Source organism: Sturnira hondurensis, unplaced genomic scaffold (assembly GCF_014824575.4).
Source record: "Sturnira hondurensis isolate 20B ecotype Veracruz unplaced genomic scaffold, ASM1482457v3 Scaffold0004257, whole genome shotgun sequence".
In the NCBI taxonomy this organism is placed as follows: domain Eukaryota; kingdom Metazoa; phylum Chordata; class Mammalia; order Chiroptera; family Phyllostomidae; genus Sturnira; species Sturnira hondurensis.
In genome coordinates, this window is record NW_028076888.1 from 6,354,540 (window position 1) to 6,424,258 (window position 69,719).

At 56.8% G+C, this 69,719-nt stretch overlaps 1 protein-coding gene across 1 annotated transcript; it reads right to left on the reverse strand.

The window, feature by feature from the left end:
• Positions 1-5,443: 5,443 nt before the first annotated feature.
• H6PD (hexose-6-phosphate dehydrogenase/glucose 1-dehydrogenase) lies at positions 5,444-29,786 on the reverse strand. Its single transcript, XM_037045310.1, has 5 exons — positions 29,451-29,786; positions 20,381-21,026; positions 19,259-19,376; positions 7,829-8,098; positions 5,444-7,062 (listed from the first exon to the last, which is right to left on the reverse strand). Exons 1-5 carry the CDS (start codon positions 29,462-29,464, stop codon positions 5,699-5,701), a joined length of 2,412 nt encoding a protein of 803 aa, XP_036901205.1. The 5' UTR covers positions 29,465-29,786; the 3' UTR covers positions 5,444-5,698.
• Positions 29,787-69,719: the final 39,933 nt, after the last annotated feature.

Sequence of the window (69,719 nt, forward strand, 5' to 3'; positions counted from 1 at the left end):
AATAAGACCCAGGGGACGGCAATCTCCATCGTCCTTGGTCCTTACACCACACTCCCCATGGAGACCCTCCAGGGCAGCACCTTGAGTTGTAGTATTTTCAGGGAATCAGAAGACAGTGGCTGAGAACACAGGAGGGGGGGGGGAGCAGTGTTGGAGGCGCTGGGAGTGACCATAGCAGCTGGCTGTGGGGGAGCCAGGGACCAAGCGCTTGGTCCCTGTTGTTTCCTGAGCGCGGCCGCTGAGCCTGGCCACCCTGCGCGGGCATGTCCCCTGCCGTCCCTTTCTGACCTCGCTCTCAAAGCCCAGTGAGTGTCGGAGCCAACTGCAGACCAAACCTGGGCTTCTGGGATAATCTGATGATTAGAAGACCTTTTGGGCAGGTGTTCCCTTCTCCGGAACATGAAATAACAATGGCCAAAGCTGCCATTTCTCTGAAGGAGAACATCCCAGCCTCTGAGGGCCGCTGGGCACCGAGTGAGCCATTGGGAGCTCTGACAGGCTTCAGCTTGCGAGGCGGCGCCCTGTGGGCCTGGGGCAGCATCTTCTCCTTTCGGGAGGGACCCTCTGGGTTGGCAAAACACCCCAGGGATAGACCAGCACTCCTCTCCCCACCTAGAGGCTGATTCAGAGACAGGCCCTCTCCCTGTTCCCAGGAGGAAGGGCTTTGGGGGCAGGAATCTGATCAGAAAGGGAGCTGGATACTCCTCGCCTTGAAGTGGCACTTGACAGACTGAGAAAATCTCAACTGTTCACAGCCGAGTACTGGGGGGCGGGCAGGCAGGAGGCGAGGGAGGCAGGGAGAGGGCTCTGTGGGCCCCTCCTGGCCCTGCTGTGGCGCTTGCACCCTACGGTCCTGCAGTTTCATTCGGCTGCCCCACCACCCTCCCATCCCGGGAGCGTGACACAGGCAGAGGACGTGACGGGACGGGAGGGGCACCTGGTCCTGCTGCTTGGAGATGCCACAGCACATGTCCTCGGGTGCTGTCCTTCTCCGCCCTGTGGACTGCCAGGAAGTCGGGGAGCATCCGTGAGAGGGTCCCCCCCCCCCCCGCCGCTGCTGCCTCCCAGGAGGCCCGGGGGCCCTCGGGCAGTGGAATGCGGCTGCTCCGCTCAGCCGTGCCAGGATCTGCGCCGAACCCAGAATGAGGGCCTGGCCCCAGGACTCCCCCACCCGACCTCCCCCTCCTCCCAGCACACACAGCCACGTGCCAAGGCCCGCAACCCACCACCCTCCATCTCCCAGACAAAGAGGGAAAACATGGATGTTGGCAAAACAAGTTTATTGTTTAAAAAATAAGTGTTATGTTGGACATAGAAAAAGTCATTTTAAAAACTCTGAATGTGTCTCATTGTGTGAGGCATCTTTACGTGCCCAGTATTTCCATTAAAAACCAGGGGCAGTTTCTCTCTCTCTGCAAAAAGGCACGGTCTCACTGCCTGCTCGGCAGAGGGACGTTCTCCGGCCCCTGTCTCCCCACCACACGGGGAGTTTCCCCTGCTCCGTTCTCCTTGCCTGACCGAAGCCCAGCGCCGAGTTTCCCAGCAAGGGCCAGAGAAGGCAGGGGCCTGAGGCCAGTCTCTGGCATCCTGCCTTCAGGACCCACCCCCCACCCACCCAGGTGTCTTGCTGGGGACTGCCCCCGAGCACTGCGCCAACTTGGCTTTCCTGCCTGGGAACAAGGCACAGGTGGGCGGCAAACGGCCCTGGGGCCCAGGGGAGGCCCTGCTGGTATCTGCCCTCACCCTGGTCTTCTGAATGAGAACCAGGGGGACGGAGGAAGCGCCCTTTCTCATTGAAATGTCACCTGAAGAAAGCTGAGCTGTGGGGGCTGCAGGGGGAGGGCGGTGCCCAGAGGAGTGGCTGTGTGTGTGTGTGTGGGGGGGGGGGTGCACCATAGCCCACATCCTTCCCTTCAGCAAGTGGCCGGCCAGGGGACCACCCTCTCAAGGCCCCTGTCTTTTGTGGGGTGGGCGGGTGCAGATCGAGTGGGCTGGACACTACGGCCACCTTGCTGGGTCGCTGCTGGCCCTTCCTGTGACTCGTTCGTTGGTTCTCCCACACGCTGCCAGGCCACTCCTCCACTAGGGGACCGAGGGTTGCAGGGCCCTGTCTGCTTGAGGTAAAAGCGCAGTTGCACAAGAACGAGGCAGACACTGCTCATGGGAGGTGCATGCATTTCTGCGGGCGGGGGGTGGATTTCTTTCTGAAAACAAAATAGTAGGAAAGGTCTGACGACGGAAGCTTCTCCCTTCCTTTCTGTCACACGGTCCCCAGCTCTCTCTGCCTGGGCTGGCTGTACCACGGGGAAAGGCAAAGCTCCCAGAGGGACCAGGGAGACCAGCCTGCGCATTCTGGAGTGACAGTCCCCGAAGGGGTATTTGGGAATCTTCGCCCACAGGCAGAGAGCCCATTACGCTGCTAAACCGAGGGAGTGGGAATAAAGCATTGTCTGAGAGAAAGGGGAGCGGGGAAGAACAACAGGACGAGACTGTTAGCCTGCGGTTAGCAAAGAACTGTGTTCCCAGATAGAAATCAGATTCTAGCTCACAGCAGCCCGGAAAGTCCCTCGCTTCTTTCCCGAAAACACGTGGCAATGATGCTTGCTCTGGGGATGCAGGTTGGACAAGGGCTCCTGCAGGAGGGGCCCTGCTGCCTCTGCAGGACTCTGGGTATCGGTCATTTGCAGCGAGCACCCCAGGGCTCCCTGGGCAGGAGGTGGCACCGCAGGGCGGCTGGGAGGGCACGTCTAGAATCCTCAAGACCCGGCTCCCATGCCTGGCTTAGAGAGACTAGCCTGTTGTCTTTAGACTTCAGTTTCAGTTTCAAAATCATCAGTAAGGGAGGCCTCCTCCACCTACCTCACAGGGTAGTTGGAAGCATTCAGACAAGGCCACGCTGGGCAGAATGCTCCGTGTCCAGCCTGGTACTTAATCCCTATGTCACCACGATCACTCCCAGGCTTCTGATTAGGGCTTGCTTACCACCCTCCCTGGCCATGGGGCCTACACATCCCACCTCCGGGGCTGAAGCAGCACCAGCTTAGGGGCCTGGGCAGCCTCACTGGGCTGGGTGAGCCCAAGGCATGGGGCTGTGGGACTGCAAGGCCTGGGTCCCAGTCCCAAGGTGGTCAGCTGCGTCCCCGTGGGAGCCAGGCCTGTGCCCCCTCCCCAACGCCCCCGCCAAGCCTGGGTCCTCGGCTTGTGGAACAGGGCAGAGCTGGGTTCCAGCAGCATTTTTCAAGCTGAGTATAAACTCAAGTTAGCAGATAACAAGCAGCATTTTTTAATGAAAAATAGAAAAGAGAGTGCACCCCATGTCACGCCCCTGGTGCTTGGGACAGATCTCGGTGGGACTCAGGATGTGGAGGGTTTCTGGCTGTGGACTGTGGTCCGGAGAGTGTGGGAAGCGGCCATGCGGCTGGCCGGTTCCGAGACTCTCTGGTTCCTGGCGCAGGGCAGGAGGGAAGGGGGCAAGGGAGCGGGTGGGGGAAGCAAATGCTGACAATGTTTCCTCGGGGTCTTTTCAGACGTGACTTTAAGACAGCAGTTGATTCTGGGAAGGAAGCATTTGGCACTCCTGCCCCATCCCTACCCCCAGATGGGAGCTCTCCACAGGCAGAGGGTGCGTTCTGAGGCTGGGCAACACTCTAAGAGCGGGAAGTGCCAGGCTCAGGCCTGCAGTGACTCACTATCATTCAGAAATGGTGGCAGCTCACCCTTTATCCTGGACTGAGACTCAGGCCTGTGGAGGCTGCTTTCTCTCTGGTGTTGCAACCACAGAAGAAGAAATTCCCTGAGAACAGCTGGGGGAGTGCTCAGGGCCAAGGGCGCAGGGAGGCAGATTATGAAAATGCAAGTACAACCCAGTGAGTGGGGAGGAGGGAATTCCTCAGAAGTCAGACGGCACATCAGCAGGGGTGGTGCACGAGCGCCCCCATGTGGCCACATGTAGCACCCGAACTGCAACCACCTGAGTCCACCAGCATCTCTACAGCAACGAAGCTAGGATGCTGACCTCCAGCAAGGGAGGAGACTTCCCGACCCCGGTACTGTGATCCTGTTCCGCCAAGGTCAGCTCTCCTGGTATAGAGAGAGAGGCCCTGTCTGGGCCTGGCTGCTGGAGGCCAGAGGCGGCGGAATTTTAACAAAGAGCGCCCCAGTTCAGGCACCCGTCTCACAGGCTCCCATCTCAAACAAGAGCAGTCATTTCTGTACCTCCACAGCCCCGAAGACAGTCCGAACAGTCCGAAGTGAAGACACAGATTCCATGACTCTCTGCCTCCCCGAGGAGAGCCCTCTGCCTGACACAGGCGCATCCCATCTACCTGGTGCACAGTGTGGGCAGGGACGGGCACAGTCCTGGCCTGGGGGCATGACTCTGTGGGAAGCTGAAGGAAAAACTGGTGATTTCAATTTTTTAAAAGCATTTCAGACATACCCCCTGGGGGTTCCAGGAAAACAGGTAGTGCTGGCTCGTACCTCTCAAGGGCAGAGCACCCAACTCATTCTTAGGGAGAAGCTGCTGGTTTGTGCCCCCAGTCTCCCGGCAGGGCATCAGTGGTGGAGCGAGAGGTGGCAGGAGGGGCCAGCGGGCAGGGGGTCAGCAGGCTGGAAGCCACTGAGAGGTAGTATGAGAAAGGTGGGCGGTAGCCAACGCTACCGTGCTCCGTGGCTGCCCCCTAAAGGCCTGGCCCGTCTGGTCAGATCAGAGTCTGGATGGTCTGTGGCTCGATGACACATCTTTGCCCCGAAGAAAGATGTGACTGGGTCTCCCGGTAAAACGAGAGAGGGTACTGAGAGTGGGAATACCTGCCAGGAAGTCCCCTGAGATGCAAAGGCCCCTCTTAAAGGGCTCCCTGGAGCGGCCTGAGTACCCGCGCCCAGCCTGTGTGACGGCGGGGACGGGGTCCTCCCTGAGGAGCTGGGGCACCGGCGGCCCCCCGCGCAGAGTGCACTGCTGAGGGGGGAGGGGGGCTCCCAACAAGTCACGAGGTTTTTGGCACTGTGGCACCTGGTATTTGTGGCTGTTACTGTCATCGTCTTCCACCTGTCTGTGAATGGAGGGTCTGGGGGACAGCCAAGGCACAGAGCCGACATGGGGGGGCACCCACAGTCGAGACTGAGGAGAATGGGACCGGATGCTCTGAGCAGGTGGACAGGACAGGAGGCTGAAGGTTGGACGCTCAGAAGAAGGGAAACAGGAAGTGAGGACGGCAGCAGCCCGAGCGCTCCGGACAGCACCCAGCACCCACTCGGCGGGCGCTCCCTTCTCTCTGCTATCCACTCTTCACAGCTGCCAGTTACCAGGCCGCCCCCCCAACAGCTCCCAGTGGCCAACCACATGCCTGCTTCTGGGGCTGGGGCCTTCGCACCGTCCTGTTTTCTGCTGGTGACATTCAGGTGCAGCTGCACGGGTCTTGTCTCTTGTCTCTGGGTGCAGCTGCACAGGTCTTGTCTTGTCTCGTTTCTCTCCTGCCTTGGATTTGAAGCGCCGCGCGAGCCTCTGTGTCTTCCTTCTTTCTGTATCTGCCCACCACAACTAGACAGGGGCCTTCAGAGGGACTGGTTGGGGGAGAGCCTGACCCCGAGGCATCGGATTCCAGAGAGCCGGGGCATGTGGGCAGGTGGCAGGACTCAGAGGAGAGGGGACAGGACAGATGAAAGACAGCACAGGAGGGAGCAGAGGGCGGAGGCACCGTCATCCCAGGAATGCCTCGTAGTCCATGTACCAAACGAGCTGGCCGGAATCGGGCAGGACGCCCGAGATGGGCCACTTCTTGGGCTGGCGGCCCACGCGGCTCACCAGCAGGGTGATCTCACGCTTCGGCTTGCCCATGACCAAGACCGCCACCTTCCTAGCGCGGTTGATGAGGGGCAGGCTGAGGCTCATGCGATGGTGCGGCTTAGAGGGACTCTCGGTCAGCACGACCAGCTGCTCACCGTCCAGGCCGATGGGAGACTGTGGGAAGAGGGAGGCCGTGTGCCCGTCGGTGCCCATGCCCAGCAGCACCAGGTCAAAGCTGCTGTTGGTGACCAGGGCCAAGATCTCCTCGGCGTAGGCCTGGGCGCCCCGGTCTTCCTCGGCGCACAGGCGCTGGTGCAGGTGCACGGGCATGGGGTGGACGTTGTAGTGGGGCACCCGGACGTGCTGCAGCAGGTGGGTCTGCAGGCCCTGGAAGTTGGACTCGGGATCCCAGAGCGGGACGCAGCGCTCGTCCACCAGCCACAGGTGCGTGTGGGCCCAGGGGAAGCTGTAGTGCCCCGCGGCCAGCTGCTGGAACAGGGCGACAGGGCTGGAGCCGCCCGAGAGGGCCAGGTGGAACTGGCCGAAGCGCTGCACTGCCTTCGCCGCTGCGGCCTCGATGTCATTGGCCAGCTTCACGATCAGCTCCTCGGGCCAGGCAGTGACCAGGGGGCTGTCTCGGTACTTGGCCCCGAGGACCTGGAAGTCGCTGGGCAGTGGAGCGGAACCCGGCCCCGGCACCAGCTGCTCAGGCTGCTGCACGGAAAAGGCCAACTGGCTGCCGCTGAACTGGAAGTCCAGCAGGTGCCCGTTCTCCGCTCCCCCGGGGTAGAGGCGCGGGGCCTCTTGGGCCAGGCCCTCCAGTAGGGGCGTCCAGAAGACCCAGGAGGCCAGCAGGTTCTCCGTGGTGATGAAGGAGTCCTTGCGGCCGTGGAAGATGTGCGATATGAGGATGGAGTAGGCGTCCTGCTCCTGCACGGGGCTGTAGACGTAGAAATCGGACAGAGGGCGGCCAAAGAGGCGGAGCCCCGGCCGGCCCTCCAGCTCCTTCCAGCTGCCGGAGGGCAGGGCGGGCCTGAACAGGGTCCGGCTGACCAGCACGGCAGGGCTGCCCAGCTCGCCGTGGCCGATGTAGAAGACGACCTGCTGTGGGAGGCACCGGCTCCGGTCCCCTGCCCAATGCCGCTCGCTCTGGGCACAAAACGCCCGGTTCTTGAACAAGACCCGGACGTAGCCCACTCTCTCGTCCAAGGCTTTGCCCGACATCAGGATGAAGGGGACGCCCTCCCAGCGCAGGTTGTCCACGTGAACGAGGATGCCTGCAGTAACGGGGACAGCCCAGGTGACGCTCCGGCACAGGGAAACGGGGACTTCCTGGCCCATTCGGCTTTCCCTTCGACCTTCCTGCCAGCCAGCCCTTCCCCTCCCCGAGACCCTCTTCCAGGCACCCACTGCACCAGGACACCCCTGGCCTCGCTAGAGTCACCCCCGCCTTCCACCCCTCCGGTCACCCTCTCCCCAGCAAAGCCGGACAAGCACTCGGGGACCATGGAGTACACCGCCCCTCTCCTAGACCCACAGGCCTCCGAGAAAGGAGAACTGGCTGAGTCTCCGACCTGGGGCTTCTGAGAAAAGTCTCATGCTGGGGGGTGGGGGGCACTGTGGACACACTCCAAACAAGGTCAGGTGCAGGAGAAGGGAAGGGGTGGTGCCTAGGCAAGGACGCCTGCAGGGGGCGCTAACGGCCAGACACCAAGTAGACTCCCAACTCAAGTTCCGAGCCCATTTCCCCAGGATTTGTCTCTGCTGGACCTCGGGCAGTTTTTCACTGTACCGGGCCTTGCTTTCCTTCCCTTTAAATGGGGATAATAAACCTAACTGCCCGGTAGGTGTGTGCGTGCAAGGACTAGATGAGATGATGTATTTGAGTGCCTGGCACAGAGCAGGTGCCTGGTCCGTGGCTGCTGCGCGTGTTCTGGGGTCACTGTCTGCAGTCTGAGGGAGCCCCCCTCTCCCAGAAAGCTCCGTGAAGTGGGGATGGTCCAGGGGACGCAGCCGCAGCCCCTGCCCGGCCCCCGAGCCCACCTGCGAAGGTCGGCGTCAGGCTCTGGAAGCCGTCTGGCTTGTGCAGCTCCCGGCGCACCTGCTCGCTGTACGCCTGGTACTGGCCCAGGACGGCGCTGCCCCTCCGGAGGCCCCGCAGCGCCCGGAAGGCCTGCAGCTTGTGCTGCAGCACGGCCGCCGAGCTGCTGGCGTTGTGGGGCAGCTCCATGGCCACCAGGGTCAGGATCTCGGTCAGGTGGTTCTGCAGGACGTCGCGAATGACCCCGTACTCCTCGTAGAAGCTGGTGCGGCCTGAGCGGGAGGAGAGGGAGGAGGAGAGGAGGAGGGGGCCGTGAAGCCTGGGCAGCACCCTGCCCTGCACCCGCATTCCCCAGTCCAGAGAGCCTCCGGAAAAGGTTCAGGCAGAAAACCTCAGCCAGAGCACGAAACGGTGTCTCTGGGCCACCTCCCGTCCGTGGGACCCATTTAAGACAAGTCGAACTCTTTGAGCTTCTCCAGGAAGAGCGTGGGGAAGGCTCTGGTCCCAGCAAGGGCCAGACTGCACTCATAGCATGTGGCTGGCCTCCGGCCCTGCCCTCTCCCTGTCCCTCCCCGCACCCAACCCGGGGCACTGGCCTGGGCTCTGGGGTCTGAAGGCCGCTTACTAGTGTGACATCTGAGTCTCTGTTTCTGCCTCCTGCTGACAAGTGCCACCCATTACCAAGTACACAAATGTGCCAAGGAGCCTGCAAGCACCAAGGGCACAGCCAGGTCCTTGCCCTCAGCTTACAGGGAGGGAGGTGGGGAAGGAGGAGAACATTAAGTCAGTAGAGAAATTGAGATGGTGCCGGAACAGAGGGTAACCAGAAGGTCCCTTCGAGACCTGGAGAGTCGGCCCTGCAAAGAGCCGGGGAGGGAGCACGTGGAGAGCAGAAGCCCAAAGAGCTCTGTGGCCGGGGGTCTGGAGGGGGATCCAGAGGGAGAGGACAGGAGCATAGGGGCCTGGGACCCCAGGTGAGAAGGCTTCTCGGTTCAGGGGAAGCCACTGGAGGGTGTCCCACAGGAAAGGATGAGTTCTGACGTGCATTTGGAGTAGACCCTCCTGGCCCGCTGAGGGGGCAATGGCTGTGGAAGCCAGGAGACCACGGAGGAGGCTTTTGGGGCAGAGCGGGAGCTGCAGAGAGTGGATGACTGATTCACTCTGGAGTCGGCGCTGACCGGGCTGGCTAAGCAGAACGGAGGGACCCAAGGTAACTCCTAGAACCGGGGCCTAAACAAAGGACATCTGCAGGGCAGTTTGATGGAGGGGAAGCCATGAGTTCCGTTTAGGGTGTATTTCAGCTTAGGACATGCAGGTGGAGACGTCAACCTGGTCGGGGGACAGGTTACCGCGAGGGTCAAAGGGCATACCACAGAACACTGAGAGCACAGAGCCCGGCGATGCCAACTGGATGCCTGCCGTGGCCTGGCATGGGGCTGGGACGTTCCACACCCCTCCTGGTCCCACTCATAGATCCTGCATGGCACTAGATCCACGCGGGTCCCTGCTCTGTGTGAGGGGAAGAGTCGGATGCCCAGGGCTGGTACCCGCAGAGCCAGGAGCTGGTTGTTGGACACACCCTTCCGCCAGAGCCTGGCACGGGCCCCTCCCACAGCCCTGCACCCAGCAACCCCACCATCCTGCAGGTTTCCGCTCCCAGGAGACACCACTGACCTCAGGCCCACCCTCCTGGGGGCCCCGCCTTCTGCCAGTCCCCCCAAAGGACTCAGTGCCCGATCATCTCTGCCCCATCACGCTGGAAGCTCCATTGGAATAGGAGCTGCATCTCTGCTGGCCGCTGCGTCCCGGGCCCCTGACAGAGTGCCAGTCAACCCTGCGACGCCGTGCAGTGAACAAATGTACGCATGATGCCATGGACCAGGCGCAAAACCAGGTCGACAGGAAGAAACGAATTCTTTCATAAAACGAATTCTGGAAGTAGGATGGGAAATGACCAGAAAAAACAGAACTTCGACAAAGGCAAAAATATCACTGGACATTGTTAATGCAATGGATGGGTTTTATGTGTTAGGAACAGTTGAAAAGAGCCAGTTACTAGATGCCAGATCTGAGGAGATTATCCTGAATGCAGGATGAGGGGGTCGAAACAGCCCCTCAGGCATCCCACAATATAGTGTCCACAATATAGTGTTAGTGGAGCAGACATACGGGGAAACAACAGAGAGAAGCAAGAGAATAATCTGCACAAAATTTGGAACAGTGAATGAGGATACAGGACAGAATTTGGGGAGGGACACAGGAGACAGTAAAGTTCTTTTTTAAAGATTTTTATTTATTTTTAGAGACGAAAGGAGGGAGAAAGACAGGGAGAGAAACATCGATGTGTGAGAGGTACATTCATCAGTTGCCTCTCACACGCCCCCAACCAGGGACCCGCCCTGCCACCCAGGCACGTGCCCCAACTGAATTGGCGACCCTCTGGTTCACAGGCTGGTGGTGCTCAGTCCACCAAGCCATACCAGCCAGGGCTAAAGTTCTTTTTTTTACAAGATGGGTTTGTACGTACATAATATTTGTTTTACCTTAGTTCTGTAGAGCTTACACATATTTTGGAAGCATTCTCTTTCCATCTGGTCATTAATTCAAACAAACAAAAAGAAGAGGCTCCTTGTTCCAACCCCCCTGGCCCAGCACCCTGCTTTATAGCGACCTCCCTGGGTCCTGGCAGCGGGTCCTGAGCCACCTGCCCCAACCAGGCCCCCATACAACTCGGCTGGCGGGATGGCGGCAGGACTGGGCCTGGGCCACAGACGACCTGCCCTGAGGTCAGCCTAGCAGGCCACGCCTGAGGGCAGTGCCGGGGTCGGGGCCGGAAAGGAGGCCAGGAGCCCTCTTGCCGGAAGGCGCCCTTGTCCCGGGGGTAGAATTCTGACTCTTCTACTCCCAACCAGAGTTCCCCACCGCCCCAATCAGAGCAGAAGGGAGTGGCACCAACGGGGGGTCCACCCGTCTGCTTGCCCCTCCTCACAGCAGCGATACCTCAGGCGGTCCTGCCGTAACCCCTGTCTGAAATATAAGGAAACTGGGGTTCTAAGAAGTTAGGTAACTTGCCCAAGGTCACATAGCTGGTTGAGGTTCGAACCCAGACAGTCGGCCTCAGCACCCGCAATCCCTACCACCAGAATGGCTCTCTTTTAACTCCCTGCCACTCCCACCGAACAACCACACAACAGTGTGTCACGCTCAGTGTGGCGCTGAGTGGCACGAGCACCAGGACTTGCAGAGTGGAGTACAACGGTCACCCAAGCAAGCCGGGCTGGGCTTCAGAAGGATGGGACCAGGTCAAAGGTCAGGACCCCTGTGCCTCAGTGACCAGTAAAAGTGTGAGGAGGAGGGGGCGGGGCTTATGGCCCTCAGCCGCCATTAGGCGGTGCCCCCCAGGAGGTGAAGGACATAGACACTTGCATCATTGAGTGTAATCCCATGATTGTGTGTGTGTGTGTGTGTGTGTGTGTGTATAATCCTCACTGGGGACATTTTTTATAGCTTTTTATAGAGAGAAAAACGGAGAGAGGAAGGAAGAGAAAGATGCATTGATGGGAGAAAGAAGCACTGATCAGCTGCCTCCTGTATTGAACCTGACCAGGAATTGAACCTGCCACCTTTCGGTTACAGGATGATGCTCCAACCAACTGAGCCGCACCAGCCAGGGCTGGTCACACGATTTTTAAATGTGCACAAACAGTTCACATTGTTAAAAAGCCTGTGTGTCCCAAAGACACGTATGCATGAGCCGACTCTGCCCCGGGGCCACGTCCTACTTGGGGTGAACGGCACGACCTGGAAGGCAGGGCTGGGACACTCGGTTCAGATGAGAAGCCTGGCCCGGCAGAAGCAGCCCATTCGCAGTGCCGAACAGCAGAAACCTCGGGCGGATGAAAAGGGCCCGGGAAACGAGATGGAGGAGTCAAAGGAGCTACTCAAAGCTCTTGGCCTCGGCCAGTTACAGAGTTCCCATGTGATTCAGCAATTCCACTGCCACGTATACACGAGAAGAGAACGCAGGTGTCTACGCAAAGACTTGTGCGTGAATGCTCACGGCCACATTATTCACAACAGCCAAAAAAGAGTCTCATTCTAAACGCCCGGCAACGGACCAGCGCATCAGTAAAATGTGGTCTGTCTGTGGAACGAAATATTAGTCAGCGATGAAAAGTGATGATGTTCTGGCACAAGCAACGACACAGATGGACCTTGGGAACATCATGCCAAGCGAAATAAGCCAACACAAAGGCCGTACACCACAGGATTCCATTTACATGAAATGCCCAGGACGGGCACATCCACAGAGATGGGAAGTAGACTGGTGGTTTTGAGGGGCTGGGGAGAACGGGGAAGTTCAAGGGCGGCAGCTAAGGGGCCCAGGGCTTCTCAGGGGTGATGGGAATGTTCTAAAACGGACGGTGGCGACGGCTGCATGGCTCCGGGAGCATGCTAAGGCCCCCGAACTGCGTGCTTTGAATGGGTGAATTGTGTGATAGTTGAATCACACCTCAATAAAACTCGTTTGTTTGTTTTTTTAAGTATTAGAGTAGGTTCGGGGGAAGACCAAGACGTCTAGGATCTGCAAGGTGAACTTCAGAGAGGGGCTGGGGCTGGTGGTGATGACATCCAGCAGGGTGCTGTCACACGGAGTGACAGGCAGCCAGGACTCAACGGCTGAGTGAAAACTGGGTGGAGACGGGCTGGCTCGGGGAAAGGCGGCTCAGAGCTGCGACCTGGAGTGGCAGGCTCCAGCCAGGCTGCCTACTTGGCCACATCTTAACCCTGTGACCCTGGGCGAGTGACTCTGTCTCTCATACAAGAGAGGAATCGTCAGAGTGCCCCCCAGCAGGGCTGCTGCGGGTTAATGACTGAACACGTATGCATACTTGGAACAGTGCCTGGCACACGGGAAGCACCAACCAGCACTGGCTAGTGTTTTTATCGCTACGGGGGCTACAAGAGAGAGGCCAGCAGCTAGGCAACTCGGAGAGTGGTCACTGCTTGGAAACGAGAAGTTTAAAAAGAGCAGCTGGTCTTTCATGAGAAAAAGGCAATGATGGTTTTCGTTCTGAATGTGCTAAGTCTGAAGTGGTTCTGTGAAAATATCTAAAACATGGCTACAGGTGTCAGCTGGGACCAGCAAAGGCAACGGATGCTGGAGAGACACCAGGTTTCATCATATCAAAAATGCCTTCGCTGGTGGAAGAATCCTTACGCATAACCATGAAGAATTGGGCTGCCCATTCAACTATGTCGCCCCATCCGTGGGAAACCCAACTTCAGAGATGTTCAGATATGGGGGGAAGTGGGTCTTAGAATCAATGAATCACAGCGGAGTCGAGAGTATAGAGAATAAAGCTCTGAGAACAGATGAATTCTTGATGGAGAGAGCACAACAGAGTCCTTAAAAGCCCTGTTGTCTGCTTACTATTCATTAGTTTGGCAAATCCCAAAGTGGCCCTTTTCCTATTTTTATCCTCCCTCAATCCACGGGGAGAGAGCTTTTCATAGGTTTGCTACCCGCTGTGGAAAAGGCAGCTTCTTTTCTCCCTAATTTCAAGCTTCGGGGGGTGCACCGTGTTCAGCACAGCCCACAGACTTGTGGATTTTGATCCTTTCCTGGCTGTATCTTCAGTTCAAGTGCAGGACCACAGCCACAGGCCTGTGCCTCTCATGGGAGGCCACCCAGCTAAGCACAGGATGCGGGGGCCCGGGGGGCGGGGGCAGGCAGCTTGGCCTCCTAAAGACGCCCAACAAGCTCTTTTTTTCTGGTTCCCACCAGTTACTGGGGACTGATTGTTTTTCTCCAAAAATGATCTCTATTGACCCCTAACGTCCTTTTCTAGGTTGAAAGGTGAGGGGATTAAAACCCACCAATGTCTGAACAAGGATGGGACAAAGCACAGCCAGGGTGGACACCGGGAAGAAAGGCCCTGGGACACTGGGCCTCTACCCAGAACCCATCCAAGACCACAAGCAGGGGGGACCCATGGCTCTGGCCCCCAGTGATGCTGTCCCTCGGACCCTTGCGGGTGGCATCCCACCCACGGACGGCAAGGGAGGTCCAGTGAGATGCAGTAACAGCTGCAGAGTAGACTTGAACCTGTGGCCTATTAATTCCACTTCAGAAGCATAGTTAAAGCGGGGGGGTCAAGCTCATTTCCACTGGGGGCCACATCAGCCTCCAGGTTGCCTTCAAAGGGCTGAATGTAATTTCAACTCCTTAACAGTCAAGGAGTAGTTACATTTATACAGTCCTAGAATTATTTTGGCCCTTTGAAGGCAACTGTGAGGCTGGTGTGGCCTTGGGTGAAAATGAGTTTGACACCCTGACTTAAAGGGAAAAAATGTAATACTCATAAATGTTCTAGAATTAGATCACGGTTGCACAAGTTTGTGAATATACTTAAAATTCCTGAATTGTATATTTTAAAAGGGTAAACTTTATGGCATGAGAATTATATCTTAATTTTCTGGAAAGCTGACAAAGAACCATTTAAAATAGCAAAGAGCAGAAACAACCAAAATGCCTCGACGCACAGAACAATTCATACCCTGTGGCATAAAGAGAATTGAACAGAAATATGAAGCTACTACAAGGCAGAGACTATGCAGATTGTCAATGCATATATAAGTGGCAGAGAGAGGGAAAGCTCGGTGAAGTGTGGTCACAAAGCTGTCACAGACCAGTTGCGGGACTTTACATGGCCCCTCACAAGTCGCGGGTTAGTTGCGTGGAGCCCAGAGACCGGGCCCACAGCTGCCTCCTGCCCTGCCCACGTCCAGGGAGAACTGCATGTCCACCTGTAAAGCATTCCCACGTACGTCGTCTGATTCAACCTCCCCGACAACCCAAGAGAGACGCAATGGGTTATCGTCACTCTGGGAGGCCTGTCTGGAAAGAGTCCTGCCGCCACTGTTAATGTAACGAGACGGGTTTGCATGACATCGATGTGACCCGGCAGCCAAGGCGAGTGGACTGGAATGTGTAAGTGGGAACAATGACAACTTCACTGTACTAGGCAGTGGGTGGTAGCCACCATTCAGTGAGCCCGGGTACTGTGTGGCCGTCACGTTCAAAGTGACTGAGCGAGTACAGCAACGAATCTGCATCAGAAATTTTGCGTTAAGCTTGAACTTTCCTCTGTGGACACTATTCAGATGATTCAGAAGGCCACAGATATGGGCAGCTGGTGATGGGCAGCTTCATCATGACAACGTGTCTGCTCACACATCATGTCTCGTGCGGTCTTTTGCAAAACATCAAATCACCCAGGTGACTCAGCCCCTGTACAGCCCAGATTTGGTGCCCCTCAACTTCTGGTTTTTCCCAAAACTAAAATCAGCTTTGAAAGGGAAGAGATTTCAGATCATTGATGAGATTCAGGAACAAATGACAGGGCAGCTGACGGTGACTGGGAGAACTGGGTGAGGTCCCAGGGGGCCTGCTTTGAAGGGGACTGAGCACCGTTGTCCTGTGTACAGTGTTTTCTGCATCCTGTATCTTCTCCAATAAATGTCTTTTTCATGACACATGGCTGGATCCCTCTGGGCAGGCCTCATACGATGGAGACTGCACCGAGGACCACAGCCTTCGGACCTGGGGCCAGAAACCCTGTGCTATTGCCTCCACTGTATGAGAGATCCAAACGTTCCCAGGAAAAACAGGGCTTTAAAAACACACAACAACCGAAAACTAGCTGCAATCCCCACCAATACCTTCTGGGATCACTAAAAATAAAAAGGGGGGCTGGGCTGAGGAGAGAGCTAGCAGCTGGCGAGGAAGCCTGGCAGCCGCCCGGAGCTCCTCCCACAAGAGCCGACAGCCGGGCAGGGAGCTGCCCCGCTGAGTGAGCCCTGGTCCTTCGGACACCAGGCTGGAAGGCAGGGCAGCTGGTGTGCACCTGGGAGGGTCCTGGCAGCCTCATCCCTCAGCGAGGGGCACAGAACGGTCACTCCAGCCCTCAGAAGTGAACATGTGTCACGCTCCTTCTGCAGTGTTGGAACAGGGACCCCCCCAAGCCAACCTGTCTGTTAGGGACCCAGCCTGCTTTTGGCAGAGCCTTTCCCAGGGGCTATGACAGGGGCCAGCAGGGGCCAACTGCACAATGAAGCCAAGTGGCCTGTCAAGGTCACTCCCTGTATGACCCACCGTGCTGCTTCAGGAGACCCAGCTGCCCGGGGTCTCTGTGACTCTCTGGGGCTCACTGGGTGGGCACTGCCCGGGAGGGCACCCCAGATGACACAGGGAGCTGCGTACTGGGGGACTGGAGGAAAGACCACTTTCCCTTTCCTCCCCACCCTCCCACGTCTGTCTGTCTGTCTCTCTCCCCTCTCTCTCCCTGATGTCTAGGCAGCAGACTTCCCGCTGCAGCAAATCCGCTGGGCCAGAGGCTGTGGGGGAAAGGAGGAAAAATCCACTCACCCAGCTATGAGGGAGGGAGCCAGGGAAGCTGCCTCCACCCCGTGGATGTGAGTGTGTGTGTGGGGGGGCGTCCAAAGGCCCTTGCAGCTCGCAGGCCCCCTCCCCAGGGCTGGGCAGCAGCTCTGACCAGAAGAGCCCCCTTTCCAGGCCTGGCTCACAGCCCCATCCGCTCCCAGCGCTCCGGGGGCAGACCAGGCTGCCAGCAGGACCCGGTCAGTGCCTCCCCGCACAGGACCCAGTGGGGGCTGCACAACTGCCACCGGGAGGGAAGGGAAAGCTGGAGCTGGCTGCCAGGGTGGGGGAAGTGGGGGTCACCGCTGCAAAGAGAAGACCAGCCACACTTTGCCCTTTGGCTCGTCAGTCAGAATGTGGGCCCAGAACCTGCCTGCTGGCCACACCCAGCCCCAATGCAGAGGACGCCTGGACCTCCAGCAGGACAGTCCTTCCTCCTGCCCGTGTCCAGTCCCCAACCCTGGGAGAAGGTCAGCTGAGGCCCTGATGTGCTGTGCACGGGGCCTATTGGCCACGGTCCAGGCTCCAAAGAAGGACCCGGAAGGGATAGCAAGGGTCAATGCTTAGGGCACCAGAGCTGCACCAGGCCACCTCCTTGGGACGTGAAGAGGCCTGTCCTTCTGGGTCCCAGTGGGGGAGTGGGGGTGGAGGAAGAAAAGGAGTAGGAGACAGAAAGACAGACAGACAGAGAACTCACTCTATTGCCAAAGGACTGGTATATCCCAGGCCCCAATGAGCACAGTAGCGGGAAGTCACCCCGTTATACACTGTTTGGGGCCTGAATATGCAACTGGCAGGTAAACAGGCCAGCTAGGGAGACCCAATCCCCAAGATGGCTGCAGTCCTCCTGGACACCTCTGACGAGGACAGTGGGCTGTACCAGTCCCCTCAACTGCACTCTCACTGGCTACAAGTCCCTGGGGGCTGGTGGGCCCCCCTGCATCTGCCCTGCCCCAGGTCTTTTGGCGGCTGGGCTGAAGGCACAGTGCCACTGCAGCGAAGCAGCCCTGTGCCCTGGGGCTTGGCAGCTCTGGGACCCTCCCCTCAGAATGCACCCCTGCAGGCAATGGCCGAGCACCCTCCCCCCATGGTGTTGCCATTCAAAGGGAGATTCCCCCTGCCCCAGGCTGGCCCTTGACAGCCAGACGTGCCCAGGCCCCTGCCTGTCTTCCTGTCTTGCCTTCTGTTTTCCTTCCTCCAAAATCCAAAAGTACCTTTGCTACACTCTTTCTAGCCCCTGGCTCCACAGGGATCCTGCAAAGAAACCCACAAATGGCAGCGGATCCAAGAAGAAATAAGAGGTAATAGTGCCCACTGGTATTTGCAAATATCATGGATCTTCTCTAACCCATAGTAGGAATGGGAAGGAACTGGCAGAAATAGGGGGTGGGGGGAATCCTGGTGGCCTAGCCCTGCCAGTAACCAGGCCAAGTTCAAGTCCAAGCAGAACCAGGCGCTGGCTCCCATGGCAGGTGTGGTGGAGCTCCTCCTATTCCGCCTCACGCTCTCAGCGCTGGGTCTGCAGCTCATCTCTCTGCAGATAAAGCAAGGTCAAGGCCCAGCACTCACTCCTGCCAGGACATCAGACATACACAGGCACGAGGAGGGGACCCACAGCCTGAACCCTTGCTGAGGACAGCAGCTGAAAGCTGGAAGGGCTAGGGGCATCCTGAGACCCCCAAAGGCTCACTGCAGTGGGGACCCCTTTTCTGATAAGGGTTCCAGACTGGAGAAACCCAGCTCCACTCCAGGGCAGCAGTGCCCTCCCGGCCGGCTCCCCGAGTCCTCCCTGACTGCCCCAGCCCACCCTGCCCCCTTCCCTGCCCCATACACCCCCCCCCCAGTGAATCGGTGAGGTATCAGGGCACAGAGGAGGGGTCTCCCTGCTCTCTGTATCTCCGGAGAGCGTCTAGCTCTAAATATACATCCAAAGAGGAAAGGAGAGAAAGCTGGAGAGAGACCAAGAGAAAGAAAGAATTTAAATTATTTAATTTAAAAAACAAGAGGAAAAGGCACAGAGAAAGAGGCAGACCTCCTCGTCCCCCACCCAGGCCCGCAGTGTCTGGGGCCCACCCCACCCAGGCACACGCTGCAGGGTGCGGATGGGCAGGGACCCTCCTTCCCAGGCTGCAGAGCGGTCTGCAGGGAGCTGCATGTCGGGTGCAGAGCCAGACCGCCTTCCCAGGACCTGGCCCTACCACTTCCTACCGGTGACCTTGGGCACGTCACCAGACCTCATCTGTCGGTGGAGGCTAATAATAGTACCCACCTCATTTGGGGGGATTAGGACACCACAAGAATTCATTTTTATCATTGCTTTAAACACGGACAGTCCATGCTCAAAACATCTGATGAAACCCCAGAATGCCAGAGCTCACAGGGGCCTTAGCTGTTGCCACCAACACTACTTCCCTGGCTCATGCCGAGGTGACACTCGGTCTTCTGATGCCCAGGTCAACACTCAGTATGCACATTCCCAGGCGTGAGCCTGGTGCTCGAGCGGGGACAGCCTGGGCCCTGCGACCTGCTGGGACAGATGCCCTGGACGGGGACAACAAGGAGAACACCGGGAGGGGCAGTGAAGGGAGGCTCGTGGCTCGCTGAGCACCATTCCAGAGTGGACCCTGCCAGGATGCTCAGCAGAGGCCCCCCAGGGAAGTGACAGCTGTGCCCAGGGTTAAGGACGGAGGGACCAGCAGGTGAGGGATGTACTGGTCACCTGGGCAAGTAGAGAAGTTGTGGGAAGCCTCCTGCCACCAGAGGGCCTCCACCAGAGAACTGTGGTGAGCTGCCTGCATTTACTGTCGGCCAGCGGCGTGGGAGCCAAGCGTGCTTAACCGGACCCGCGCTCCCTGAGGGCAGCCGTGACCCCTCCGGTCTGCCTGCAGGTGCCCCGGGGCTCACTGTGGTCCACACACTGGTGAGCAATGGCAGAGGCAGAGCCTGCCAGGGCGCCACCTGACGCGGGGCAGGAGGCCCACCCACGCACCTTCGGCATCCACCGTCTCTTTCAGGACGACCTCCACCCGCTCCACGTGGTGCCGGTTCCAGAGGCCGTCCAGGGCCTTGCGGTTCTGGTCCCGGAAAGGCAGGATCTGAGCCACAGCCTGGCGGGGAAGGAGACTGGTTGTGCTGCACGCTCCTCCCAGCACCAAGTCGCAGTCCTGACGCCCTGGCAGGGCCCCGCGCCCTCTCGGCCCCGCTCCGAGAAGGCGCTCGGAGCAGTGGTCGGTCCCTGGACTTCAGGGCTTCCCGGCCCCGCAAGGGTTCAAGCACTTTTAAGGGACCTCCATGGGTGACCAGATTTCTATTTTGCCAGGAAAGAAAATATTTAAGGTTATTTAGCATCTGTCACCATCGACCTTTAATACCAGAAAGCTATTGTAACACCAAAAATAGAGTAAGAAAAGCTTCAAATTGGAAACACTCAGTATATCATTTTTTTTCACTGTCCCATAAACAAGCGAAAGTCCCGCAGGGACAGGCAGGGTCTGTGGGCCACCCTTGGCAGCCACAGCCCCAGAGAGAGCTGGAGGCAGGGCTGCCCCCGGGGGCACTGGGCCCCCAGCCTGCTCAGCGCAGGAAAGCTCTCTGCCGGCCTATCTGGGGACAGATGTCCTAAAGGGGCTCTGAGGGCACACTCAGAGTGACCAGGCATCACCCAGGTTGACCCCACACTCTGCCACAGGGGCCTGCCTGAGAAGCCTGGACCTCGGGTCCTATTCAGTGTTAAGATCTTGTTACCAGCCTTCTGGTTCGAAACAGAACTCGGGAAGAAAACGATGTTGAAAAACAGGCAGAGAGGCGTGGAATAGGTGGTTTGCTGTAATTCCCACAGCATCCCCGGCTGGAAGCCGAGTCCAGCTCCCAGGGGCTGGGGGCCACCCCTCAGAGAGCAGACCCAGCCCCTGCTGGACAGCAGTGGGCGGGACACGTGAGCAAGGGCCATACAGACTTGCTCACTGCTTTTCCTTAGTCCTCTGACCTTCACAATGACCATGGAGCTCAGATTTCACATGCCTTTGGAACTCATTCCACAATTAGAGGTGTGGCCCTGCCCACAGTTAGCTCAGCTTGCTCCAACCCTGGCGGGCTCTGACCTGAAGCTCACCTGCTTGCCCAGGTAGTGGTCCACCCGGTACATCTCCTCCTCCTGGAAGAAGCTCCCGAGTTCCGTGGCCAGCTGCTGGGCTGAGAGGTAGTCGTGGCCGAAGGGTTTCTCCAGGACGACCCGCAGCCAGGCGTCCGGGCCTGGCCGGCAGCTGCTGTTGATGCTACGGGCGATGTCTGCATAGGCGAAGGGGGGCACCGAGAAGTAGAAAATCCGGCCAGCCTCCCGGAGGCCCTCCCGCTGGACCAGCGCCTCAATGGCCTTGCTCAGGGCCAGATAGTCCTCCGTTGTCTTCAGCTGGTGGTACTGGCTCAACCTCTGGAACTGGTCCTTGAGTTCAGCACAGCGATCAGGTGCCGCATCCTTGGGGCAGGAGAGGGACTCCAGGACCTTGGCCAGAACCTCTTGGCCCTGCTCAGGGGTCGACAGAGCAGCCCCATGGAAGCTAAAATGGTGGCCCTTCCCCGCCTCATCCAGGTACAGCTGGAACAGCCCCTGCCACAAGTACTTCTTGGCCAGGTCCCCAGTAGCTCCCAGCAGGATTACGGAGACATGTCCCTGGAGCTCCTGGGCCTGCAGGCAGCCCAGCAGGGCCACCCACATTACCACCGCGAGCATTTTCCGCAAGCCTGGGTGCCCGGGGTGCCTGGAAAGAGACACAAGGAACAAGGAAGGGTCAGACACGGCCCCGGTGGCTCACCCCGGCGGGGTGAACACACATCTAGTCTACCAAACACTTCCTGCCTGGCAAGAAACAGCCACGTGTTTCTCAGGAAAATGTTAAGAGGCTCACGGCTTCCCCCTCCCTGCCCGGGAGCTTGCTTCTGTGCCAGGAAGCCAGTGGGAGAGAGCCTGCTCTGTAAACAGGGACTATGCCCCGGAAGGGGGCAGGCCACTGTGAGAGGTGGGACATTTGTCCACAGGAGCACGGGAAGACGGCACAAGCCACGGGGGAGGCCCACAGGGCTGCCGTGGGATGGGAGCTGTGCACCTCATGACCGAGGGCAGGCTCTCCCCCTAAGCACAGGCTGCCTGGACCCCCGGGGCAGCTCAGGGATGTGGCAGGCCCTTTGATGATGCTGGTCACCTCCTCTCACACCTCTTTGCTTCTCCCACGCCCACGGGGCTCTAATTCCCAATAGTGTGGGAGTCAGAAACATGGGCCCTGGAGCCGGATGGCTGAGTCTGAATCCCAGCTCGAACCCTTCCCTGGAACGGTTACACAGCCTCACCGTACCTCAGTTTCCTCGATGGAAATGGGAATAACAGAAGCACCAACATCCTAAGATCATTATAAGGTTACAAGGAGTTCATTTTCGTACTGTGCTTAGGACAGTGCCCACCACCTATTCAGTCCTATGTAAGCGGCAGCTATTACCACGGGATGGTAATGAGAGTGGCAAACTCGGTGTGTGGGTGCATCAGTCTCACCGAATGTGGGCCGGGGCTCTGAGAAGACCCAGTGGAGGGGGCACCACCTTAGTCGCCTTTTTGCAGCTGAGGCTCAGGCAGAGGAAGGTCTGTCCCCGGGTGAGAACGTCGGGGAGCCGGACAGGCACCAGCCCCCTGCTCCCGAGCTGACTGCACGGCAAATGCACACTGCGGCCTCCCCAAGGCGGCGGCCTGACACCTTGGCTGCTTTCCAGCCTAACTTGCAGCAGCTGATGTGGATGAAAGCAAGAGGCCCTGGACCTGCCACAGAGGCAGCGGAGGGCTCGCTTTCTCCGGCCTTCCGGTCTGACCGAGGTTGTAAAGCTCGGTGTGCTCGATCTGACGCCCTTTCTCCAACTTCCCACCAAGGCCAGCGCTTCGAGGGAGAGGTAGACGAAGCGAGGAAGAAAGTAATCATGGTCAGCAACTGGGTCTCAGGACTGGAGGAGGGAATGGGGCCCAGCCTGCGGTGTGCTCACAAGGAAGGACCAATTAGCACCTGTTGACTTACCTGGCAGGCATTCTACCACAGAAAGGACGAACGATACCCTCAACAATGGGGCCACCATCTGGTTATACAGATACTGAAATCCAGGCTTAAAGAAATCACAGACACGGCTCTCGCTGCCGTGGCTCAGTGGACTAAGTGCCGGTCTGTGAGCCAAAGGGTTGCAGGTTCAATTCCCAGTCAGTGCACAGGCCAGGTCCCCAGGAAAGGGTGTGTGAGAGGCAACCACACATGAATGTTTCTCTCCCTCTTTCTCTTTTCTTCCCCTCTCTCAGAAAATAAATAAACAAAATATTTTATAAAAAAAGAAAAAAGAAATCACAGGAACTGACCAGGGCCCCGCAGGCCTCCTGACTCTGACCCTCTCCCACTTTTCCCTTTGCTTCATCCTCGTCTCCCTCGAGACCTACCCCCAGACGGCACCAGCTAGTAGCCAAGCCAAGAAGAGGGCCCAACAGCAGCGTTGGCGCAGGCTCTATGAGACACCGGACATACTCCTTATGGAGCTTCTCACCGGTGGACCAAGGGACCCCTTGCCCCTCCTCCACTCTTCCCTTATCTGCGCTCACCCCCATGTCCAGAGCGACCACAGGACCCTTCTAGTTTCTTCTCCTGCTTTCCAAGTCCTGTCCCTGTCCCTTCAAGCACTGCTTTCTCAACTGGCAGCCACCCCAGTCTGGAGGGAAGGCAAAGCTGCAAGGTCAGTGCGGGAGACGGGCAGCGAGAACTGCAAGGCCCAGAGAAGTGCCTGGGGAGGGAGCCGCCGCCAGCTGGCAGGCTGCATCTCAGAGCTCCCGGCCAGAGTGGCAGGCAGGGCTCTGGACGTGCCTGGTACAGGCAGCAGAAGGAGCTCAAGAGCTTCAGGGGGCCTGGGTGGGCAGGTGAGGGAGCCCTGAGGGCCAGAACCTCTAGTCCCTCGCCAGAAGACCACAGAAAGCCCTCTGTTTAACACCCTTCTGACGTGGAGGGTCTTGCTGCGGTCCCCCAGGTCAAGCCCCCCTTGTCTCCTGTCCCCTTGTCTCCTGCGTATGTCCCCAGAACTCCTTTAAACAAGCACATCAGAGCCGTCAGTGATGGCAACAAGGTTGCACAACTCCAGGGACCACGTCTTTCCCGAACCCCTGTGGGTGGTGTGTGTGTGTTTGGTTTATTACCTTTTTTCTTAACCTTAACAGTGTTTCTCAAACTTTAATGTGCAACCAAATCTCTTGAGGGTCCTTTTGAAACACAGATTCTGACTCAGAGAGTTCAGGGAGGGGCCTGAGAGGGTGACGGCTCGCCCAAAGAGCGCACTTTGGACAGCGAGACGCAGGAGAGCTGCGCACTGAGTCTAAAGCAACTGCACCTGCCTGCTGCCGCCTTCGCCAAGGCCAAGGGCTTCGGGTGCAAGGCTGGCAGGTGCAAACAGGGGATCTTTCAAAACTGCCTGCAGGGGTTTCGACTGGCCCATTGCCCTGCAAACTGGCTGCTAACTACGTAGACCTCGACAGCAATTCCTAGTGGTCAGTTAGCAGGCGGCGTGTGCAGAGGACTTAAATGCGCTGTCTCCCTCGCTCCTCAGACCCACCCTGGGAAGGAGGCTCTGTGGTAACGCTCGTCGTACAGACGAGAAAACCGCAGGTGAGGTCAACTGTTGAGTCGCAAAGCCAGAGTCCCCGTGTCCCCGCAGCGTGGCATTTGGATCAGAGGGCCTGGGCTCAAAGCCACCTCTGGGCTCTATGACCTAATTCAGTCACCTAGTCGGTTTGGGTCCACGTTCCCTCATCTAAAAACGGGGACACCAGGTGGCTCCAGCACATTCCCTGCGAGGCTCTGCTGTGGAAGGTTTTCCTGAAGCTCCTCCTCCCGCCTCCTGGCCTGTTGTGAGAAGAAGGGGGCTGTGAGAGGCATCTTCTGAAATGACGAACTTGCAGTTGGCCAAAAGCACGGCAGTGGCGCTCTCACTGCTGATCCTGTTACAAGCCTCTTCTCTTTTAAGTCCGAGAAGCTACAGGATGGGGCAGGCAGCACACCGGGCTGCGAGTGGGAATGCGAGGCGGTCCTTGCCGGTCCTGCCGCTGAACCACCTCGTCACTTGGAACTCGGTGTCTTTTACCTGGGCTGCACCTTGCAGCCTCCTCTGCCACCTGGGAGAGACGGGGCTGCAGGACCACTGCCAAAATTTCCTGCCCTTAAGCCCTATGTTCCCCAAGGAAAGTAGATAACTGTTATCGGAGAGACACCCACCACCTTTCTGGAAGGGCAGTTAAGTGCTTTCAGCCCCAGGCCAAGGTAGCGGGCCAGGGAAATGCAGGGCTGAAATCTGAGGCAATGAGCTGATAACCGCATCCTTCGGAAGTTAAGACAAAGCTTTTTGAAGCTGTACCGTCCGTGCTCAGAAGATGTCACTTCACTCACACACAACAGTGATGATTCAAGACACTTCCAGAAATGCACTACACTGCAAAGTGAGGGCCGAGGGGGCGTCCTTGGGGGTGTGGCAGTCATTCCCCTGACGGGGCTCCTCCTGGCTTCAGGACTGACAGGGCACACGACCATGGTCCAGGTACCCACCACTGCTCCCACTGCAGACCGAGGGCTTCCTGCCCAGCATCCTGGGGACTCACCTTTGAAGCTCAGGTCTGTTAACATCCACAAAGCCGAGGGCACTGCCCAGCCAGAGGATGTGGGTCAGAATCAGGTTCCCGTCTTTGTCTCCACCCAAGCGAAAGGGGCAGCTATGGAGGGGGGGGGGGCACCTGCAGAGCCGTGCCTGCCCAGGCCTGGTGCAGCCCCAGGGCGCCAGCGGTTTCTGGCATGCCCCAGGGGGAATTGGCTCTGGGCCTCTGTTCCCAGAACCAAGGGGCGGGAGAAGGGCTGGGAGGTAAAGGTCAGTGGCTGCAGCCACCCTGGTCCCCTGACTTCTGCTTTCTGTTTGCCAGGAGGGGAGGAGGGAGGTTTTCCTTAAACCACAGCCAGGAGTTTGGGATTTTTAAAAGAATGTGTAGGACTAAAACAAAGGAGACTGAAGATCCTTTTCAACTAAAGTGCCAGGGACTGGGCCGGGTCTCCTCTACACTCACCTACTCTCTTGCTCTCTCCTTTCTCCTGCTCTCTCTCCTGTCTTTTGGGGCCCATCTGTGCCACCCCCTGCCCCCTGCACATGCAGGCCAGACCCTCGTCAACGACCACCCAGGGCTGAACTGAAGGTGAGATGAACGCTAGGGCCCTTCTTCCTAATCTGAGAGAGTCCTTATGCCCATCACCTGTTCAGGTTCCAATCTTGGGTCCCAAAGACTCAGAGGGTGTGCTGGAGCCGCCTTGCACCTGCCCACAAGATTCGATCGCTAAATTTTCCGGAATTTTTCCAGCCAGTTGTTAAGCATAGCCATTATTAACAACCGAATTATACACACTTATAACTAAACCCATTATATTTACAGCACAGGTCATAAATACTCAAAACTCACGACTTCCTAATTATTTTGCTACATTTTACTATGATCCAAGCTCTGGACATTATTTTCACCTTTTGTGTCTGTAAGAAGAAGATATTCTGTAACATGTGCTTGAAATTGGCCAGCTAGTAGTGTTTACGCAGCAGTTATTGGCAAATGCTACAATCCAGCACACCTCACCACCACCAACCCGCCACTCCCCCCCTCCTACCCTCTGCAGAGCTGGTTGTTATTGGCAAATGCTACAATTAAGCACCCCGCCTCCTACCCTCTGCAGAGCTGGTTGTTACACATTTACCAGCACGACCCGCCTATCTGCCAAGTCCATGTTTCCCGTCGGACTTTCTCCCCCCAAACTCCACACTCAGACAACCAACCGCTCCTGTGACACCATCAGTTGCATGTCTACAGCTTTCCATCAGTTTACAATCAAACTGACTTATCTCCCAACCTGCTCCAGGCACAGATTCCCCCATTCTCAGTAAAAGGCAGATCTCTCCTTCCCAGCACTCAGGCCAGAAACCTTGGGATCACCAGCCCCGTCACAAAGCCTACAGTTTCTATCTTTGAAATTTATGTAGAAAACACCCACTTCTCTCGGCCTTCCGCCACTGCGCTCTGGTCCTGGCCACCGCCGCCTCTGCCTACACTGCTGCAGAGGCCACCCCACTGGCCTCCCGTTTCTGTCCCTGCCTGAACCCAGCAGTCCCTGGGTCAGATCAGGTCGCTCGTCTGGCCAGTGGCCTGCAGGGTCTACAGGGGCTGGCCTCCCACCTGTTCCCTCTTTCTTTCCCTGCTTCTCCGGCTGCAGCCACCCATTCTTCTGCCTCAGGACCTTGGTACTTGCTGTGCTTTCTGCCTGACCTACTTTTCCCTGCGGATGTCCACAAGGGCCACCCCCTCACTGCTTCAAGTCCTGGCTGTAATGTCACCTTCTCGGGGTGTCCTTTCTCGGCCAACTATGTAAAATTGTAACCCTCCCACCCCCATGTCTTCCCCTGCTTTATTTGTCCCCAAGGTATCTATCGCTTTCTAACATACCTGGGTGAGAGAAGGATGTTGACTTTGTTTATCGTCTGCCATCCCGCCCCTCAAGAATGTAGGTGCCAACAAGGACAGAAGTTTTTGTGTTTTGTTCACTGCGTATCTCCGGTACACAAGAGAGGGGCCTGGCACACAGAGGGTGCACCGCAAACATCTGCTGAGTGAACAGACAAACCAATTTGCACAAGACTTCTGTCACCTGTGTCTGAGCTCTCTGCACGTGGATGACGACGGCACAGAGGAACAAACCTTGAGTGGGGACTAATGTGTGACACAGTACTTATTAGCAGCTGCTCGCTACCTGTAACAATAATACTAATAATAAAAGAGATACTTACAGAGTATTAAATTGCACATGGAATGGTAGTCTAAGAGCTCGACGTGCATCGCGTGACAGCCTGTGAGGTAGGTATTATTATTGTCCCTATTTCTAGAAGGAGTAGAGGGGAAACTAAGGTGCAGAAGGTAAACTGACTTACTGCAGTTGGTAGGTGATAGGATAAGAACAGACAGGCCGCCTGGCTCCAGCACTTCCTGCCCCTCTACCTGTGCATGCCTGCCTGCGACCCCATATGGCAACATGCATAACATTGCATCAGTGCGGCCATCCCTTCCGCTCCTGTAACAAATGGGAACATCAGTGGTTTAAACAAATAGGCTCCTTCTCTTGCATAAGCTCCGAGAGCTGGGAGGCAGCTCTGCACCCTGAGGTCAAGGTGCCCGGAACACTAACTGCTGTAAATGGCTAACGGTGACTCACTCTCCTTCTCCCTTTTGACGTCATAAAAACATTGTGTTCAAGCCTGAGTTGCTCTGTTAAACCCCGGAAGGGCCACTCAGTTTCTGACGAACAGGTGAAGTGGGGGAACGGAGCTGTGTGACCTTACACAGGCTGCTTAACCTCTCTGTACCTCGGCCACAGAGTGGGAAAACAAGTCGATAAAAACAGAACGAGACACTCCATATAAAGAACTTGGCACGATGCTCGGCACAGAGCAAGCACCCAAGAAATGTTAGCTCCAATTATTACGAAACCAACAGCATCAGGAGTAAAGGGACATTTCTTGCTACTTCTTGGAACAGCTGCCAGGCCAATTAACCACCTCATAACAGAGAAGGTGCCCAGGAACAGCTAGCTCGAGGACAGCTTCCTGACCTTCCAACCACACGGATGAAAAACACAGGGGCTGTGATGCTGAGATGGTGAGGTCCCCAATCCAGCCTTTGAGGGGCTGCTAATCTGGCCCAAAGAACACAGCGGGAAGGCAAACCTCTCACTCTGTAGCCCCAGGCTCTCACTTCACTGCTGAAGGCCTTTTCTCCAGCTGTATAGTGGGGGTCATCGCCTCCTGTTAACCCTTGGCTGAAACAAAGACAACCCAGATCACGGCTGTGAAAATACTCTGGGAGGAAACGGTGGTAAGAACTCTCGCAGACAAAAAGCACCCAGCTCCCAATGCTGGACTGCGGAAAAAGCAAAACCAGACTTCCTGCTGTGCCCTGGTGAGGGCCTGCAGGACTCCCGGGGACGTCTGCCAACCTGCGCTGACATTTGTCTTGTTCAAATGCCATCCATAAAGTGAGCAGTGGCCGGGCCACAGATGACCAAAGTGCCTCTTGGTTTCCCTTTTCTTGCCCACAGATTTAACTATTTCCCTTTTAACGGGCTCAAAACCTAGGGTTTGAGAAGAGTAACTTAGTACCCTCCGGAGGGGGGCTACAGCTGACTTGAATGTTTGCCTATAGTGATTATCTGTTGAGCGTCCATGTACCTCGAAGAAACAGTTGCACAAAATGCTCTCCGAAAAACGAGGTCTGTTCATGCCAAACACTGAGCGTTATTTTTCCCTCAGGTGCTAAAACTCACCAAATGATTAGCCTTATAAGCTCAGAAATTCTATCAGTCATCCATCGCTGCAAGGGATGCAGAAAACAACTTAAAATGTGCCCGCTCTCCTCCAGTTTCCCCTCATCTACTACGCTTCGTGAGCCACTAGTGGGGGTGGGGTGGGAGCCGCACCGGGTTGTGCGTGGCAAGGAATTCAGGCGTATGATTTTTCCAGTTCTCATTTCTGGCAAAACTTTCAAATTTGAGTGAGCTGATTTCCAGAGCTCTGGGAGGGTTTGCTTCTGGAAAACCATTCGTTGGGTGTATTGGAAACACCGAGTGAAATCTGAGAGTTAATGCCAAAGATTAATCAGATCCCATGAAAAAGCAACGAGTCCCTACTCTCATTGAACTGAATTCCAGAAGGCCTAGGAAGGGACCCCACTGGCCCCTCTGGACTAGCCTCACAGAGGCCTGCCTGCCTGCCGCCGGACCACCAACAAACAGAACCTGTGCCCAGGGATCCGACCGAGATGGACGTGAACAATTAATTTATTTTGCAGAAAGAGGGTGGGAGGAGATTTCGGGCAGGCTCCGGCCCAGCCTGGCTCCCAGCGGCTGCAGGCTGGCGGGTGGTGGCGAAGGTGACTCTTCCCGACAAAATGCCCAAGGCTTTAACAGCCGCGCACGGCCGGCCTCCGGGGCCCGCGGCCCGACCCACCGACCTCTGGTTCGGCCCCGCGCGCGCGCGCAGCCGCCATCCGGCCAGAAGGAACGCCTGCGGCCAAAGGAGCCGGAGAGAAAGCGGGAGAGGCAGCTTACTTCGTCTTAGCCATCAGAGCCGGCCGCTGCTCCGGGGAACGTCGGGGCGGCGCGCTGAGAGGGGCGCTGCTGCCCGGGCTCAGGCCGGGGCCCCGCGCATCGTCTTCCGCGGGCCTGGGCTGACCCGACAGGTGCGCGTCACGCGGCCCCGCGCCTCCTGCGCGCTCGGGTTTCACCAGTGGAACCGGGGACGGCGAGCGGGGGGTGGGGCGGGAGGGGCGTGAGGCCGAGTTCAGCCCGGCCGCCCTTTCCCTCCCCGGAAGCGCGGCGCCCGGCGTCTCAGACCCAGGCGGCTTCCGCGCGCGCGTGCAGGGGTCTCCGGGTCCGGGCGGGGGCGGCGCGCGCGCGCGCGCGCTGGCCCCAGGCGAGGTGCGCGCGCGCGCGCAACGGGACGGAGCCAGGAGCTCCAGGCGGAGGCGGAGGCGGAGGCGGAGACGAGACCACGCCCCCTGGCTCCGGGCAGCCCCGGGAGGAGTAGGCGGGGCCTCCAGGGTGATTTCCTGGTTGCTCCAGAATCGCCGGTCCGCCCTCCTACCGGCAACCGGCCTCTCCCACCCTGGGCTCTGCTGAGCATCGTAGCGGCTACCTTGCGAGACACACGAGTGGCCGAGGGAAGTGGTCGTGGAGGAGTAGGTCAGGGAGCCAGGTTGCTGGCTCCTCCCCAGAATCTGGCACGAGCTGTGGGAACAGTTTACTTGCCCTCCCCAGGCCTTGCTTTCCTCCATCTGGGTGGGTGGTCTGGTGGAGCAGCTTAGTTCACCCCGTGTGCAAGACCCAGAGTCATGATCTAGGGGTCAGAGGACACGCCACTGCCACGGCTTCACCAGGCGGCTCCAAGTCCCTGCTTTTACCCCTGACTCGAGGCTCTGTTTCTTCATCGTACCAGAGGGTAATGAGCGGGTCCCTGCCCTGCGGGTTGTCAGGCCTGGGACCAGTGCTCAGTAAATGGCAGCCTGCACTCGTGTGCCTTTATTAGCAGAGCAGCAAAGGGGAAGAAGGCCCTCCCTGTAGGGTGTCAGTGAGGTGTGTGAGTGCACCCAGTGCGTGGTGTGCCTGTCCTCCACCCACCCCTCACCATTCTCATGCAGTACCTGCCTCCCTGCCCTGCTTTGCCTCCGCCCCTGTGGCTGCCTCAGCCCATGCCCACTTTTCTCCCAGCCCTACTGCGCTGTGAGTGCACCTAGTGGGGCCCCAGCAGTTACTGAGGCAGCTGCCCCTTCCTGTTCCTCAGCAGACCTCAGTGACCCTGGGTAAATTAAGGCAGGGGCAGCACCACACTGGCCAGCCAGACCACCTGGGACCACCTCCTGGGCATAGATCCCCCGTTCCCAGTCCATCCCTTCTCCAGACCCACCCTCTCCCCACCCCAGACACAGGAAGATGCATGCCCATCTCTGCTAAAGAACACAGGGCCCCCAAGACAGTGATTCTGACCAGAGCCCAGAAACATGTAGCAGCTTTTCATTTCAGGAAGGTTCCTGTAGAGGTAGAGGGTCGGGGACCAGCAGAGGGAACATGGCAGTGGCCAGCAGGACTAAGCAGGGGCAACAGGCTTGATTACTACACAGGATGTTGGGCAAGAGGGTTCCGGGAAGGCTGGGGAACCAAGGGGGGCTGGGTGCCCCTGTCACCAAGGCCAGGGCCTTCTGAGGGCCTGCAGTGGGCAGTGCAACCTGGGAAGGGTTTCAGCCATCCTGAGTGGGACCTGTTCAGAGGATGGAGGAACCTGTTACCCACGGGCTGCCTCCACACCTGGAAGTGGGCAGGAGGGTGTGGGTGGGGACCAGCCAGACCAACCTGGGCAATACCAGGACTCTTGGTCCAGAATCCTTCCCGTGCTCTGTAACCCTGGGTGCATCGTGCACCCACACAACTATGTAAACCCAGGCCAGGGAGGCACAGAAGGGAGAAGGCAGGTGCCCAGAGACCAAGGCGAGCAGAGGGGCCCTTCCCCAGATCCCTGTACAGCCGTCACGAGGGTGATGCTCAGGCACCCTGAAGGCATCTTTAAGAATATCCCCAAGCCAGTCCGTTGTAGCCAGCTCATTAAGGAAATGTGTGTGCTCGTGTACCTGTTGGTGGGTGGGGGTCTGAGGAGGGGCGGAAATGAGCCTAGGGTGTCACCCCAATCCCCCATACTCCTTCCACTGCTGTGGCATCGAGGCACCTCTATTTCTCTGGTCTCCTCCCTCCCCTAAGTGTGTGTCTCTGTTTCCTCCCCACTCTGTGCCTTCTTCCCGAACCGGGACCATTGCTTCGCTTTCTCTCCATCACGCAGACAGACAGGCTGCCTTCCAGTGACAATGCTGTCTCCCAAACCGAAAGTCTTGACTCCTCATCCATCTGGGCCTGGTCATTGGCTTCAGCCCCGTAGTCGACCCAAAGCTTTTCTCAGTTCTGAACCAACAGCAGCACCCTGGGCCACGTCCCCAGGGACCAGGTGTGCCCCAAATGCTTTGAAGGAAACCGGAGAAAGGAATGAGCTTCCGAAGGGGCCTGTGACCTGAGCTAGGCCTGTCCAGGAGCCCCCTGGGGCCATCTGGGAGCAGATTTGCTGTGTCTTCCCAAATGACGGGGTAGGCGTTGGTCCAGGTAAGAGCCTGCTTCACAGACGTGGAAAGCGAGCCCCAGAGCGATGAACGACTCACTGGGAGATGAGGTGTCTGTGAGGCTTCCCTTTCAGGCAGCCTTCCCTGAGTCTACTCTGCGTGCATGGTCACGCTTTGCTTTTCCCAGGGGGTGGGGAGGGGAAGAACAGGCCTCGTGGGTTTCCAGCCACGTGGCTCTTTCCCTCCCCAGACATGAGAAAACTCAGTGCTCTTTTTTTTTTTAAAGATCAGCTTCATGTGGTCTCCATGAAGTAGCTGTGTACTGGCTTTCTCTTGCTGCCATAACAACGGGCCAGCATTTAGTGATTTAAACAACGCAAGTCTATTATCTCACAGTCCTGTAGGTCGGAAGTCCCACGTGGGTCTCGGGCTCAGACCAAGGGATCACAGGCTGCGTTCCTTCCTAGGAGAGCCCTTCTCTCGCTCAGTCGGATGTTGGCAGAATTCAGTTCCTCGTGGTTTGGGACTGAGATTCCTGTTTCCTTGCTGGCTGTCAGCAGAGGGCCATTCCCAGCTTCCAGAAGTTTCCACATTTCCTGGCTTGTGGCCCTCCAGCCTGCATCTTCAAAGCCAGCAACAAAAGGTCAAGTGCCTTGAAGCTCTCCTTCTCCGTCAGGTTCATCTCTCAGACCCAGCCCGAAAAGGGCCTCTGCCTTCTAAGGACTCGTGTGACCGGATGGGCACACTCATATGATCCAGGTGGTCTCCCCAGGTCAGGGTCTCTGCCTTCAGTCACATCTGCCAAGTGCCGTCTGCCAGGTGAGGTGACAGAGGTTCCGGCCATTGAAGACTGGCCAGCCTTACAGAGTCGTCATCTGCCCACCACAGATTGTCGGTGTGCGGATTCTCAAGCCCTCTGGGTGGTCGGGGACCTTTATCATGTGATTTTTTTTTTTTGTACAACACCTTTACTGAGATATAATTCGCAGACTACGCCATTCACCCATTTAAAGGGGACAGGTCCCTGATTTCTGGAACAGTCACAGAGTTATGTGGTGGTTGGCAGGATCAAGTCACTATGTTTTTGTCACCCCAACGATACGGCCTTCCACCTCAGGGGCAGTCACCCCCCGCCCAGGCCACTGGTCTGCTTGCTCTCTGTGGATTTGCCTATTCAGGGTTTTCCACGTAAATGGAATCCTACAGTATGTGGCCGTGGGTCTACATATATGTTCTATAATCACATACATATGTGTATCTACATAATGTCTTCAAGGGCCATCTGTGTCATAGCATGTACTAGCACATCACTCCTTGTGGTTGCTAAATAAGCTTTGGTTGTATGGCTACACCACATTCCATTTATCCGTTCATTAATTCCCGGACTTCTCCACTTTCTAGCCGTCTTGGATAATGCTGCCACGGACACGTGTGGGCATTTGTCTTCGTTACGAGGACTGGAATGGCTGGGTCATATGATTACTCTGTGTTTAAGTTTTTCAGAAATCACCAGACTTTTCCACAGTGGCCGCGCCATTCTGTGTCCCCACCAACAACCCACAAGGGGTTCTGCTTCTCCACACCCTCGCCAACACTTGTTATGATCTGACTGGTTGAGTCAAACCATGCTCGTGGGTGGGAAGTGGCATCTAATCGTTGTTCTGATTTGCATTTTCCTGATGCCTTGTGATGTTGAGCATCTTTTCATGTGCTCATCAGCCATTGTGTATGTCCTCTGGGGAAATCGAGTCAGATTCTTTGTCCGTTTCTCAGTTGGGTCGTCTTTTCATTACTGAGTTGTTAGAATTCCCATGTATTCTGCACCAAGTCCCTTCTCAGATATGTGACTTGCAAAGATTTCCTCTGGCTCCGTGGGTTGTCTTTTTACTGTCCTGATGATGTCCTTTGAGACACCAGAGTTTTAATTCTGTTGATGTGCAACTTGTCTATTTTTTCTTTTATTGCTTGTGCCTTTGGTGTTGTATCTAAGGAGGCTTTGCCAAATCAATGTCATGAAAATTTATGCTTGCATTTTCTTCTGACAGTTTAATAGTTTTAGTTCTTATATTCAGAATTAATTTTTTAAATATTTTTTAGAGAGAGGGGAAGGAAGGAAGAAAGAGAGGAAGAGAAACATCGATGTGAGAGAGAAATATCAATCAGTTGCCTCTTGTATGTGCCCTGACCAGGGTTCGAACCCACAACCTGGCCCTGTGCCCTGACCGGGAATCGAACTGGCGACCTTCCACCTTGCGGGATGACACCCAAACAACTGAGCCACACCAGCTGGGGCTAGACTTCCACTTTATTTTTAGTTCATTTTTGTGTAGGAAGTGAGAGGTAGTGGGTTCACTCCCTTGCATGTGGACATTCGGTGGCCCCAGAATGCTTCGTTGGGCTGCGACCTCTGCTTGGACAGCAATGCAATGTGGACGTGCGCACCGTCCCTACCTGGCGCAAGGCGACAGACCCTGGCTGACGGATGTCTGGCCTGTCGAGTGGATGTGATACAAGGTGGGGAGCCAGAGCCACCAAGTTCAGGTGCTGGAGTCCCCTTTGCCCTGCACGTGGCTGGGACTCTGAGAATGTTTTCTGCAGGTGGTCATGTGACCACAGCCTGAGAAGGTGCATCGTGCCCTTGGGGAAAGGGGGGTAACTAGCAAGGCTACTACTGCCTGAGCCAGATCTCAGGAGGAAAATCCCAAATATTGTTCCAAGGCTGCCTGGGGGCAGGGGGGAGGGGGGAGTGTAGGATAAAGGGGTCAAGGGAAAAAAAGAGAGAGAAGATTGGGGAGCAGCTGGCCTGGACGTGAACCAGGACAGGGGACCCTGAGTAACAAAACAAGAAGCACCTGGACTCAAGGTCAACGTTTCTTGCTTTAAGCTTTAAGAGGCAAAAGCAGGAAAAAGCTCTTGGCTGGCAGATGAAATGTGAAGATAAAAGTGCTGGCAGCCTCCCCAGACATCTCTGCACCAGCAAAAGCCGCATCGTATCCTTCGGGCCAAGGGGAGATGCAGCCTGGGCACAGCCCAGCTTGTGGAGCAGGCGACGGACGAGCCTGGGGTCTGGGGAAGGACAGGGCACCTTTGCAGGGGAAATGTGATGGTCAGCAGGACCTCACGAGACAGACACTACTTCCCGTTGGCTTGTCCAGGAAGCAGGCACTGTCTGCCTTTCCCAGCCCCGCACTGCAGCCCCGCACTAGAGGCTCCCGGTCCTCCTGGTCCAGGAGTTTGGGAGCCTCTAGTGAGCCAGCCACTCCCAGGTGGTTTCAGGGCTACAGTTGGGGACGGCTCTGCACTCAGCAGCCCCTGCCACTCCCCGCCCCCCCCCCCCCACTGCAGTCCTGGACATACAGGTAAGGTCCCTTTCATTCGTTCCTCTAGTACCATGTGCCGGGCTGTGTAGACCTGGGAGACACAGCTGTGAACTAGGCCTCTGTGCTCAAGGAGCTCGTGTTCAACTCCTGGTGGGGGTGTGGGTGGGGAGATGGACAAACAAGGAAAGAAGGTGACAGAGTGACAAGTGTGACAGAGGAAATAAAACAGGAATATGACTGTCCATTAAGGAAGCCCTTTCCAAGAGGTGACATTTGACTGAGACTAGAGGGGGAGAGACTCGTCCTGCAAAGCTGGGGGAACAGTGTTCCAGGCAGAGAGGATAGCACGTGCAAAGGCCCTGAGGTAGCGAAGAGCTCGGCACCTCTGAGGAACTGAAAGGGAGCTGGCGTGGCTGGAATATTGAGCAAGAGGTAGGAGCTGAACATGCAGGCCTCAGAGATCCTGCGAGGAATGTGGGTTTTATTTTAACACATAGTGGAAGGATCTGGGGGAGAGCAAATAATCAGTTTTCATTTTGGAAAAGCCCCTGTGTGGAGGGCCTCGAGGACAAGCACCCTGAGTAGGTCGGGGTTACTGGAGGGTCCAGGCCAGCAAGAGGCACAACTCCAGAGTGTTTGAAAATGTGTCATTTTTCAGGCACGGCAAGGCCAATGGGTCAGGACATGGCCTCCATGGTAAAGGTAGTTTGTGACAGTCCCCAAGAGAAAGGGGCAGGCCACGCTATCCACACAGCCATGTGGGGAAGCGCCAGCATTGGCCAGAAGGCAGAGGGAGCCGGGGGGCATGAACAAGCCCCTTTATTGTGGTTTCTGGGGGCAGGAAAGGGAAGACGGGGTGAGCAGGCTCAGGACTGGCCGGTTTGAATACTTTCAACGGTTCTGGGGTGCAGGGGCTGCCCCGGGTTGTCTGGTACCTACGCTGGGTGATCAGGGGCTTGTGGCCTGCGTGTGAGACCCCCTAGAGGAGGAGGTTGGAGGGGTGGGCCCTGGATGGGTGGGTTTGTGTGTGAAATGCACGCTCCAGGGTGAATCATTTACCATCTCTAGGAACTGGCCGCTTCTGAGAGGGGTGCTTCCTCTACCGTCAGGCAGGCTCCAGATGTCAAAGCCTCAGAAACACATGGTTAATTCACAGGAGGCACCTGTGTTCCGTGCAGAGAGGCTGGGAAGGAAACTGACGGCGTTTGCTGATGGGCCAGATGAGGAGGCAGGGGGAAGAATCGAGGATGCTGCCTGGGCTTTCGGCTTCAGCAAGTGGGTCCCCTTGCTCTCGAAGCAAGTCTTTGGAGTTCAGGAAACCTAGCTCCTCCCAGGGAGCTGAGACTCTCACCGGGGGAGCCCAGCTTCAAGTGGGGGAAGCTGACAAAGCTCCTCAGTGGAGCTCCTTGAAGTGTGAACGCACCTTGCCTTAAACAACAGAAATGTTGCTGAAAAGCAACAGATTGGCAAAAATTTGTGATAACCATTTGGAAGCCATATGTCTCCCTGTCCCCATGGCTCAGTTGGTTGGAGCATGGTCTGGTGCACCAAAAGGCTGCAGGTTCGATCCCCGGTGGGGGCACGTACAGGAGGCAACCGATCGATGTTTCTCTTACATCAATGTTTCTCTCTCTCTCATTCCCTTCCTCTCTCTCTAAAATTAATAAACATACCCTTGGGTGAGGATTAAAAAAAAGAAATCATATGCCCCCCAAGTACTTACATGCATTTCAGCAACCATGATTTCTGATTCTTGAGCCCTGTCCAGGGCTCAGGACCCCCGCGTTGGGGGTCTCTGCAGCTGGGGTCCAGGAATTTCATGCTTTGATCACCCTGTCTCCTCTAGATGCAGAAATTTCCTCATAGGCATTCACAATGAAGCCTTTCTAAAAATGCTCTTTTGCTCATGTTAATAACTGTCTTTTAATGCTTTTGTAATAAGATCTAACTTCATTAAATTCAATTGCGTAGAACAGTAAAAACCTTTTTTATTGTGATTTTAAAGCCATGATTGAGAAAACAGAACACCTGTGATATAACACAGGCGCTCAGTAAGAAAGTTCCCGGAACTGGATCTGGTGGTGTTGCCTCCACGAGAGGCGGACCATCACACCCTTCACAAAGACGACGCAGAAGCTCTCTCCCTAGAACCCGGCCATGGCTGAGCTGCCGACACTGGGGCCCCTGGAGTTCACGTTCCCCAGGTCTTGCTGACGTAGGTGCCACATGGCACGTGCTGTGAGGATGGAAGTATCGATTGCTGGTGAGAAATTCGATCGTGTGGTTTGGGGCAGGTGACAAGGGGCTGTGCGGCTTTCCCTGACCCACCTCCCCCGACGCTGGGTCTCTGTGGTCACATCGACTGGAGTTCACGTGTCTGAAACGGTCACGTGGCACCCGCACACATCCGTGGTCATTGTTTCCAGCCTCTCTGATTTATGTGTCTTGTCAACTAAACTGCAGACACTTGGAGGGTGAGCGGTCTGGCGGCCACTGTATCTTACAAACGTGAACCCCCCGCCCCCAAGCCCAGCACGAGGCTCCGTAATCCATGCTTGCTGGATCTGGGCGAATTGGTCACTACAGCACAGCTGGCAGCTGGCAGATCCTTGTCACCTGGTTTTTCTTACATATGCAAAAAGTCACATTTGGTTGGGCATCAAAGGACACTATCAAGAGCGTGAAAAGCAGCCCACAGCATAGGAGAAAATGTTTGAAAATCGTACGTCTGATAAGGGTTCAGTGTCTAAAATATCTTACAACTAAAACCCAATATCCCGTAACTTGACAACGAGAAAACCAAATTAAAAATGGGCAAGGATTTGAACAGATGCTTTTCCCAAAGAAGCTCCACAATGGCCAACAAGCCCACGAGATGATGCTCAACATCACTGGTTGCTAGGGAAAAGCACAGCAGAACCACAGTGAGGCACCACGTCACGCCCACTAGGCCGGCGGGAATCAAACTAACTGACACAGGGAAAAGCGTCGTGAGGAGGTGGAGGCATCGGGTCCCTCCTGCCTTGCGTTGGGCGTGGGGAGTTTCACCAGCAGCTGCTGTGAAGCAGCAGCTTAGAGGTTCCTCAAACACGTGAACATAGAATTCTGGTGGGGTCCCGCAGCCGCACTTCCAGGGCGATGCACGCAGAACCTGAAGCTGGGCTGAGACCTGCACACTGGCGATCATAGCAGCACTACTCACGACCCTCAGGAGATGGGAACAGCCCACCTGTCAGCCAACAGATAAACAGATGCGCTACCGGAGGAAGATCCGCGCAATGAAATATTATTCCACCACCAGAAGGAAAGAAGTTCGGGTCCTCGGTACAACGTGGATGGACCTTGAAGACGTCACACCGAGGGCAGGAGGCCAGATGAGAAAGGACAGATGTCCTACCATCCCTCTATGTGTGCCACCTGACGCTGGCACCTCCAGAGAGACTGAGAGCAGAATGGTGGGTGCCAGGGGCTGGGGGAGGGGGGCAGAGCTGGTGTTTACTGGGGGCAGAGTTTCTGTTTGCAAAGGGGAACAGAGTTCTGGGGACGGATGGTGGCGATGGTTGCTCAGTGTCGTGAACACTCAATGCCATTGTGTCAAACAGCGACAAATCATCGTAAATCTTATTCCATGTGTACTTCATCACAATTTTTAAAAGTCACTGAAGAGGAACAATATGTCACACTGGGGCAGCATCTTGTGGGTGAGGAGCTAAGAGACATTTCACTCATGCAGGGTCATTTAACCCAGGATGTCCCTGTGCCCCCTGTATCCTGGGGTTAGGACAAACCAGTCACCCTTTTTAAAAAAGATTTTATCTATTTATTTTTAGAGAGAGGGGAAGGGATGGAGAAAGAAAGAGAGAGAGAGAAACATCAATGTGGGGTTGCCTCTTGAGCACCCTGCACTGGGGACCTGGCTCACAACCCAGGCATGTGCCCTGACAGAATTGATCCTGCGACCCTTTGGTTTGCAGGCTGGCACTCAATCCACTGAGCCACACTGGCCAGGACAAGCCGGTCATCCTTTTACGTTTGTGCGGAGAGGGCAAGTCACCGGAGGTTTATCCCCAGCACTTCCCCTTGTCCGAGCTGGGACAGCAACCAATGTGCACACGGCAAAAACCAGATCTCGTGTCCACTCCCTCTGTGTCCCTCTCAATGCCACCCTGTCCAGCCACACTTTCATCATGAAGGACAGTTACGTGTTAGCTTAAGTCGGACACTTTGCCTTGAGCACAGGCCCAGTGTGGGAGGATGTTGAGTTCAGGTGCGTCGCAGTTCCAAACCGAATGACGCAGGAATCTGAACACACGCCGAGGTCTCCGCAACCTCTCCTTCCCAGCACCCACGCAGCTGGGTGATGCGGCACTGGCGTTTCCCTAACTCTGTGGAACTCAGCACCATGGGGACGAGGCCCCGAGCGAGTCCATCTGTGTTAAGTTCCCAGACACCGGGTAGTGGTAACGCCAGGCTCCCATGTAGGCACCAGGAGAAATATGAATTACGAATGGAACGCTAGTGAGCGCAGCCCTTGGACCGTGAGCTGTGCAGAAACGGGTGTTGAGAGGTGAGGCAGGGAGTGTAAATGGAGCCCCAATTAACGCAGGTGCCAATGGCGCTTCCCAGCCACTGGGAGATCAACCCTGACATATTTTTAAAGCTTCTAAGTGCCGTGGGCGGGACTCATTTGGTGCAAAAGAGAACTTCAGATGCCCTCCACGGCGGGTTGGGAACCTGCTGGAATGTTCTCCCTCCACCCTTGCAAGAAGTGTAAGGACGGACTCCTAGATGAAATCGGACCTGCCTGGCCCTGCCCTCCAGCTGGGGTTGTAAAAGTCTCGTCTAGTCCCTAAGAATGAAAGCCCCCACCCCCGGCTGCGGCTGGGGTAGGGCTCAGGGCGAGGGGAGGGGCTGGGATTCTGTTTCTCTGACTCTGAGTTTATCCCTTATTAGTTGTGCCCTGCTGGGTTGCAGCAGGGCAGGGAGAGGGGGCAGGGTGGTGGGAAGGAGACAAAGGAAGGGGACAGGGGAGGTCTACCGGGACTGGGAGGTCCTGGCCTGACCTCTCTGCTCCCTGGGTTGGGCAGGTATTTAAGCTCGCCGCAGAAGAGCCACTTGCAAGGGTCCTTCAGTAGGGAAGAGCTCTCCCCTGCGGTTCTCTTGACTCCCGGGAAGACACCTGCCTTGACTGGTCTTTTTTTTATTTTTAATTCCACTCTCAGCCCCTGGAGATCTCAGGCCCTTCCTTCAGGGGTCCTTTCCCCTCCAGGACTCTGCCAGACCCACAGCTGGTCTCCCACCTTGACTGTCAGGGAATGAAAGTCACTGCCAGGGGCTGCTTCAGGCCGGCGTCCCTCCCCACCTTCAGATTTCTCAGGTGGGAGTTGCGCCCTGGGCAGCCGTGCCCCAGATCTGGGTCTGACCTCTGAATCCTCTGCCTAAGGATCCGTTCCCGCCGGGGAAGGGAGGGGGACGCAAGCCCCGGCTTCTCCACGTGGGGGCAACACTGCAAGACCCCCCTCCCCGCCTCCCCGCAATATTCCTCAATGACAAACACGCTGCCTCTTTTTTCGTCCTCCAAGTAGTAATTGAGCTAATTATGCAAAAACTGCCACTTAACCCTTCCTTTGCCTGTCTGTCCAGCCGCCCACACCTTGCCTCAGAACTGGGACTGGGGGCCACTGGCGCCTGGGCCTACGATGGGCCTGGGGCCTGAGCCCCGCTTTAACGTCCCGTTTAGTGACGACAGGATGGAGCGCCACGCGAGGATTGCTTGTTTTCGCCGTTGACGAGCTTTGCGTTTGCTAAATCTAAAAGGTAAAATGTTCCCAGCAGAACTCAAGGGACCCACGAGTGAATCATTGAGTGACTTCAGGAGAAAAGTGCCCCCCAATGCGAGTCACTGGTGAGCTCTCTAACGGGAGGGACGGTCTTTACCGCCCACGGGAGGGGGCGTCCGCCAGCCGGTTTCTCTCGCGCTGGATGAGCTTCGCCGGGAAGAGGACAGCTCCCCCCAGCGCCCTCCTTCCTAGGTACTTCCCTCCGCTTCTCGCCTGCGTAATGAGGGAACCCAGGCGCCTCCTCAGGCCGTTTACACACATTTCTCACCTCCAGGAGCGAGCCCCGCACTGGGCACCCCCTCCTCCCATCACTGAATCCCCTGGTGCCGGCTGCGTGGAGCAGGATGTGGACAAAGCTGGGCTGAATGGCAATCTTGAATTACAATCTCTGCGGAGACCCGCAGAGACCAGGAATTTATCCTTCAAGCAGTTTACTCTTCTTCAAAACAATCTTTTAAATGAGATCTTAGGAATTTTTTTAAAAAATCAGTCTGCTACTTTATTTTATTACTCTTATATTAAAGTGGGTCCTTGGTGGCTTAGAACTGTAACAAGTGAAGTCTACAAAACAAAATAGCAGGCACATTGAAATTACTTATATTTTTATAAACTGGGCTCTTCACACCCTCCCGTGGAAAGGCCCAGGGCTCTCATGTACAAGGGAAGAAAAATTGCATCTACTGCATCTATTTGCCCATGTAGACTTCTGGTAACAGACCCTGGGTATATTCCACGTGGCAATGCACTACACTACCTTTCTGAGCTTCTCTTGCAGGTAATCCTGGTCACATGACTAAGTCCTGGCCAATGAGATGAAAGGAAAAGTCATCAGCTAAAATTCATAAAAAGGGGGCTAGACAGTGGGCATGAGCTTTTGTCATATTCTTTCCCTAACTGCTCCTTATTTCTCGCCTGGAATGCTGATGTGACAGGGGGGCTCCAGCAATTCTCTTGGCTCATGAGGCTGCAGTGAGACAGGGAATGAGACACTAAGAATGACAGAAGAGAAAGGCAGAAGGAACCCAGGGCCCTGTGATACTGTGGCACAACCATGACATCCCGGGACCGTTAACCTCCGGAATTTTTTTATGGGAAAGAGAAATAAACTTCTTTTCTAAGTCTCTTTATTTATCGCTTATGTCATTTACCCCGTTCTTACCTGTTACATTTGTTATAAAAGACCCCTTGAGCGCCGATCTTTTTATGTTGCTCGTTTGGGGAGGAAACGTCTCTGGAACACATGTGTTGCCTTTTTGAACCAAGCAGGTAATGAGCATAGGGCTGCTAGATACGACAGGACACCCAGTAAATTTGAATTTCAGATAAGCAACAAATGCATTTTTAGCAAAAGCATGTGCCAAATATTGCAAGGGACATCCTGATATTAAAAAAATAATTTGTTGTGTATCTGAAATTCAAATTTAACAGGGAGCCCTGCATTTTTATCTGCTGACTCCGCCGGCCCAGACCCAACACCGTGCCCCTGCTGCCAGTCATAATGAGGTGCACCGAGGCGGAGGGCAAGGCTGAGCCCATCTGTGGGCTGGAGTCCTATGGCCACGCTTCTCAATTCTTCTCCGGCAATTAAGAAGGTTTCTGTGTCTTCTTTGGTTGTCAGTCTAACAAGCAGCCTGTCCGTTGCTCTCTCAGCATGCTTGTCTGTCTGTCTGCCCCAGCTCCGCCCTGCTGGGGGTGTGCCCTCAGCATCTGTGGGCAAACACAGTGTTCAGAGCACCTGCCCTGGAGTTGGAAGTCTGGGTTCCACTCCAGGTCCCCCCACTACCAGCTCTGTGACCTTGGGCAACTCCTTTGACCTGTCAGAGCCTGGATCGCCCCCTATAATGATGTGGGGGGGGGGTCAGAGCCACCCCGCAGGTTCTGTGAGCTGGAGTGTGGGAAAGGCTGGGGCAGGGTCTGGCTGGGACTAAGAGGGCTTAACAATCAGATAACCAAGTGGGAGAAACAAGGACCAGAGAAGAAAGCTTCCGTGCGTCAAACGTGAGCCACAGGGGCGTTGAGTGCCCTGGGAGGGGGTGTTGAGGTCAGAGGAGAGTGGGGGAGCTCATGCAGCCGGCTGATGGTGGGTAGGGAGGTTTGGTGGCCAGCGTGGGTATTGTTGGGTGTCCCCCAAATTCATATGCCAAAGTCCTGACCACCAGCCCCTCAGAATGAGCCCGTTTTGGAGACAGGGTCTTTGAAAGTGTGATTAAGGTTAAAAGAGGTTGTTAGGATGGGCCCCAATCCGATATGACTGGTGTCCTGATGAAAAGAGGAGACAGGACACACCAAGGGGTGACCATGTGAGGACACTGCGAAGAGACAAGATGAGGGGAGAGGCCTCCAGAGAAACCTGCCCGCTGACTCCCCAGCCTCAGACTTGTGCCCGGCAGGACTGGGAGGCAACCGACCCCTGCTGCTGGTGCGGCTGGTCTGCTGTCCTCCGTCATGCAGCCTGGGCAGATCGGTGCAGGTGTTGGAACAGAAAGCTGTGGAAAGACAGTCTGGAAGCCATCGTTCATCCCCTTGTCCAGCAGATATGGTTGTCATCTCGCCGTTACTGATTCGAGCGGCTCTTCCAGGCACACGGAGTTCAGTGATGGACGCTGTCGTCTTGAGAAGAGACAGAAACGTGCTCGAAAGGACTGATGAACCCGAGAATGGAGGGAGGTGCACAGGCCGGTCTGGGCGACTGTCCGGGAATGGGGGTGGGGCAAGCAGACAGGGAGCTGCCAAAGGAGGCCCTCAGCCTGGGCTGGTGTGGCTCAGCGGCTTGAACTTGAATGCTGACCTGCAAACTGAGAGGTCATCAGTTCGATTCCCAGTTGGGGCACCTGCCTGGGTTGCAGGCCAGGTGTTTCTCTTTCTCTGTCTCCTTTCCTCTCTCTAAAAATAAATAAATAACTTTAAAGAGCTGTCAGAGGAGGCACCAGGCTGACACCTGCCAGGGAGCAGGCCAGCTGGTGGCATTTCTGAGGAGGGGGGACTGGAAGTGGTGCTTCAGAGACCCCACCCCCCAAGGAGGCTGAAGCTGCTGGGGTTGAGCAGGAAGAGGACAGAGGGGCAGAGGGGAGGCAGCAGGGAAGGGGATAGGCAAGGAAGGCGGGGACCCTGTCACCTCCGGGGCCTGGCATTGGCATTTTACTCCGAGTTGAGGGCCGGCTCTGAAGGGGGCACAGTTGCAGGAGGGCGATCTGCTTGGCCAGCCCCTCCTCCCAGCCTGTGCGCCCAGGCCTGGCAGGCGTGACCCCCGTGACCATGATCTGCAGGGTTGCAACGTGAGCTTGTAGGAAGCCAGCTGTCACTTATGGGGAAAATGAGAAGTCCCTTAGAATGGAGGTCATAGGTGTGCCCGGAGCTGAGAGAGAACTCCACGGGCACAGGTAGAAAAGAAAGGGAATGTATTTGCTCATTCATTCACAATATTTCTGGAGCCCTACTGTGTGCTGGGCACTACTCTGGTGCTGGGGACCCAGCAGTGAATGAAACGGCCAACTTCTCTGCTTTGGGGGGGTTGCACCTCACTGCAGGGGGTCAAATAACGGCAAATCATCCATAAGTGTCAGATGCTGACATACCTGTGTAGAAAAGAAGTACGGCTGGAGAAGGGTCTGAGGGGCGAGGCGGTCCTGGCATGCCGTTCTGAAGAAGGAGAGGACTCTGACTGGGGACACCTGGGCACAGACCAAGAGGTGTGGCTTCCACGGCCAATGCGGTCATTCCAAGGACCCCGAACAGGAGGCTGCCTTGCCCTGAGTGTTTTCCACTGGGCAGCCAGGGCTGGACCATGCCTCCATCAGTCCCTTGTGTTAGGGTCTTCATCCGTCTGTAAACATAGGCACCCTCGGGAAGAGCTGTGGCTTAAGCCAGGGAACCTCCAGCATCTGACAGAGACAAGTGAACCGTCCACGGAGGGGAAGCCCACCTTTAGTCCCATGTGGGTGCAATTCGTGTCTGTCCACTGCTCTGCCCATAGCAGGTGCTCAATGCACACTTTTCTTTACAATATTTATTTATTTATTTTCAGAGAGAGGAGAAGGGAGGGAGAAAAACCTCAGTTGGTTGCCTATGACGCCCTACACACACTACTGGGGACCCGGCCCGCAACCCAGGCATGTGCCCTGACGGGAAATTGAACTGGCAACCTTTTGATTCACAGGCTGGCACTCAATCCACTGACCCCATACTCTCTGGGGCTGGATACACACTTTTTAAACGAGCAGGGGAGAAAGCCCACAGAGCACGCATGGCAGCTGGCAGGCTGGACACTTCGGTGTGCAGGGTGCTGCGTAAAGACACTGGGAGGCTGATTGTGAGGGCAGGGGGTTGCTGTCCCTCGGCAGTTGAGGAAGACACGTCATGACCGTTTTGGGTGGAAGGGTCCCTACTCCTTACGTAACGCACTTGGCTTTGCCCTTCCGGTACCCTCACACGGCTGGCTGTGATCAGGGATGGATGACTGGGCACGACACAAGGACCAACGCATTTGCCTCGGAGACTCAGGCCGGGAAGAGCCTGTACCTTCTGCTGAAGACGCCCTCTCGGACCGTCCCTGGTCCCGAGTTGGGAGAGCAAAGGCTGACCAACCCCATGAAAGTCGTCCCAGCAGGCTTTCCTCCCCCCCAAAGGAGAGCCCCTGGGATGCCATCCACACTCTCTGGTTCCAGCCTAGTGTTGCTCCGGAAAGGTCAGATACTCACCTGATTTCAGAGGCGGGAATGTCCCGAGTCAGACGGCCATCCACCGCTTGTCTCCGGGCAGCGCAGCCCCCGGCCTCATCCTAGACACAAAAAACCCTGAAATCCCCTCTAGAGTCATGTTTTAGAACAACTTCCAGCTAGAATGCCATCCCGAGGTCTAACCTAGTTCTCTACAGCTGTTACTAAACATAAATGTGACAGTGGGATTATTGAGTGTTAGCCCCACATAAGGCCACCGATGGAAAAAAAAACAAAACCAAAAAAAAACGTGAACAGGCTGCGCGGGCCTTCCACCCCGGTGTGCAAACTGCCTGCTGCCTGCGGGGGGGGGGAGGGGGGGGNGGGGGGGGGGGGGGGGGGGGGGGGGGGGGGAGACCCAGAGGGAACTAAACTGCGTGGGTTTTCTGTCGAGGTCTCAGTCACCAGGGCTGTGTGTGTGCCAGGGCGACAAGGATGTGGGGCTCAAAGGAAGCCTAACAGATGTTAGAACTCATTCTTGAAGAAAGAGCAAGAGCCACTGGGCTTGCTGGCACGGTGCGGGCAGAGGAGGTAAAAATCAAGGGCCTATGGGCAGCTCCAGAGGCCATCGCTGTTCCTTAGTTTCTCCTTTTTCAAAAAAGATTTTATCTGTTTTTAGAGAGGAGGGGAAGGGAGTAGAAAGAGAAGGAGAGAAACACTGAAGTTTTTGAGCTGCTTCTCACACATCCACAACCCTGGCATATGCCTTGTCTGGGAATTGAACCAGCAATTTTTATGGTTTGCAGGCCAGCGCTCAATCCGCTGAGCCACACCGGCCCAGGCAGTTTCTTCTTTTTCATTGATTTAAAAATGAAGGCCCGTTGCATGTTCATTGTCAGCCTGGCAGGTGTTTGGGTACTCACCAGGAACAAAGTGACATCTCCCCTCCATTCTTCGGGTGACCTTGTGCGCCAACCGGCACAATTAACCTCACTGAGTCCCTCCCGGGTGTTTAAAGGTCAACACCTGAAGTTAGATCAGCACAGAGCACACAATGAAAGTGTCCACCGAATACCTGCAAAAGAAACAGACCGGAGACGTGGGTTGGATAGGAAATCAATGGGGTCAAGTTAAAAGAGAGAAGTAAAGGAGGCAGGGGTGCGGCTGGGAGCACCAGTTCTGGAGCCGGAGGCCTAAATCCAGCCACTTGGTACCCGTGAGACTTGACCCTTCATGTTTCTCCGTTTCCTTAATTGTAAAAAGGAGGCGATAACACAGCACCTGCCTCCAAGGCTGGTTGCAGGAATCAAATAAGCCAACGCAACCAATGCACCTAGAACGAGGCTGAGGGGTCTGTAGACGTCGCTATGAACTTCTACCCAAGGGTCCCGTGGGGCAGCATCTTTGAAGATTCGGATGGGACCAGGGGCCATCTCATCTCATTGCTGTTGGTTCTCACAGGTAAACTTTCACTGGGCAAGGTAGGCAGGCGGCTGAATAAAACCTTCCCCAAAAAGGTGTGTCCGGCCGAAACCTGTGAAGATGACCTTATTTGGAGGAAAAAAGTCTTCTTGGATGCCATTAAGGATCTTCAGATGAGATCAGGCTGGATTGGGGTGGGCCCTAAATCTGATGACCGGTGTCCTCAAAAGAAGAAGACAAAATGGGAAGAAAACACAGCAAGGAGAATGCCCTGTGAAGACGAGAAAGACGGAGATTGATGTGTCTACAAACCCCAAAAGGACCCCACCAGGAATGCCAACAGCTGCCCGAAGCCAGGAGGCAGCAGGGGACAAGTCTCCCTCAGGGCCAGATTGCAGACTCCTGGCCTCCAGAGCTGTGCGACAGTGAGTGTCTGCGGGTCTTAGCCTCCAAGTCCGTGGCAGTGCATCCCAGCGGCCCCAGGAGACTCACGCAGGTGACAACCTGCGTCTGCGAATCGGAGGGGGGTCCCCGAGCCTGTGCGTGCTCTCGTCTTTGCCGACAAGAAGACCACTTTTTTTTTTCTTGCTTTCAGGGAGTTGAAATTCCTTGGCCTCAGTCTGTGTATCCTCTATGGAGGGGAAACTGAGTCACAGGGCAGAGAGGTCATCCTTGAGGTCATCCTCAAGGTCATGTGAGAAAGTGGCAGAGGCTGGTGGCTCGTCTCACAGGGGGTGATGACAGGTCCCAAGAGAGCGCAGGACGACACCTCTGGGGACCTGGAGTCTGATCTCAGCTGTGCCTCTTCCTGGCCAGGCGACCTTGGTGGGGGCCGTGCCATCTCTTGGGTCTTGGTTTCTCTGTCTGTGAAATGGAGGGTTTGAGCTGCGTGCTGTCTGAGGTCCCTTTCAATGTGCTGCTCCGTGGGCCGTGGCTGCCACCCCTTCCCCCCCACATACCACAACGAGGGGCACGGTGTGGAGGAGGAGGGTGCCCACAGGCTGGCTGCCAGGGCCCAGGAGGGGGAAGGGGTGAGGCACTGGGCGCCTGGCCGTGGTGCACTGCAGCAGCGTGGCTGCGTGTCCCAGGCAGGCCCAGAGCCTTCCCTCCCGGTCTCTTTAGAAACAAGTCACACACCAGGTCTGACTTCAGTAATGAAATGTGCGAGCAGTTGATGCAATTGGTCCTTCTCAATAATTTATTTAGGGGTCTCAGTTGTCTCTTCCTATGTCCCTCCCCCCTCCACTGTCTCCTTTATTTTCCTTCTTCAGACACTGAGTTTGCATTAAATTAAAAAAATCTGGGAATTCTTTCTTTTCCCCGCACCCTCTGCTGCCTCTTGGTTTCTCTCTTCTGCATTACCTCTCATGTGTTGTTTTAGGATGCACTATTTTTAACCACCTCTGCATTTATTTTTATTTGTTTATTTTTCATTCGATTTGTCGGGGTGGCATTGGTTACTAGTACCATATGGGTTTCCAGGGTACATGTCCACGATGCTTCACCTACACTTTGCGTCGCGTCATGCCCACCACCGCACGTCAAATCATTTTCTGTTGCCATGTATTTGCCCCCCTTTACCCTGTGCTGCTCCCCCATCCTGTCCCTCTGGTGACCACCTCTCTGTTGCCCGTGTCTGTGCATTTCAGTTTCATGTCCCACCTAGGAGTGAGATCATACAGCTCTGAGCTTTCGCTGACCGACTGACTTCACTTTCGGGTCTGCATTCAAAGTGCTTCTCTCCCCTGGGATTTTGCCAGTTACACACCCCTGTCTCCCGTGCAGATGACATTAAGCGGCATAGGGGCGGGAGCAAAAACTTTCAGAATCGTGGACACGCAGGGACGAAATCTACACTTTGTGGCCATCTTGTATGTTTCACGGGCGTCCGCATTTTTGACGTGGGGTTTTCTTGAAGGAGAGCCAAAAGACCGATTTCCCAAGCTGTCGAAAATTTGCCAGGGGACAGAGAGGAATTTTCCTCTTCTCTTTACCCTGGGTGTACCTCCGTCCCTTTTCGTAGTAAAGGGATGGCGTGGATTTGTCTCAAGCGAATCAGTCGGTCACGGCCTCTGTCCCGTCCCCGGGCGGCGGGCGGCAATTCTCAAACTTCTGAAGAAGTCTCACCTTCTCCGAAATGCGGTGTCGGGAAGGAAGGAGTTGAGGGTTCCTGCCATCCCGCTGCGCCGGCTCTCGCGCCCTCTCCTTCTCCCTCTCGTGTCAGAAAAGCGTCTTAGGTGAGCCAGTGTGGGAGGTGGAGCAAAGCCCTGCACCGGGTTGTGAGGAAGTGTGTGTGTGGGGGGGGGGAGGAGGCCCTTTGGAGATGTGCCTCAGTAGGAGCAGGCATCTTGCAGTGTCAGAGGTTTACATTAAACGCTGGGAGTGGGGGGTGGGGGTGGGGGGAGACCATCCCGCCGCCCGGCCTGCTGCGTCGACGCCGGCATCATTTCGGTGCAGGCACCCAGCTGACACTTCTGATTTCGGGGGCTGGCTCCCCAGCAGCATTCTGCAACTTGCCGGCAGTGGGGCAAGGACAGCAGCCGCCGAGCGGAGGAGAGAGGTAACTTTCAGGGAGGGGCACGAGGGTTTCCCGAGGCTGCGTCTGCTGGTTTTCCCCCCGGCTCCTTAGGCGGGCAGAAGGACGCGTTTTTCTTGGGGTTTTAAGCCGCTTTCTCCACTAAGAGGCTGCAGCCCTCTCCCTGCACTTTGCAGAAACTCTGGGCTTGGGGAACTTCCTCCGGGTCCGTCCCTGCCTGGCTTTCCGGCCGGCGAGGCGCGGAGAGCTGAGTCAGTTCACAGGAGCCAGTGTCTCAGAATAATTCTGAAATGCTGTTCGAATTCTTGTTTTCCGATGGGTTTCTTTGTCGTGTGGGTTTGCACTTTGCATCTGAATTAAGCTACTAAGGAATCTAAGTTTGTGGAGGAAATGGGGGGTGGGGGTTGGTTAGGATTTAAAAAAATAATAATTCTCCCTTGCAGCCCTGCTGCAGTCCGGCAACCCGGTTAACTGCAGAGCCTGCCACGGCGCGGGCGGCCTCTCCGCCTCACCCTTGCTGGAGTCTGAGCCTCGGATTCCCGGCCACCTGGCTTCTCCAAGATCCCGTCCTCCCTCTCCTTGCCCCCCGACCTTCTGCAGAGGACCCTGGTAAGTGAGCGGGCGTCCGTGACACGCGGGGTTTGAAGGAGAAATTTGGGCACTGCAGCTTTAAGAATGCCGTACTGCGAAATCTTTCTCCTTCAAGTGACTGCAGAACCGCAGCAGCAGCAGCAGCACCACCACCAGCAGCAGAGGGAGGAGGGGGAGGAGGAGGAGGGATCCCCACTCTCCGTGAGCCTGTTGGGTACCTGGGACCCGGGGCGTGAGTGCTCAGCCCTACCCCGCAAAACCCAAAGCACAATCAGGACCTTGCTTTGGGTCGGTTTCCCTCCCACAAGCCTGGCGCGAGGGACCCCCCTAGACTTACCCGTGAGTTTGAGCTGGGTCCTTGCCTGGGCGTGTGTGTGTTCCGGCTGGTCGACTGGCTCCCTGAGGCGTGTGGAAATCCAGCTGCAGAACTCGGTCCGATCTCTGCTGTGGTCTCTGCAGCCCGGCTGGTACCCTGGGGTCACCGACACAGCAGCCTTCTCTGCCTTATTAAGTGGAGGTGGAGCTTTTATTCTTGCGGGGTCACTGAGATGAGCTTTGGAGGGAAACTCGAAGCCCCGCTTTGTGGCTGCAGGGGCAGAGGCCACAGTGTTTATTTAGGAAGGGACGAACTCCCTTCGGGGCTAGCAGGGGGTGTTGCCTGAGGCTGCCCGTGTGCCAGGCAGTTGTGGGGCTCCAGAAGGGGCTCATGGAAGCAGGGACTGCACAGGAGCTGCGGGAAGCACACTCTGGGCAGGGGCTCTTTCTGGGCCAGTGCACGGCCGCTGCCAGGAGCCTAAGCCCCCACTTCCGGGTCTCCCAGGCCAGACTCTTGCCACCCAGCCCAAGGGCAGCCCCGAAGCGAGTTGCCGCCTCAGTAGGGGCTGGTCGGGGCAACTCCCGGGTGGGGACGGCTGGTGCGGCTTTCCCAGACATGTGGGGTGCTCGGACCAGGGTCTGCGTTGGGGGCGATGTGGTGCAGGGCCCAGGGTGGCATCTGCCTAGGTGGTCCCAGGCACTGGATGGGCTGAGCTCTCCCCAATTCCTCCAAAAGCACAAAGGTGTCTTTTTACCAAAAAAAAAATTGTATCTCGCCATAAATCAGTTCTCCCTCTCAGGTGCAGCAAAGCTTGTGGATGTAGATAGACAAATCACCCAGGCAAGCCCCTGGAACAGCCACGAGACCGAGGCTGGCGACCTGCCACGACCGCCCAGGGCTCCCGCCTTGTGCTCTGAGCCAGTCAGGAGCCAGACCCGAGGGCTCGTCTGGGGAAAGGGCTGCTGGTGCGGAAGCTCTTTGGGGTGTGAGGGGTGCTCGCACCCAACCTAGTGCAGGCACGTGGGGAATCGCAGACTCGGAGGCAAATATGTCAGAGCGTCCCAGACCACACCGTCCCGCAGACTGGAAGGGGCTCTGTGGGTGGAAGCAGCCCCCCTCCCCCAAATTCAGAGTGTCTTTCCACCTCCCTGCTTTCCAAGGCCCCGTCCCATCCCTCACCGCCCTCCATCGGGCTCCATCCGTTTCGCACATGCCCTGTATATTTAAGGCCCTCTCCACTAACGCTCTGCGGGGCCAGTGTGCAGAGCCCCTTAAATGACGTGCAGCAACTTTGTATTTCTGGGCTGACATCCTCAAATGTGGAGGGTTTCTAGCTTGATGAGTCATGGGGTCCCACGTGCCAGGGTCTTTTGAGGTCAGCACCATGTGAGGCTGGAGATGGAGCCTCATCTGTGCCTCAGGCGGAACTTGCCCACAATGCCCCCCCTCACCCCCACCCTGCCAGGAAGGTGCTGGGGGCTGCCGTTTGGACACAGGATGAGTTTTCCGTCATCTGTGGAATGGCGGTGTGGGTGGCCTCACCACCCTGGGGGGACACGGGAAGAGAGCTGGCCTGCCCAGGCAAAGTCCTCTGCCACTTGGTGCATCCCTGCCCAGCCTGAGTGACAGAGAGGCATCCATCCTTTCTGCTGGGAATTAACCCCTTTGGCTCTGGAATCAGCTGAGAGACAGGCCTTGTCAACAGCTGCCAGGCAAATGGTGCTATTGGGCCCCAGCCTCCTGCCCACGTCCACTAACAAGTCTCTGGCCCCCTGTGGGAGTTCAGGTGAGACAGAAACTTCACAGAGTGCCCTGAGGGAAAGCAGGTGACCCCTGAGCCCAGCGCTCTGGCCTCCCTGGGGCTTGTGACAGGAACTACACACGCTGGCAATGGGAGTTGAGAGAGGGGCTTCTACAAGCTTGTCACTGCAGGTGGTCTCGGGCAGCACTGTCCAGCCAGTGGCCACATCGAGGCAGCCCGGAGGAAGCAGCCAAGGTGACAGCAGACCTTCAGGGACAGTCAGGTGGGGGGGGCCTTGGCCCCTGCAGGCCCCTGGACACTCTGGGGCAGGACCAGGAAGGCCAGGCACTTCCCAGGTTTTGTCAGGAGAAACATCCAGTGCAACTGGTGACGACCACCACGTGCCCCCAGCGCCCCCAGTAGCCTCGGGGCTGTGGGAGGGTGGGAGTGAGGAACAGACCCTCCCCTGCCTGGCCCACTGGTCAGAGCCCCACAGCCTGTGCCTGCCCCCCAGCAACGTCCAGAGGATGACAGGGTCTGGGCTAGTCTTTGAAAGGCGTTCCCTGTCTTTCCATCCCCCAGGGGACTCACAGCAGGGTGCATCATTGCCCAGCAAATGTTGAGGGGGGAAAGGAGGCTGCACTGGTCCCTGAGTTAAGTGTGGGGTGTGCCTGGAGTAGCACGTTGGATGGGGACAAGGGGGCCGTATGTCTGGGTCCAAGCCTCGGGGAGCCTTGCAATGCACCAGCGCTGACTCAGGGCTTCTCCAGCCCTCTCCTCTCCCACCCCGTCCATTGCCCCAGCCCCAGCCAGCCCAGCGCTGCCTGCTGCGGGTTCCCCAGGTCGCCTTGCGCAGGGGCAGTGGGAGCCCGAGCTGCTGCAGGCCCTCCCCCGCCCTCCGGCCGCCGGGGGCCAAGTCAGCAGTGCTGGCTGCGGGGCTGCAGCAGCGGGTGCAGAGGCCCTGCACCACTGCTCCGGGCTGGCGCCTCCGCCGCTTGTCCCCACGGTCACCTCCCGGCGGCTGCGCACAGCCAGCCTGAGACAGGACCCAGTCCCTGATTGGTGCAGGGAGTGAGCCTCTGGTTTTATTTACACAACCTTTCTTCACGACTGGACTCTGTCGGACTTGAGGACTGGGACCAGAGGCAGCCGTTCCCGTGGGGAGGCCGGTGAGCAGGGCTCTTGCAGCGGGCGGCCTCCTGCATCTGCTGCCACAGGCACTTTGGTGCCCAGCGCCGGCCAGGTGTGGGGTGCGAGGTTCGAGAAGGCTTTGAGATGAGCCGAGGGGAGCTGTGCCCGGGGCCAGCCCCAGCCTTCCCGTGGACATTGGACGCCAAGTTCAGAAAGTCGCTGCCTTTCCCGTTGGCGGGTAAGGAAGAGGCTCCCAACTCAGGCATCCTCTTGGGCGAGGGCAGAGGCACCTTTTCGGACCGCATCCTTGAATGCTCCCCCTCCAGGTTTCTGGGGCAGCCTGGAGCTCAATTAGGCACACCCGGCGGGAGGAGGACGGTGTATTCCCTGGGTCATGGAGTTGGTTGCAGAAGGTCAAAGTTGGACGTGGAGGAAGTCCAGCCTCCACTGCAGGGACGAGCTGAGCCAGCAAACGTGGGTGGGGTCCTGTGGATGCTGACCCTCCTGGATGCTGGGAGGGCCTTAGGTGGCAAGAGCAGGGGCCTGGGGACAGAGAGGGCAGTCCCAGGGCATCCAGGCGGCACCGTCCGCCCAGAATAGCAGCCTTCGGTGCAGGTCCTCATTTATGCCGGTGTCATGAAAATGCTGCCCGCCTTGTCCCCAGGGGCCTGTTCCTGGCAAAAACCCTGTCTCCTGGCAAGATGGGAAGTGATGTCACGCTGTGCACATGAGCCGCCTGTTCCTCTGGTGAGACAGTTCAGAGACTGATGCCTCTCCCCATCCCGGACCCCGGACACCTGGGGGAAGTGCCTCGGCACGAGGGGGGGGGGGCTGCTTCCTCCTGTCACTCCCTTGAATGTCTCCAGCCCAGAGGCTGCCCTGGGAGCCTGCATTGCACTGGGAGGGAGAATGGAGATGGGCAGAGCTGGGCAGAGTTGGGAGAGAGGAGATGGGCAGGGATCGTGAGGACTGCGGACCCTGCTCCGAGCTGATGTCATCAGCTTTTGGGACCTGCCCAGGCCTGTGGCTGCCTCAGGACTGACACCAGGAGCCTTCTTGCTCAGCCTGGGACAGTCACAGCACTGCAGTTGCCAGACTCCCTGCCAAGGACACAGGGACAGGCAGCTCTCCAGGGGACTGCCTGCACCCTCCAGGCACAGCCAACTGGCCAGCCCTGGAGTCCCTGCGTCTTCTGCAGGGACAAAGGTACAGGGAAAAGGGGAGGGTCAGGAGGTCAAACGGTGGGCCTGGTTTCAACTAGGAATGGGACGCTGAGCAAGCTTGGCTGGGGAGGCGGCGGCACCCCAAACCCCGAAGACAGGACCCTCAGGGGTGCAGGTGGGGGACAGTGGGAAAAGGTTCCAAGGTGCTGCTGGGGCCCTCGGGCCCCACCGGCAGACCCCGGCCCACGGCGCTTTCCCACACACTGTTTTTGCTTTCCGCACGGTGCAGAGTCAGCATCTTCTCGGCTGTTCTCATTCTCTGCAGGTCTGACGGATGAGCAGAACCTGTCTTTCCTCTCAGGCACAGGGACTCTGGTCCCATGGATGAAGGCTGGTTAGGAGTCCTCTGGTCCAAGCCCCAAGCTCCAGAATGAGGACAGTGAGGCCCAGAGACGAACCAATTTGCCCAAGGAGACGGGACGCGCAGGGCAGACATGGGAGTCCTTGGGCCATGTTCTGATGTGGGACAAGGATGAAGTCACCAGTGCCGGACCCATCGGGCACCTTGCCTCAGGCGAAATAGGACAAGGTAAGGAAATCAGGGACTGGGAGGTGAACCGTGGGCAAAACTCACCCATGTCTCTGGGAGCTGAAGGCTGCTCTGCCTCTGAGCGGGTCTGTAGCACCTCTGGTTTACAGTTCTTACTAAGCAAAGTGCCAGGGGGAGAAAACCTGGCGATTGTGTCATTCCCCCTCTTCTCCCTTTTGGGAAATTGGGGCTCCTTGTGTCTGGTGGCTGTCAGGTTACTAGTGTTGTAATTCAGGCTTCCTCCAGCAGAGGGCGCCCGAGGACAGGGCAAGGAAATGCAGCCGCTCCTGGCGGGGTGGTTTTGGGGATGGGGTGTTGAGTTTTACATGACCCCAAGTATGCACGGAAGCAGACGAGTTTTCCGAGATTCTGTTTCGACTATAGCGATAGAAAGTTTGCTTAGACATTCTCTGCCATTCAGATCCCTGTCATCTCCTAGTTCTCCCCACCTTTCCCTTGGGCTTCTTACCGAGCTCTTACTGAACACGCCCCGGTGAGGTGTGCTCCGGCTTTCACCATTGTTCGCGTCTCTTAGAATAGGCTGGGCTGGTTGTTCATACAACTGCCAACTGAGGACATTTAGCAATGTTCCCAGGGAGGGCTGGCCGTCTTTGAATGGGGTGGCAGAGGACAGATGGGACAGCCCACCCCACAACGCTACACTGAACACTCTGGTCCATTAGCTAGACCCCCAGGCTGCCGGTGGGTTTCGCATCTGGCCTCATGCCCACCCCGAGCTTGAGAAGTGTCACAGGGCGGCAGTTGCAAATCCAGCCACACCTCCACATGGATCCGCCACGGGGTTTGGGCTCATTCTTTTCCCACCAGCCTCTCCCTTGGTGGTCTGTCTTTCCGCCTCTGTTGGGGGCTTTCCGCTCAGTGTCTCAGCTCACTCTGTGCCCACTGAGTGTAACGCCGATTTTGTGCTATGAGTGTGATGACCAATCAGAATACTCTTGAAACTAACATGTGGCATCCACATGACCTTCATCTACCGTGGAGGTGAATTACTGGGATTAGCTAGAAGACGGCCCATTTCCTATATCTCGAGAGTCCCTCTCCTCTCTCTCTCTCTCTCTCTCTCTCTCTCTCTCTCTCTCTCTGCAGTAAAACTCGGTTTCCAGGTATCAATGCGACATCAACCCCAGGTGGTAATTTCTTAGTCCCCCAGTTCAGGGCTGTGTTGTAAGCACCTGTGGGCGCACACAGGCTTGTGGACTGAACGGCTACAGGGTAGAGCAGCTGCCGACGCCTTGGTTAGGATGTGCGTGGTGCTTAGGCAGATTGCACAGGGGTGGAGGAGGTTAACCCAGACACTTGACCAGGGCACCACCGATGGGACCAACAGGCAGCGTGTTGTTTTGTTTTACCCTGGTGGTGTAAAATTATTTTATCTCCCCCCAAAATCTTTTTAAAAAAGATTTTATTCATTTAGTTTTAGCGAGAGGGGAGGGAGAAAGAAAGGGAAAGAAACATCCATCAATTGCCTTGCCTCTCTCATGCCCCCTACTGGGGACTTGGCCAGCAACCCAGGCATGTGCCCTGACTGGGAATTGAACTGGCGACTTTTCATTTTGTGGGACGATGCCCAATCCACCGAGCCACACGAACTGGGACTCCCCCCAAATTCTCGATCATTTGGTTTGACCCAACATACTTCTCGAGCACCACAGACATGAGCATCGGGCTGGGAGCAGGTACAAGCGATAAAAGGTATAGATAGTCCTGGCCTTTACTGCTCAGTGGCATTTCGCTGTTGTCACAGCACGGTGGCAAAGCACCCAGGGACAGGGGCCACTTCGCAGTGAGTTCTGCCTTTTCTCCTCCTTCCTCTTTGAAGCAAGTCCTGGTCAAGTCCTGGACTCATGGACCTTTGCTAGGTCACTTGAGTTTGGGTGCCTGACTCTTCGGCCAGTCCAGGCCCGGCTCCGGCTCTGCCTGTGACACCTGTCACTTGTGTTCTTGGGGTACCTGCTTCCGTGTCACTCTGCTGGGGGCAGGCCATTCCGCTTGAGCTTCGTGTTCGAGAAGGGCCTTCAGATTTTGCTTTTAGTTGTTTTTTTTAATTGAGTTTTTATTGTGTTTTCCATGACCATTTTTCCCCGTGTACCCCTTTCCACCTCCCCCCACCCAGGGCCTTCAGATTTTCTGTATCTTTTATCGTCAACAGTCCAATGCTTTCATATTGGCGATGTCTGAGTGTCGTTGTTTTTTAATTTAAATGTTCAAAAAGCATTTTTCTAGCCCAGTTTTGACGTTTCTTCATTTTGTAAACCCCAGGTCCCCTAAGATTTGGCTGTGACCTGGGTGTCCCATGTCCCCTGAAAGGCCCTGCCACACACAAGGTGTTGATGCTTGTGGTCAGAAGGGCACCTTGCTCGACAGCCCGAATGTTGCCCATAGTCTGCTCAGGGCCCCAGGGACACCAGTCTCCCTTCTGTGTAGCGAGTGTGCACGTTTCCCAGCAGCGGACCAGGCGTGGGTGGCTTCATTGGAAAAGTACAAACTGGTTTTTTCTTCAAAGCAGGAGGGATTAGATAAAATTGCAGAATGGGCCAAGCCTGTCTTTGGTGCCCCCCCACTATGCTCCCCTCACTGAGGTACCAGACTACCCCGGGCTCCCAGGGACCCCAGGGCACCTCGGCTAAGCACCTCTGCTCAGCCTTGTGTCTGACCTCCCTCTCCTGCCTTGGAAGTTTACAAAATCTGTTGGGGGTGCCATGGGCCCCTGGAAGACACAGGCTCTCTCAGGCATTTCCTGGGGACCACAGTGCCTTAGCTCCATAGAAGCACCCTTGGGAGAGAGACCTTGATGAGGGATACCTGGGCCGACCTGCTGCATAACCGCAGGTCACCTCCCTGCACACCTGGCCCTCAAGGCCCTGGAGGTGGTCTGATCTCCATAACTGCTTTGCCTCTCTGCTCCTCTAGGTCTCCACGAGCCAACAGCGGCTGCTCCCCCAAGGCAGCCTTTCAAGGCACGTGGGAGACACAGCTCCAGCAAAGAAGTCCCGTGAGTGCCCTTATTTCCCAGCCAGGAAGCTGGTGCGGGCAGTACGGTCACGGAGGGCCTTGCTAAGCATCTGGGTCTCCTCAGAAGGGACAGTGGGGAGGTGGGAACCAGGACTGGAGCCTTGGGGTGAGCTGCTGCTCCCGGGGATTGTTCAGGGGTGGGATCCTCGTCCTTTCCACAGTCCTTAGGCTGGGAGCCGGGGCCTTGGTCGGTGTAGCCCTATGTCCCTCTGAGCTGGAGAAAGGGGAAGTAGCAGTTATCTGTATTTGTGAAAGCTGCTGGCGGCAAACAGACCTGGCAAGTCCCGCCTCCCTGTACTCGAGGCCGAGCTTTTCCTCATTCCACTGAAAACAGAGGGGTTTCCCCGGGCCAGCGCCTTTGTCAGACAGCGCAGCCCGTCTTCTGGGGCCACCGGCCTTTGGGACACAGCGCAGGTCCACACCCCGGGTCTGTCACTTACAAGCTGTGTGACCTTAGACAAGGACACAGGACTGAAGCCTCCCTGAGACTCAGTTTATCGCCTGCTAAATGGGCATAATACTAGAGATTTCTTTGTTTTTTAAAGATTTCATTTACTCACTTCTTAGGGAGAGGGGAAGGGAGGGAGAAAGAGAGGGAGAGAAACAATGTGTGGTTGCCTCTCACACCCTCCAAACAGGGGAGGCTGCCTGCAACCCAGGCATGTGCCCTGACTGGGAATCGAACCGATGCCCCTTTGGTTTGCAGGCCAGTACTCAATCCACTGAGCCGCACCAGCCAGGGCAATACTCGGGATTTCATAGAGCTGCAGGGGGATCGAATGAGGTGACGTCTGCAAAACACAATCCGTAACATGTACAATAAGGACTAGATAAAGGGTAGCTAAATAATGTATGTACGTATAGGTATTAAATATCTATCGACCAATCACTCAATCCGTAGGCAGATAACTCCTGAGAATAAACTGACTTCTCTGACCTCAATTAGGAAAGAAGTAGACTTGACATGTAAGCCAAAGAGCAGCTTTAGGCGAATAAACAGAACCATAAAGCTACGTTCAGCTAACACACCCCAACGGCACAGTGATGACTAGACACTTCAAAGTAATTCTCCCCTTTGCACAACATCTGACTTCTTACCTTTATTTGTTTTGGTTTTTTTTTAGATTTTATTTATTTATTTTTAGGGGGGAGGGGAAGGAGAGAAATATCAATGTATGATTGCCTCTTGTGAGTTCCCTGCTGGGAACTGGCCTGCAACCCAGGCATGTGCCCTGACTGGGAATCGAACTGCGATCATGTGGTTCGCAGGCCCGTGCTCAACCCATTGAGCTACACCAGCCAGGGCCCTTTATTTGTTAATTTTAATCCGGGAGTGATTTTTTCACCAAACCAGTGATTCAGTTTGGGCTTTCTCATTCAGAGGTAAGAGCTTAAAACTTATGCCCATTCACACAGCCCCCTGCCCCTGTGCGACACACACACACACACACTCACACACACACACACTCACAGGCCCATCCACTGTCCCCCCACCCCTGCTGCCAAGCAATGCTCTGAAGTCAAGGCTACAAGGGAGAAGACCTTTTCCCAGGAGATCCCTTTATTCTGCTGGTGCCAGTCCAGGGCCCCGTGCCCTGCAGTCCTATCTTCAGGGGTGTCCTGTCTTCAGGGGTGTAAGAAAGAGGCCATCATGGCCTCTTGTTGGTGGCCACAGCTGGGCCCCTACAGGGACAGGCTGCGGCCTCAGGAGACCTGACTGTTCTGTATTACTGCAGTTACGTTCCGTCTTCTGAGTCGGGGGAGATGGCGTTTGTCGAGTGCGCCTGGGCTTTCCGGTGACCTGTGGGGTCCGTGCCGTGCACTCTGGCCAGTGAGGAAGAATGGTGGTTCCTTGTGCTTCCTGCTGAGATAGACGTCCCAGGCCCCTGTTATCCTTCTTTCTTTCTTTAATTCACATCCCTGGACAAGGTGGACCCCCAGGCCAAGCAGGACTCCTGGGGGCCGTGCGGTTAGAGGGCGACCTGCACGGTTTCAGAGCTGTGTGGGGGACTGTTACCAGAGCATACCCTGGGGTCCAAGTCCATTGTCAGTGCTACCTCTGTCGCTCCCTTTCTCCCAGCCCCTCTTTGCTGGAAACTGAGGGGTACATGTGTGTCTGGGTGCTGGACGGGTTCCGGAGGACATACGCATGGACTTGGGGTCCTCGCGCCTGGCGGGGCTGGAGAGAGATGAGACAGCTTTGGTGTGTAGAGGGGCCTAAAACCGCCCTTGCGTACACACACACAAATGCCTGAAAAAGAAAAGAGGAGGCCTGGGTGGGTTTTGGCCTCTGTGGATGGAAAAGCAGGTAAAAATCTGGCTAGTTTAGTTCTCTAGTTGTCAGAACTGGTGTCTCCCAAGCACCGTCACTTGTCACTTGCCCAGGCCACGTGCAGTCCCCACAACTGCCCTCAGGGGTGCGATTTCACTCCCTTGTTCACGCGCTCACTCCACAGTACTTTTAAATCCAACTGTGAGCTGGAAGCGGTCTGTACGCACGTGGACACTGAGGCTGGAGAGGCTAAGCCATTTGCTACATTGAGGCGGGAGGGATGGCAGGTGATTACGGAGCGAAGCTCGGGGTCTGAGAGGCACGGAGGTGGGTCCTGCTTCCACCACCCCCACCCCGTCCTCCTCTGGGTGCCGGCCGGTTTTCCCTTCCTGGTCTTTCGTGCCCTCAGCTGTAAATGGGGCAGTGCTAGTACCTGTCTCTCAGAACTGCTTTGAGGGCTGGATGAGATTCGCTGGGGAAGGACTAAGGGTGACACAGGGCACACCGGGCACTTTGTGCAAGCCGCTGTTGCGGTGACTGCCCAAGGTCACGGGGAGAGTCAGGTTAGAACCCTCTTCCCTCCTGTCGCCATGTGCTGCCTCCTGAGCCATCGCTTGCAGGGCCTTCTTTTTTCCACCTACCCCACGGGGTCACCCCTGTGCCTGCCGTGTGGGGAAAGGCAGCCACCCCCTGCACCTGGGTCTTCTCACCCACCGGTGGGCGCTCTCCTCCTCTATCCTAGAGGCTGTTCTTGAACCCCCCCGGGGGGGGGTGTAGAAAATATGGGCTCCACGCAGACTTATTCCTGTTCCTGGTCCCTCAAACAGGGCGGCTCACGCTGGTGCCTGCTGGCCCCCTCCCGTGCCCTGTGCCCAGATGTGATCACATACAGAGCCAGAACCACTTCCCTATTGTCCCCCACTCCACCCCCCCTCCAAGGACCATTGTGTCCCCACACAAGAGCGATGATTTCCCACTTCCACCTCAGGGAGCTGTTGCCACATGAGGCCAGGACCTTGGCCCTTCGGTTTTGTCCTGTGGAGGAGACAGGTGGCGTCTGCTGGGCCCTGCAGTTGTGCCGCAGCGTGAACCTGCCAGGAGGGCTTGCTTCTGATGAAGCAATTTCTGCCCTGCAACAACTCCCTGAGCAAAGGGAGGCCCAGAAGACTCCCTGTTCCTTCAGCCTAGGCGCAGTGGCGCAGGCAGCCCGTCCCCCAAGGTCCGGAAGTCCCGGCTGTTGGACTAGGTGGGATGCACCGTGGCTGTGCAAGTAGTGGCTGGAGAGCTTTAGGGCCGCGGCTGCACTCACTCATGTCCCCCACCAACCCAAAGGGTGCCCTGCGTTCCCTCCGGGCAGTGTGGGAAATGGGGAGCAATGGGAGGTGCGCATTCCGAGGGTTGCCCTGGCACCTTCCCAAGGCTCAGTTCAGGCTCGGTGCTCAGAATCCGGGTCCGCGTTTGTGTATCTCCGGGAACCTTTAAGCTGGATGCTTGCGGAGGGGGTGCGGTGGGGGGGATGCATTTGGCCCCCAGTTGAGCATAACCCCCACCCCTAACCCTGTCAACCTCGGCTCCCAAGTGCTGCGCCTTGTCAGTGTCCCTTGCCTGCCTGCTGCGTGCGCCCCTGGAGAAGACGCGCCTAGCCATGTCCGCCTAGTGACAGGCAGCACGGAAACTCCGGGGCTCGGTGAGTGAGGGCTGGGCGCCGGGCCGGCGGGTGGCGGCTGAGGCTGGGTTCACGGCCCCAGGAGTCCTTTCTAGGTTCCTGGTGCCCGGGGCTGTGTGAGACTTTCGAGCTCTCCAGGCCAGCAATGTCATGGAGACTACAGGTCCAGACCCAGGTCGCCTCTCTCATCCGAGCCCGGGACACGGCTTTCTTTTTCCCTCTTCCCGGGGAGAGCGCCCCCGTGGGTTGTCTTTATTTCCTACATGCCCCTCTCGGCTTGCCCGGGCTTCCGTCCCGCCTCACAGGGCGAGGAGCCTCCGGAAGGGCTGCGCTGGTAGTGGAGCCTGGGACCTCGGCTCCGGGAGGCGCGCCCCGGGACTCCACGGCAGGCAGAGGCGAGGGGCCCTGGGCAAAGTCCGCATCCTCGCCAGGGAGACACAGCCCAGGCCCAGGAGATCGCAGCGGTGCAGGGGCCTGGGACACAGACTTTGGTCCGGGGGCCCCGCCCCATAGCCGAGCACTGAAGCTCGCTCAGTCCCCTCTGCAGCGCGCCTTGCGCGCACAGCCCATCCCCCGCGACGTGACCCGGCGCCCGCAGCGCCCCCTGCCCTAATCCGGTTTAGGCTGGCACTGTCCCCACCCTCCCCTCCTTTCCACACCTCGGTTCTTTTCCTTTTCAGGTGGAGGCAATGCCCGCGCCCAGTGCGTCTGGGGCCCGCCAACTGCCCGGATCTTGGGCGGTAGAGACCAGTCTCCCGCCCCGGGTGGCGCGCGCAGGAGGGAGGACCCAGAAGTGGACTCCGCCTGGGCTTGCCTGGGCTTGTTCAGAGCCGGGCTTCTTCCCTTCGTGACCGCACAGAGCCGGGGGATTTCGAGATTTTGCAGGAGCCTTGTCGCCAAGCTCGAGGGGAGGGGGCTGGAGTCTCCACGACCTTCTCACCGCTTCCCAGAGTGAGCGCAGGTAACCGCTTCCGTTCTCAGTCTGTGTGAAAGTTCGTAAAGAAGGAGGCAGGAACTAGACCAAGTACTTTAATTATTATAATAATGGAAACCCTGTTGAATTATGTGGTCTCCCAGTCATACAGAGAAGAATTTCCAAGAAGTAACAAAATGCGCTTTGATTTCATAATCTCTGGAGAGAAAGGATTCCTTTTCTGGGTTTTGCGCGGCTGGTTATTCCTTTCTTCCTCACGTCCCATCGTGGGTGCAGGCGGCCCGCTGGTCTGGGGGCAGAGACGGGGGCTCTGGTTTTAAAGCCTCTGCTCACCCGAGTGAGACCGAAGCAAATACCTCGACCCTGGTTGGGGGTGCGGAGGGGAGGGCGCGTTGAGACTGGCTCCCCGTCTTGGCTGCCGAGCATCTCAGGGGATGTGAAAAGTGCTGTGGTCACTAAAGTAGTGCCATGGAAGAGGTCAGGTCCCCCAGCTTGTGTTTTAAAATGAGGCACAGAAGAAGGGTTTTCAGTCGTCCTGTCCCCAAGGTGAGCATGAGCACTACCCTCCCTCGCGCCCCACCCCCACTCCCCTGGCCTGGGAACTTGAGGAAGGGCCCTAACGCTCCTGGTGGAAATCAGCAGGCGGCGGAGGGCCCCCGCGTCCCCAGGTGAAGTAGATGTGGCCAGGGGCGGGGCACATGCCCTGGTGCCCTTCGCTCTTTCTGTGCCTGGCCAGGCGGAGGGAGCAAGGGGACTCTCCGGCTGTGCAGAAAGCCCAGGGCCTGCGCCCTCCGGATAGTTCACGCTGGTTTCCTACAGGAAGGCATGCGCGGGCTTCCTGGAATAGTCCCATGGAGCTCTTCAGCAGTCATGTCAAGGGAGCAGAATGGCCCACTAATTTATGTGGGGCCGGCTCTGCCTCCAGGTCTGAGAGCCCTGGGACACATGCATTAGCCACAGGGGCCATGCAGCAGTGGTCCAGACGGGTGGGCTGAGCCAGGGAGGCTCTGGTACTCACCCACATTCCCCTTGGGGGTCTGTCCAGGGGCAGAGAGCTGATGGGGCAGCATGCCCTAGGACCCTGGGGCGGTCTCCTGAGCTTCCCAAACCTGAGGACTGGCTGGGACTGGCCTGCTTTGCCCTGCCAGCCAGCTTTCTCTGAAGCCTCAAGGATCCCCGGCCTACATGTTGACTCCCTGCCCCCTCGGCATACATGACAAATCAGTGATGCTAACTTGACCTAGACTGGCCCTGGGTCCCCCTTATCGCAGCGCGCCAGGCAGCACTTCCCACGGGTCGAGCAGTCAGCGCCACCCCAGGCCCTAACCTGCCCTTGTAACTGGCCCCTGGGCCAGCAGGTGGAGGAAGATGAAAGGTGAGTAAGACACCCCTGGTGACAAGTCACTCAGCCTCAGGTTACAGGAGATCTGACGCATCAAATAAAGTAGCAATTTCCACCCGGCGCCCGCAAGCATTTTTAAAACATGCAAGCCCTTACTCTTTAGTCAGGGGCACTGACCTCCTTTCCCTTAGGTTGTCACATAAAAAATGACAACAACCAACACAACAATAGCCGCCTGGTGTGACTGAATCAAAGTTTTACCTACTTTTTTTTGTCCGATCAGCAAAAGCTATAAAATATTTTTTGGTGTGCTGCAGCATTTTAGTCATTAGTGTGTGTATGCCTTGAGATGAAAACGGCTGAACATCTCGGTAATAAGGAAAGAGACTGGACTCATTCGCTTGTTCACTCGATAAATAGTTTTCGAGTCTTTGCTGTGTGCCGGCGTCGTTTGGGCCCCAAGGCTGCAGCCGTGAGACACATCGGCAAATCTTCGCTTGTGTGGGGCTGGCCTTCTGACGGAGGGGCAGGAGATGCGTGAGCAGAGTAGTGTGTAAGACTGCGTTGGGTCGAGATACGTGCTGTGAGGGGGTAGGAGGGTGAAGCGTGCTGGGGAGGGAGTGGTTTTTTTTTTTTTTTTCTGATGGGAAAGGGTTGAGTCATTGAGGGGAGGGGAGGGCTTTCCAGGCAGCGAGGCTGGCAAATGCAGATCCCGCCTTTGGTGCATCTGAGACATTTGCAAGGAGGCCGGTGAGGCTCGGGGAGACTGGTAACAGGGGAAGTCAGGAGGCCCTGAGGCCTTAGTGTGCAAACCCACGGCATGGTGAGCCGCTGCCTTCCGGGGGTTTCGAGCTGCAGCCATCATGATCTTACATGTTGAAATGATCGCTTTGGCTGTCGTGTACGGAATACCCCAAGAGCGGCAGCAGGGACACCCTCTGGAGGTTGCTCCTGGGTCCCCTGAGAAACCGCAGCGGCCTGGACTGGTGCGGTCGTGTGGAGAGGAGGGAGGCAGGAGGCTCTGGCGGCAGAGACAACAGCCTGCTGCTGGGTGGACGTGGGGTGGGAGGCAGAGAAAGAAGACATGAGGTGTTTCTGCAGCTGGTGGGTCAGTACACGCACCGATCGGGAGGCGTTTACTGAGATGGGAGACTTGGAAGGAGCGTGCTGCAGGGTTTGCTGGGAGACCTGGAGTTTGGGGTGTTGGAACCTGGACGGTAGGAGAGAGGTCACTCTGTGGCTAAGATGGTACTGAATGCCACGGGACTGGGGGGCGCTGCTGAAGGTGGGAAATAGTCATCTTGGGGAGTGGAGAGAGACAGGACAGTGCCTGACATACAACAGGGGCTGGATCAGTATTGGGCAGGTGGGCAGGCAGACAGAAGGACAGATCGCACCATGGAGTGTTGTGGGGCTGCTGTGCCGAGCCGAGGGTCTGGCCACAGACTGGGGAACATGAGAACACGGTACGGGCTCTGGGATTTCCGGGGCTCACAGGGCTGGGAGAGGCTGAGGCAGTTTGGGGGAAGTAGAAGGGATTTGATCTGAGCCTGGGAGCGCAGCCAGGATTCAGAGACAGTTGGAGAGAAGGGAAAGGTACATAGAAGGGAATGGCCTGAGAAAAATTAGGAATGCATGAGGCCTTCGTAGTCTTTAGCTGTCAGTTATGGGTAGAGGGGTGGGGCTTGGTTCTTATGAAGGGGCAGTGGATGGGGGGGAATGTCTAAGGTTCCCCCTTTACCCCCTGTACCCTCTTCTGTGTGCAGGGATTGCAGGGCAGAGGGACTGGCAGGGGAGAGAGAGAGCCCGCCCCAGGGGCCCTGTCTTCCCTCCTTAGCCTCCACCCTCTCGGATCCTGGGTGACCCCACCCAGTCTGAGCAAAGCTGGCCCACTCTTGCCACCCACCTTGGAGAGCTGAGCAGCCCAGGTGTGGCCCCTGATGGCCCATCCTCTGGTCTCCCTGATGTAGGGAGGGCATGGGGATCATGATCCTCATTTCTGATCAGTGCAGAATGAGGTGCAGGAAGGCCGGGTGGGTGGCACCTCCCCAGGGGGTGATGTGGGAGGAGTCTCGAGCCGAGCTCTCCAGCTGTTGTTGCAGCGGACTTTGCTGGGGGGCTTGCCCGCCTCTTGTGTCAGGACCGGGGTGGGCGGGAACACCTGTCTGTGTCACGCTGTGAGGAAGAGAGTGCTAACTCTAGAGCCATTGGAAGTCACATCTGTTTCTTCAGGCTGTGGGACAACAGGGCTGCTTGTTTGTGTGTGTGTGAGTGTACACGTGCACGCATGCCCGTTTGGGGAGGTCTGGCAGGGGCCCTTTAAACCCCAACCTCAGTGAGTAAAGAGTCCTTAGCAATGAAAGCAGTTGGTGGCCAGCTGTGGGCTGGTCCCTCCCTGTCTGGGCCTGGCCGTAGGTGCCAGGCAGAGGCCGCTAGATGCCGGGGTCCAGCAGGAGAGCGGGCCTTTTATCTCCGAGCCTTGAAGGGCTCCCCGTGCCCCAGTGGGGCTCCCAGCGTCCATTAGCGCCTGGCTTCCAGTCAGACTTCCCTCCCAGCCCATCTCTGGCTGCATGACTCTGGACCGATGACTAACCTTCCGGCTTTGGTTCCTCCTCGGCGAAATGGGGTTTGTGTGAGGACCCGCTCCATGGGTCTGGTATAAAATAGATGGGACAGTGAGCATGAACTGTGCAGCAGGGATGCTGGGGCAGCTACTGGGTGTCACCAGGGATACAGAGCCTCGCTTCCCGCAAGTGTGATTGGTTCACTGAATCCGGACCCCCTTCCTCTCCACTGATACAACCTAGTGAGGCTTTGGAGCTTGTTTGGTCGGGTTTTGCATTGCAAATACCCTTTTCTTCCACTTCCCAAAAGTCAGTGCTTTCTTTGTTGAAGTGCAGTGAAACACCTGGGGTCCATGCAAATAAGAACGCTGCTCCTGGGTCCCAGCTGTGGGCAGGTGGTAGGCGACCCCCATGCGTGGAACCCACTGTGTACTAGTCTAGTCCTGGGGTGCCCCCCGACCTCAGGGTGCGGAGTGACGTCTCCTGCATTTTCATTGGTTGCAGTCGAGAGGGCTGACTCCGCCTCCCTGTCTCCCGGCCTCACCTGCCGGATTCCCATGGACTCCCCTCCCTCCCCGGAGGCTCCCTCTTGGCCAATCAGCCTGGGGCTGGGTGCCAGGCTCCCTATGAAGAAAGTGGAGTTTCAACACTCAGTAGATGGCAAGTGGGCGGAGGAAAGGGAGGGTCCCGCCAGAGGAGAAAGAGCTGCGGTGGGGGGAGGGCCCCCCCCCCCCCCCCCCCCCCCCAACANGCCCCCCCCCCCCCCCCCCCCCCCCGCCGTGGCGGGTGTTAGCTGACTGGAGCTGAATTGACTCCTCATCCTGACATCAGACATGTTCTGAGGCTGCCACATGGGCTCACAGCAAAAGGAATGAAAGTGGACTTGGCAGTGGATGAGACTGCTGTCACTCCTGCCCCGCCTTCTTCTGAAACCCACCACCAGCGACCAGGCGCAGCTGAAGTCCTGGGCCATGCGATTGACCACGGATGGATCCCTCCTCCTCCAGGGCCACCCCCAGACCCGTGCTTGTTCTCACAATCATCTCCCTGATCCCCAAAGTAAATTCACATCACTGCCTGCCCAAGAGACAGGAAAACAGTGCTTAAAAATCTGCTGACAAACAGGAACTTCAGGGACCTGGGTACCACCTTGCCATCTCCCTGCCCTGCCCCCCCACCACCACCTCCCCTGCTCAGGGAGGACCTGGGGAGGGGTGTGGGGTGGGGGCTGGAGAGAGCCTTCCACACAGTGATGGCTCTGGGGTGAGAAGGTGGGACAGGCCCTGAGTGCTATTTCAGCAGAGCCTGTGCCCCGCCCCCCCACTTTGGCACCCGCCGAGCCCTGTCCTAGCCCCTCAAAAGCCACTTAACCCCAAACTATTTCAAAACGTCCGCTCCCTTAGCATCACTCATCCGCCACAGGGTTGTTTACGAAAGCAAACGCCTCCCCGCCTGTTGCCTCCTCTCCCCTTCACCAAAGAACCGCACCTGCTCCCGGATGGTTCCGGAGATGCGGGTTCAACTGCACACAGAGTGCCCGCCGTGTGCGTGGACGGGAGTTGTTCCCATGTCGGCCGCGTACTGGAGGCTAACGCATGTGCTTATTGTTAAATACGTGTCAGCTTCACTTCGGTGGAGGTTGTGTTTGAAGCAGTGGAGAAATAGAACATGGCGTGGGAGGGAGCTGGTCCCTGTTTTATCCCTCATTTCCTCGGTGGTACTTGGCAAGAATGTAACATCTCTCACCCTGTTTTCTCATCTTGGAGAGAGTTATTTTGGTCCTGCCTACCTCACAGAATTGCTAGGAGGATCATGTGAGATGGGTCATTCATTCACCAGTACTCCCCTTGGTCTACCTCAAGTTCAAGGCTCTGTACAGCAGCAGGCAAGACAGACCATCACTGCCACCTCGGATGTCATGGCCCCGTCAGGACAGTAGAAGGTAAAGAAGTAATTCAGAAATAACAAACATTTATTGAGCTGCGTGGCTGGCGCATGCGAAACACTTTTCAAACGTCACCTTGTTCAGTCTGTGTAAGAAGATCGGGAGGAAGCTACGCGTGTATACATTTCACAGACGAGGAGACTGAAGCCTGGTGGGTGGGTGGGGGGCATCACTGGGCACCGAGCCAGGATGTGAATGCGGGTAGCATGACTCAGAGTCACTCTGCTTCGACCTCCATGGAAGAGGACAGCAAGGCCCCGGCTGCGGGAAGGGAAGCGACGTGAAGGCACTTTGAGGATGGGCCCTACGGGAGTGAGGCCCGCCACCATCTCTGAGTGCTGTGGTTAGAAGTGAGTCCCAGGGACTTCCCACGATCGAGGGTTGGGGGCTGCATAGAGGCGTGGACGCCATCACAGAAAGGAAGGACACTGGAGGCACTTCTTGCGTTTTTCCTGACACCCCCAGACTGCGGCGACCTGCCATCCCTGGAGTCGATACCAGCACGGCTGCTGGGTGGGTGGTCCCAGGAATTTTATGGAAGAGCATGGGAGCCACAGAAGCTGGAGGCAGAGAGAAAAGGGAGAGCCCAGAGAAGAATTCAGACATTTAGACAAGCCTCTAAAATCCTCTGTTCTTTCATTTATTCCTTTCTCCATTCAC

Excerpts from the sequence above, each read along its gene's own strand:
- H6PD (XM_037045310.1), bottom strand. Across the intron at positions 19,377-20,380 it reads ACCACTACCTGGGCAAGCAG|GCTGTGGCTCAGATCCTGCC; the intron begins GTGAGCTTCAGG and ends CTTCCCCGCCAG. Across the intron at positions 7,063-7,828 it reads CCTGACGCCGACCTTCGCAG|GCATCCTCGTTCACGTGGAC; the intron begins GTGGGCTCGGGG and ends CCGTTACTGCAG.